General features: G+C 34.7%; 2 protein-coding genes across 14 annotated transcripts; both read right to left on the minus strand.

Annotated features, from left to right (window-relative positions):
• Window positions 1-761: 761 nt before the first annotated feature.
• On the minus strand, window positions 762-4399 carry LOC18433298 (protein IQ-DOMAIN 3). The gene is made up of 6 exons (XM_006843392.4): window positions 4036-4399; window positions 3632-3934; window positions 3200-3508; window positions 2520-2738; window positions 2052-2183; window positions 762-1938 (listed from the first exon to the last, which is right to left on the minus strand). The coding sequence occupies exons 2-6, from the start codon at window positions 3704-3706 to the stop codon at window positions 1198-1200; spliced, it is 1476 nt and encodes a 491-aa protein (XP_006843455.1). The 5' UTR covers window positions 3707-3934; window positions 4036-4399; the 3' UTR covers window positions 762-1197.
• Window positions 4400-9035: 4636 nt separating this feature from the next.
• On the minus strand, window positions 9036-33894 carry PAP16 (purple acid phosphatase 16). 13 transcript variants are annotated; one of them, XM_088863178.1, is made up of 7 exons: window positions 33551-33894; window positions 32052-33301; window positions 31532-31794; window positions 26129-26359; window positions 24767-25040; window positions 23853-24021; window positions 12000-12324 (listed from the first exon to the last, which is right to left on the minus strand). In XM_088863178.1, exons 3-7 carry the CDS (start codon window positions 31563-31565, stop codon window positions 12112-12114), a joined length of 921 nt encoding a protein of 306 aa, XP_088719304.1. In that variant the 5' UTR covers window positions 31566-31794; window positions 32052-33301; window positions 33551-33894; the 3' UTR covers window positions 12000-12111. The 13 variants fall into 13 exon arrangements, with proteins under 13 accessions (XP_020522279.1, XP_088719304.1, XP_088719308.1 ...); XM_088863182.1 differs by lacking the exon at window positions 32052-33301; XM_088863174.1 differs by having other exon boundaries at window positions 31532-33301.
• Window positions 33895-72089: the final 38195 nt, after the last annotated feature.

The following is a 72089-nucleotide window of genomic DNA, read 5'->3' on the forward strand; positions in this document are numbered from 1 at the left end:
ATCACATAGCTATATACCATGGCCAAATAGTCAAACTAAAATCACGAAATGGTTTAGTCAACTAGCAACTAGGATGAGTTTAAATCGCCGACGTTTCCAAACTTTAGATTTTGGGATGTGTTTAGAAATCTTTCATAATAGAGAAATGGAAAAAAGAAGTACTAGAAATAATGTTAGTAACCAATAACAAATGGTACATATTTTTCTTATCAAGTAATGTATGCAGTAATAATCCAACAATATTATTTCTCCTTTTCTTTTTTGGAATATTAACTTGAGAGCTGATGAAAATGGAACTCAAGAAGTTTTTGTGGCACCCACCACGCAGACCATCTTTGGCAAGAGCCCCTTGTCAATGCAATGATAATTGTTTCATATGATGATATTTTATGTAACTTAATTCTCTAAGCAAAACTATTTATATTATTATATATTACTATATTGAAACAAATAGTACTATATGTCGCAATAACTGTGAATATATGACATACCTATGCATTCCAGAATAAAAGAATTTCCCAAAATCAATAAAGATTATAAACTAAGGCATAATGTCAATTTTCCATATTCATATATGAACACTGCTTTGAACCCCGACAACCGTAGGAGATCACAATAAAAGATGGAGTTCCTCAAGAAATAGAAAAAAAGAGAAGACATTCAAGCCTTCAAGCTTCCAAGGTATTGGAATAACCATAAGATAGGTGAGAGGTTCCCTTACTGTTTACCTAATGCAGGGAACATTCATCAGCACACAAATCTGAACGCAAGATCAATAACATATTGGACATCATCAAGTGTTCAAATGCTGACCAAATGAATACTAGAATACAACCAAATGCATAAGAAGTCTTTCCTTCAATTTGAAGTGTTGTATATCATTTTTTACACTTCTTGATTACAGACTGCACTCCAATCAGGACATCCACCAAGCATAATCTTCACAAATCCAAGATCAACATTCAAGAAACTAAACTAACAATGGGAATGCAAACTACCCACACCGTCAAAACATGTTTGGCAATTTGGCGTCCCGGGAAGAGTCAAGACGATAACTAACCACTTCGATGGAAAATGGCAAAAGGAGAAACGATGGATGATTACAAGTGCAACCACTAGCTCTTTCAGTCAAGTTATTGATAATGTGATATATAAAAGCCAATTGGTCCTCACTCAATACCACAAGAAGAAGAAAAATCATCTGAATGTGCCACGGTGATCCCAATTTAGAAAGGAGCAATCTGAATTGAGACTGAGATTCCGATATGAGTTTATTGTTCTCTCTGATTTCACTGGGCAGGAGAGACCTTTCAAGCTTGGAGATCTCTGCCTAGAATCAGGGGATCTAACAACCCGGGTTCGCGGCACAGTCTCACTATTAGACGATGCAAAAGGGAGTCTTCTCTTAGTAGGTGAAATATGGTCACTGAGTCTATCTGAAAGGCATCCCACTCTCTGCTTTGGCGCACTGCTTGATCTTGTCTTCGCCCTTGCTGATTCAGTAGGAACCATGTAGCTTGGAATAGAAGGGGAACTTGCATAAGATTCATCATCTTGAAATGAGCTTCTCACACTGCACTTTGAGCCACATCTGCTGCTGAATTCCTCAAGTTGTGCTCTTAAGATCTGTGGGCTTGAAGGCCTAACTTGACTTTGCTGGAATGACTTTTGTGGTGATTGTGAGCCCAAGGATCTTCCCGACCTTTGAAACTCCTTTTGTTTTATGGCCGCAGGATATTTTTGGGATGAGTCGAAGCAATTGGCAGTGCTAATGATGACTGGTTTATCTTGTGTGATTTGATCAGAGTTCTCTGGGCAATCACTTTCCCATGGCATTGAATCCATCCAATGCTCTAACCAGGTCCACTCCCAATTGGATATATTTTGTTGTCTGGCTATTACTGCAGAATCAGTTGATTGTTTCCCCTTTGTCCTCTCCTGAAGGCCCATTATTCAAGTAATTATATAGAAATTAAGTAAAAAAAGATACAGAGAATAACAAAGCGTGCACAGACTCGATATAAGAAAGATTGACTACAATTTGTACTTACCCGATGAGAAGATGCATATCTTATTGCCCTCTCTCGTTTGAATGCAGCTACTCGCCTCTTTAGAGACAAGGAATCAGATTCTTCCTTTGAAAGAGGTCTGCCATCCCATTTCTTTTCCGATTTTGATTCAAGCTATTCAATATACAGAAGTTGAATAAAATAATTTTGAGTACAGTGACTAGTACATAGAAGTATAGAACCATGTACATTAACTGAACAATTTAGAAAAACATTACTAGAACAATCTAAGCTTCTTATGGAAAACACAAGAGCCACAAACAAATGCCTATAACCATAAAGTTATTACAATTAAAGTCAATCTACTAAAATTTTAAAATTTTGCCAACTTACTGCTAGTTTTATAATCCAAGAAAAAGAATATAAACTGAAATACGGATCATTATTGTAAATAGTTAATGCCTTTAGTGTGGCAATATCTAGCGAAATGTTATTTTTATTGAAACCCACCTCTTGTTTGATTTCATTGGCTTGCTTCTTAGCTGGATGTTTTTCACAAGCCTGGTTCTCCTCTGCTAATCTCACTCTTCCTGCTTTCACCTGAGACTGAATTCTCAAAAGGGTTTGCATACTTCTCAACGTATTCGTTGCCTGGCGCCTTACAGCATGGCCTCGAACCATAGCTTGCAGACGCACCAATCCCTTCAGGGCTCGCAATGCTTTCCTTGCCTGCTTTGAATGCCCACAAATCATGAGAAAAAAAAGGAAACAAACAAAATAAAGGACCCACAAAGAATACATAAGAAAAACAACATTTATCGATCAGTATAGAAATACAGAAGAGAATAATATTTGTGTAAAGATAAACGACGGCCCTGAATCTCCAGACATCCACGTCTATCCAATTTACCAGAACCTAACAATCTACCAATGATGTACTTATTTTTCATTAAAAAAAATTTAAAAGATGGAATTAAGCAGCAGCACGAATGATGGTCTAGCCCCTAATCTCCAAGTACATTAAAATGATGGTCCAGCCCCTAATCTCCAAGTACATTAAAATGATGGTCTAGCCCCTAATCTCCATGTATCGGCATTTATACAATGCACCAAAAACTAGTATTCCAAGATTAACGTTCTTAATGGAAATAAGCATCAGCACAAATGATCATATGTTGTATGAAAATTACCAGGTATCCTCGAAAAATTGTCTGAATTTTAATAGCTGCGAATTCTTGAATCTCTTTCTCTGAGCGTTGATGAGATCGAGGAGTGCCAGTAAGCCTAACAATCTCAGCAGCTACTTGAGCAGCAGCAACAGCTGCCTCTGCAGCTGCTGCAGTGGCAATGGCTACAGCCAAGGCATGTTTGTTCTGCTCCTCCTCAGCTTCACTAAGAGTCCTCTCCTTGGGCAATAGTGGAGGAGCAGTTAATGAAGGTGACTTGGCTTTCCATAACCCGAACAACCATTTTCGCTTCTTTCTCTCTTTGGATGGCCTCTAAACCAAAAAACCAACTCGAATCCGAAGTCGTTAGGGAAATAATTTTGCACAGAGTTGGATTTCAAAGTTTAATAAGAAAAAAATGCCTAATATGAGTTTTTAAAGGAAGATATATTGTACCTTATCCGATTTTGCTCTTTGATTGGAAGCAAAGACACTCTTCACTGCACTGAACCAGCTACCCTTTCTTCCCATTGCCAAGCAACATTACAGGGTACTGGTGGGTAATAAATGGAACTCGGAATTTCTACAAAGATTCTCAATTACAGAAAACATGCATCACAAAGATCACCCCAAATTGAGTATCAAATTCACTCATACTACTACTGAAGAAGCTTGAAGATTCTGCAAATGTTCTTGTAAGCGCAAAACCCATACTATAATGTGGAATCCAAATTAACTATTGAAGCAGTCTCGCCATTACTACAAAATCAAAGGAAAAGAGATGAGAGAGAGCCCGAAAAAGGTTGAATAAAGATAAGAGAAGAAAATCATTACTGATATAGGGTGAGAATTAATCATACCTCTGATAAACCTTTGTGACAGAAGATGCTTGAGAGAAAATTGAGTACTGAACCCCTTCCATTTGGATCTGAAAGGAAGAAGCAAGCAATTGTGGCGTGGGACTTGGGAAAAAGAATGGGTTCTTTTCTTTTTCTTTGCTTTCAGTAGTGGTGGCTTGTCTTGCCCGAAAATGTGGGCCTGGAAGCAAGCACCAATGACCACAAAAAAGACCAGAAACATTTGTTGCTTTTTAGATGGTGGGGTTCTTCATCAAAAAAGCCATTTCTCTCTGCAACTCTCTTCCTTTACATCCTCAAAACCACCATCTTTCTATCTTCTCTCAAATTTTTTCCTTTGCAACAAACTCTGCTCACACACTGTCATAGTACTCAATTCAATGGAGAGAGAATAAATACCCTCGAATAATAAATCTAATTTTTTGTGGTTTTGTACTGAGCAAATCTGTTTCTTTATTGGTGAGATTAATAATATAAGGGCAAAGTATAACTAACAGTTCGGTGTTTTTTAGGAACAAGGACCGATAGCCCCCAGTCGGCAGACACCGAAAAAAAAAAAAAAAAAAAACCCTTTTTATGTTTAGGGTGCGGTTTGTATAGAGCCAAGGTTCTAAACAATCAAACTAGAGCCCAACCTTCAAATAATGTCCGGAAATATGGTTTTAATATTGGAAAGTTTTGTGATAGCCTTGAATTATATTTTTATCATTAGTTATAAATTTTAAAACTTCAAAAACAGTGTAGATCAAGAAGATCTATGAAAATTTGAAAATCTTGAAACTCGATAGTCCAAAAAAACGTTACAAGATGCACTACTTCTAAAACTTGAAATCCATTTTTTTCTCATGTCCATATATCTTAATGTCAAGATGATCAGTTTGATGATATTTGGGCATCAAAACAACCTCTTGTAGTGAAAGTTTTGATGTAGGTTCGAATTTGATAGTTTAGAGCCTAAGCTCTATATAAACTTTTCCCGTTCTGTGTTTCTTATTTACTTTTTCAAAAAGTATATAAAGACCCTTTATTTTTTATACAATTATGTCTGAAAATGAGTGGTTGTAAGAGTATCATTGAAAAGACTTAAAAATTTTTAAAAAAAAAATTCTCAAACTCTGTGACTAGTCTGAACCATCTAAATTGATATATAATTAATATGAGTGATTATGACCTCCTTGTAATAAAGATAAATTGTATCAGTGTATACAATCCCTTACTTTTTTCTGATTCTCAATTTGCTCCAAGAGTATACACCGGTGCGGATGGGTGTATGCCCCATGCACCCAATGGGTGCCTTAGGTGCTTTGAGTGCATCAAGCCATCCAAAGGGCCTTTGGGTATAGCTTCATGGCTCTATTAGGGCCACGATAGCACATCACACGTTGTGATGCCCAAAAAAAGCTGTGATGAGGAATCCTTGAGCATCAATGCCCTATTAAGGCCATGAGGATATTTTGGGTTAAAAAATTTTGGTGGGTATGGATATAGTTTTTAAAAAGAATTAATATTTTTAAATTTTCTAAAATATAAAAATATTTTTTATAATACCTCTAAAATATAATATATCGATGGTGATAATTATAGGCAACAGAGACGTAGGTGATAGACACAAAGCAAGATCCCATTGGTTGAGCCCAGCCTATCTCTGTAACCACCAGCCCCACAATTAGAGGATGATAAGAGATTTAGGAATATAATTTTTTATGATCACAACATACTCTTCATAAATATAAATTAAATATCAATCAATTAAGGGCCTAAGCACACTAGCTTGCATAGCATACGAACTTAAGTTTATTTTAACATCTAAAGCCCGGGTGTGGTTAAGATCAATATCTCTCTCTCTCTACTCCCATGAGACGGCCAGAGGAGGACATGGGCGTCAAAAGTTCAGATACAAGGGATTGGTTTTTGGTTCATTCCATCTTGATCAATATACAGACATTACCAGGTCGTTTAGGGCTGCCAAAGCCTTGTCTTCAACGAAACTGTGGCTGCTATGGGTTAGCATGGAAGTCACGGCTTCTAATAAACAAATGCCTTGCATGAAAATGACAATTAAGATCACATGAAATTGGGTAATTTTGGATAACTCTGCCGTGTACCGTCGGAGACTGGTACCGTTCAAATCAAGCAATGCAGCGGAATTTGAACGATTTTTAAGACCCTGATCAAAGCCACCCTCTCTCTGAGTCACAGATGAATTTTAGAGGTGTGACCACTTGAAAGAAAAAGAGCGGTTTCCCAGTTCCAAGAATGGACTTGTAATTCATTAGTGTGTTTATTTAAAAGAAGGTGAGGGGCATAAAATGTGATGGCAGGGCTTTTAAGGGGCTTTTTTTTTATTATTATTGGTACGGGGGGGCCATTCTTAGCTGTCCTCATCGGTTGCAACCACACAGTGTGACTCCCACCTTCTGCACCACATTCAATCCTACTCTTCCAAACCCCACATTCATCTCCAGCGTACACCCCCACCCTTCACATGAGACGTCCCTTACCGTGTCCTATTGTAAATTTGGAAGATCCCAAAAGTTTAGAGAGAGGAGAGAGAGTGTGGGGGAGAGGGAGAGAGATTGCATGCTTTAGGCTCAAATTCTTCTAGGGTGTAATTGATTAGCACTTGACGATCGTAATACTATGGCTTAGATTCAATACTTATCAAGGGTAGAGGCCCTCTCCCCACTGACTCACCTAAAAAAAAATTCTTCCAAGGTAAAAAAAAGGCCTCTCCCTACTGACTCACCTAAAAAAAAACAAAAAAATTCTTCTAGGGTAAAGGGTAAGCTTTGTATAATGTACCCACCTTATACCATAAAATTATATGAGTAAGCCACGCATCTGAATTTTGCTGGAAAATGTAATTTCAGTGTTGGAAACTTTATGATGGCTTAAATATCTATGTTCAATCCTTATTATACAATTTCGAATTAGTGCAGATCAATAATATCTATAAACACTTGAACATCGTGAAAATTGCGAGCCACACATCTAGATTTTGCTGGAAAATGTAATTTCAATGTCGGAAACCTTATGATGGCTTAAATATCTATGTTCAATCGTAATTAGACAATTTCGAATTAGTGCAGATCAATAAGATCTATAAATACTTGAAAATCATGTAAATTGCGGTCAAGATATCTTATTACAAGATGCAGAGTTTTGGGGACTTGAAAATCTTTTTTTCTTTATATTCATACATCTTGAGATCAAGATGATCTTGAATATTCTCCAACATCGGAACACTTTTTCTGTGGGATTTTGGAGGTGAATCTTGCTTCTACGTTATAAGGTTGCAACCTTACATAATCTTTTTCCAACTACAACCTAAAAGAACTTATGAGCCATTGTCAAGGGACCGATTACAATTCTTTGGCTCTGAATTGGGGGAATCCTAATTTGAATACTAGCTACCGTGATTTGGCCTGTAAAAAACTTAGTTTTCGCATTTCAAATAAATATAGTCCAATTAGATTCGTCAATATTTGTGCTTTTTATGTTTGAGTGTGGTCTGCAAGAGTTTGCAAACTTAAATAATCGGAGTAAAGCAAACTTCCAAACTTTGTTATGAGATGTAATTTTCGTGTCGAAAATTCTTAGGATCGTACGTGAATCTATCTTTATCTCTAGTTATAAAATTCTAAACTTCAAAAATGGTCCAAATAAAGCAGATCTATAAGCACATGAAAATCTTGAAAATGAACGGTATAGATGATGTGTTCAACATATACTATTGTTAGGAGTTGAAATATCTTTTTTCTCTACATCTACACATCTCAGTGTCGACATGATCAATTAGATGTTTTTTCAATATCATAAAAACTTTTTTGAAAGATTTTAGAGGTACACCTCAATTCTACATTTTTAAAGAAAGGGGTGAGGGTCATAGTGGTAGACCTCAAACCTAATCACCAAGTTTTCATTCCTACCACTAATACCACCCCACTAATACCTTCAGAACATCTAACTCCTAATCTACTTAAAAAACAGTTAAAAGGCTGTCTTTCCTACGGAATTACCCAAAAGTAAATAAAAAAACTAACTTTATAAAAAGTGTTTCCTTCATGTTTTATCCTAGAGGAAATGAGAACACCTGGGGCGCAGTTTATCATGGGAAATAAAATTTGGCCCTCACTAGTGCCATATGGCAAACTATTTCTAGGCAGTAATACCTCATGGAGAGTGGATTGCGGCAACATGAATTTTCCGGTGGATGGTTTTACCAAAGTACTCACAAACGACCATACATACTAATAGATATAGAAATTAAAAAGAGAAAAATGTGAGCAGTAGTAATGCAATTTTTAGCAATACTGCAAAAATAGTTAGGTTCAGCTCAGATCTGGTTCGTACTAGGGATCGAGGACCCCCCGGCACCCTTTAAACTGGTTGTGAAGGGTAATTTGCATTTTTTATCTTTTAATACGAACACCCTATAGAGAATTGGTGCGTCCGCTCAGAACCGGTCGGTGATTTGTTCCAGTAGATTTCTTTCAATAGAATTAAGTAGAGGGTACAAAAACATATTTTCCTCTCTATTTTTTGAAATTCAAATTTACATGCAAATATACCTCTCCGATTGGCATTGGCTATACAAATCCTAGTCCGTCATTCTGCTCTATTAAAGATTATACCCTCAGTGCGATTATAAGTCCTCATATCTTTCTGAACTACTCCCAACCACATATTTTTGGGCCTACCCCTTGTCATTTTAAATCTTTCCACCTGAACTAACTCGCACCTCTTAACAGGTGTTGTGTTTGGTTGGCGCCACACAAGGCCAGCCTACTTAAGTTTATTATCTCTTATCTTATTGTCTATTGGTGTCACACCTAAATTACTCGAATGGATTCATTTCGAATTATATCCCTTCTTGTCTTGTCACTCATCTATCTCAATATCATCATCTCTTCTACACTCATTCTATATGTATATTGTTTTTTGTCCACCCAACATTCAGCTTCATAAAGCAAAACTAGTCTCACAACTGTCTTGTAGAACTAGCCCTTCAACGTCATCTCATTATAACAAATACACTTGAGAAATGTACATCCCATATGTATATCTCTTATGTACTTGATATTTACATCCAAGCATATAATTGCTTCTCATAAATGAAGGAGACCCGTCCTCTCATGGTTCCAAATTTACTATGAGTACCACAGCCCTTCATTATGTTCTCATTGGGAAGACCCCCCCTTTTCCAGTCATGCTAGTTGGGAATCCAAAATATGGTATCGAGAGGTTGAGAGGAAGCATCACTTGAATGTGATCAATACCCTCTCGTTGGACTTCATTGACCCTTGCCATGGAGGGACAAGAGAAAGGAGCAGCATGGCCTACAGACCAACAACAAAAAAAGGGTCATTTTTATTCACAAGGCCTCTTATGGTTCCTCGGAGAGGTCTTTTCATGGAAATGATGTTCAGAGCACATATCTTGGTCTTGTCAAGGAGTGTGGTGCAATAATAGCTGGGCTCTAGGTTGAGTCCATGTAGAAAAAGGCAGTTGCTGTGTCCCTTGGTTGATGGAATGAATGTCAAAACATGTGGGATGTCACAAATATTGCAATGCATTTGAGTGCATGAGTGTGTAGGATTGATTGTTGGAAGTCCCTTAGCCTTTCCCTTTTTTGGTTGTGGTTGACAAATTACTTTGAAGAAGGCAAATTAGGTTTACCCTAAGGTTCCAAAAAAGTTAAGATTTTAGATATAACAGCTGATTTGAATATCTTGTGTCCCACTTGACCAGATATAAATCCCACTTGTAATGATATACGCTGTAGAGTCAAATCACCAAATATAGACACTAGGAAAAGTATATAAAGAGATTATTTATTGAGCAATGATCTAATGCAACGGTGGTATCATAGTATAATGCAACAATACTTCTAGAAAACTACGTTTGTGATATTTGTATGATCTCAAATTTTTGCACACACACTCTTCATCTCAATAATCAATCCTCTCGAAAAAAAAATTCAATTTGAACCCTAGATATGGCAAAATGAGTCCCCTCCAAAACTGAATCTAGACCATTTATTTTGTGAATTTCACGATCTTATTCTTTATAAACTCAAAATCATTTTTCTCTTCTTTAACATTGTTCATCTAATGATAATAAAGGCATCCCAAAAAATTAGAAATGAAAAAATCCTTCTAAGACCTAGATCTAAGCATCTCACCAAAATGAACGGCCTATGTTAATTGGGCAAAAAAATACTTTCTAGGTTGTGTTTTCAAATTTTTCTTTTTTTCTAATTGTTCATTAGAATAAAAAGAGTATATATTTCAAACTTTGGATCAAACAAATGGGCATAAGATGGTATTTTAAGGTTGTTGCAACAACGGTTGCATGAAATCATTGCTCTTATTTATTTTTGGTACAAAGATGTCACAATTATTTTTGTCCATCATATTTCAAATTTTGTGGTTTTAAAAGTGTTATTGATTATAATTAATGTTCAAAAAAAATTTCTTGGACTTTGTGACACACCCCAAACTATCCAATTTGATACCTAATGGTTGGGAATAATTGTAACCCACTGGTAGCAAAGAAAAATAAACTCGTAGTATACAATATCTAGTCTCTATCAAAATTTTTGAGGTCTATATTTGCAGTTATACATGGGCATGTCAGCTAATATTCCACTTATCGATATTTGAATAGTGAACTATACAAAATATATTTCATTGAATTTCCTAAACTTTTTATATCAGCTGTCAAGTCGTTATATATTGACATATTACTCAACAAAAAACTACACAACCATTGTATCAGTATATCAATTATTTAACAAACTTCCCTTTGTCACATGGTATTTCATAAAAAATAATAATAATACCCTTTTAAAAATCTCCAAACATAAGAATTGGCAGACACCAATACATATCTATTCGGTTTGGAGGCCCTAAAAAATATTTATTTTCAAAGTTTCATAATATTTAAGTAGCTCACAAAATTTCTTCAATGATTCCAAATTTCTTATCTTTAGTGTTGGAGGCCTGAACAATAAGAGGCATCTTTGGATTCAGCAATATTAAATTGGTTTTAGCCAAATAAGGGAAATACCCCTCGTCCTTTAGGATTAGTAACATAGAATTATCAAATGACAAAACACCACCATTTTTTCAATGAAAGAAATGAGTATTTTTTTATGGGAAAGGTTTCTATAGTTTCCCTACTGCATAGAAGATCTATGCTTTTCCTACTATCCAGCCATCCAATTTTGATCAAAAGAGCCACTCACCGTTTGATCTTAGATTCGATGTCTCAAAGTATTTTATTTTTATTTTTTTTATACAAATTGTATGAATATGAAATTTGGTACGTGCCATATTCTCATTGGGACGCACTTATAAAAAATATTAAAAATAAATTTTTGATAAAATTTAATGACCAAAATATCCCTGAAAATTTTTAGAGTTATTTTAGTCATTTTATTTTATTGAAAATATTTTTTTTATATCTTTCACTAATGTGAGTTTAATAGAGGATTGGACGTCCAAAATTTGGTGTCAAAATAATTTATAAAAAAAATAAAACAGTGTAGAGACATAACATTGTGATTGGAGCAATCTTAGCCCTCCATTCAATATGGACGGTTGGATAAAGGCAAGTATAAAAGTTTTATGCTGTAGGGGAAGCATAAAAAGCTTGCCCTCCGTTTGTTGCTTTAACCAACAGTTCTAAGCTTTCATCATTACTTTTAAGGTACGGTTTGTATAGAGCCTAGGCTCTAAACAATCAAAAGGGCGCGTTTGATTGGGAAAAGGGCGCTGATAGAGCTCCCTTCATAAAGCTGGTTTCCAAACCATGTGGGACGCTGCTCGACTTCCAGGGTTCCATAGCGAGGAAACAAGCATGGGAGTGGGAGTGGGAGTGGGAGTGGGATTGGCGGAACTTGGGTCTTCCACTATCCAAAAGTTGCACCAAAATAAGCATGCACTAAAATTGACTATTCTGTGTTTCATTTTTAATTTTTTTTTTCAATAAATATTGGGCTTCGTGTGCGTATTTTTGGATTTATGGTTGTTGTTACAACTCGAAACAAATCAAGCAGAAAAGGAAAAGAGGAAGCTAAGAATACAAGGTGAAATTACTATGAGTGGATCCATCTTCCATCCTTATCCAGGAGGTGAGGGAGAAGGGCATTTCTGTCATTTGAATCATTCTTGCACCTCTTGGCCAGTTCCCATATCCCCCATAACCACTATGACGAGCAAAGCAGAGCCACAGTTTCTGGTAAGGGCAACACCAGTCCAGCCCATGGTTGTGACCAGCAAATACTGCCTGTCACAAGGGGCAAAAATGTCCTCATGAAATATGAATCTAAAGTATATGATGTACATCGACTGTCAATTCCCAGGACAGACGGTGGGGATGACTCATGGTTTTGATTTTTTATCACAAAAACACTCATAATCTCCACCTTCTATTTCGACAAGGGAGGGTGGCTGCCGTTTACACTTCCAAATATCTAAAACAAATTTCAACACTTCCAAATATCTTAAAACACATTCCAAACCATAAAATTATACAAATGCTCCACCAATCTATGTTGATAATGATCGGTCAACACATTGCCGAGCGCGAATACTGTGCTCCCTTAGAAGCATAGTTTATTTCTACTCTCTCAGTCAAAAGACCTACATGTGGTGATTTTTTTCAATATGAAAGTAATTACTAGATGACTATTCTAGAAAAGAAAAATTGAATTAAGTTTTCTAGATCTCACATCTAAAAATTGGAAGGTCTCTATTCAATCTCGATACATTACCTTTTTCATGTACATGAGAGTGTGATTAGGATATTATCTTTCGTTAAGCTGAATCTATGGTTCGAAGAGGTTATATCCCCAAAATTTGATGTCCTGAAATTAATTCTAGATAAAATTTTCTATTTTGAACTGTTTCAGAATTAAATTTACCTTCTCTTATTTAATTAGTTTAGTGTTCAAGTCCGTTTATGAATGTGTTTATAGCGGGTAACCTTGTACACATCTATATAATCTCTTTGATACAGTGTTCTTGGACCAGGTGAGTTGAGTACCCAATTAGTTGGGCACTAAAACACTGCCAAATAATATTTAGAAAAATTTTAAAAAAATAAAATGATAGGGAAAACATCACCTTATGATTTAGAATAAATTTTTTAGATTATTTTAATAGTTTTTCAAATGATTTGGGAACTTTTTTTTTTTTTTCTTTTCTTTTTTAATTTTTTTGAAATATTAAAAGTACGAAACAAATATTTCAATAATCTATGTTTTAGAAGTATTTTTCAATCTGCTTTAGTGTTTATTTCTACTGCCTCTTTTAACTTTTTCTGTTTTTGGTTACCTTTTTTACAAACCTTACTTTTTTTAACTCTTTCTTTTTTACATTTTTTAGGATATGCATAACTTCTGCTCAGTGTTCGTAAAATCGAACCAGACATGGGCCCGGAAGCGGTTTAACCGGCCTTATTGGTAAACCAATCGATTCAACCGTTCTAACCGGGCAAATCCCTGACAGTCAAAAAAGTGTTGAAAAAATAAAAAATATATAAAAAAAAATCTATTAAAATATGAAATCATATAAAGAATGATTAAAAAAAAATACATTCAAATGAAGTTGAAAATTAATGAAAAAATAGATTTTAACGAATCGATTTTTGAATTAAAGTGAGAATTAATGACAAAAATAATTTTTAATCTTTACCATAATGTAAAGAATATTAAAAAATGCATTACAAATCAAATTCTTTATTTTGAAAATATATATATATATATATATATATATATATATATATATATATAAATCATGTATATATTTAAATATTACAGCTAAAGACCCGACCCGTCGAGTCTAATTTTTGAACCTACCCAGGTCCAGTCGTCTGGTCCGGGTCCAATGCCACCCTTAGGGTCTTCTAGAGAGAGATAAATCCTGCTTTAGGACTTGTGAGAGAGACCTTTGTATATGAGAAACCTTTTATTCTCTATAGTTGCACAATATTTTTTCTGGTTTGTGAAAGAGAAATCTACGGCTCTGTACATGTAGCCAATTGCTTGCTCCTTTAATTTTCCCCACCATTCTTCTGTCCCTTTATTTTCACTCAAACATTAAATTTTTATCCTCGAAATCTACCCACTGAGGAAGAACAACATGACAAATATATTTGTATGGCTAAGATGGTGGACATCCAACGGGCCCTTGGTGTGTACGCATGGATGGCAATTTCAATAGACTAAAGGATTAATGAGGTTCGTATATTGGAAAATTGTTTCATGCGGGCTGGATCGCATGACTACTTATGCGGTCCAAAAATGTGTAAAGCATCCATCTTTAAGATGGATGCCAAGTAGGTGTTTTATTTAAAAACAATGAAAATTAACGGTCCAAATATTTTATTATTAGAGTTATGATTTCTAGTTCTTAAAATTACTTATTCATTCATATTCATGATCTCCATATTAGAAATTTCAAGTCCTTAAAAATTACATCAAAAAATCCATCTCAAAAATAGATTTATTAATAGGGTCGCATTTCTATATATGCGGGCTTGGTCGCATAGAAACCGGGTCCTCGTATCTTTCCATATGCGGGCTAGACTGCATTTGTACAATATGCGGTCCAGATATATAAAGCATCCATCTCAAAGATGGATGGAAATAGGTGGTCCATCTAAAAACAATTGTAACTAACGGTCCAAATGTTTTCTTAATATAATTATTGAAAGAAAGACCTATGTGATCTTTAATCGGAGGATGCATTTTTTTTTTTTTACCCCTTTCTTTTGGCAAAAGATCCCTTCCTGGTGGTCTTTATTATAATAAGATAAATTTCAAAATAAAATCAACATAACAATAAAACCAAGATCTTAACAACTTGATGTCATTGAAACAATTATGCACTATGCTTGAGAATAAAAGATAAGATTGCAAGAAACAAAAGGGAACAGTGCCAGAGATTACTTCAACCGGGTTTATTACACCCCACACCGAGTTACCACCATCCGATGGCGAGGGATTAACGGTCTAGCTTCAATCTCGAACCGGGAAAACAAATTTCAACCAAGCCACACCATTGGAACATGAACCCCTTTGATCAAAAACTCAAACCCCAAGTGAATTAACTTGGCAACCTGGGATTTGAATTCTCTTGGTAACCTAGTTTGAGATGTATGAATTCTCTTTTTGCTAAATCCTAAAACCCTTAGCCATAAATCCAAATTTTGAGAAATATGAGAGAAAAACTCCATAACATAAACCCTTAAGTTCTTTCACAATGTGTGAGAGAGAGAAAGATCAAATATAATGTGGGAGAGAGAGATCAAATATAATGTGGGAGAGAGAGATCAAATATGAGAGAGTGATGCGTGCCTATTTTTTTTGGGATATGTGGGAATTAGGTACAAGAAATAAGGTATAGAGATTTTTTGGCAGAGACAATCCATTTTTATAGGCTTTGAATAAGATTAGGGTTTTTTAGGGTTTTCTTTGGCTTGTCTCTTCTTGCGAGATTGAACATAAATCGTCAATCAAGGGTGACTTGTGGGGTGAGAGATCTAAGCCATCCATTCCACAGATGGGTCATCAGCATTATGAAAAGTATATAAACCATTATCCCCCTTTTCTAAACCATTTTCCCATCAATATATTTAAATAAAATAAATATCATGCATTCCATAAAATTGCACGATACATGTCACATATTCCATAAGGATATGTCAAATAATATCAAGTAGATAAATACTACTAAATATAAATAAGATAAGATCCATATCAATTCAAATTGACCATATTTCTTTAATACAAACTTGCTACAAAATAGATAAAGCCATGGTCAATATATCCCTTTCAAGATTTGACCACATGCCACAAATCAAGCTAACCTTATCTTAAAAGCAAACAAGAGAATCCAAAGAGAGTAGGGCGTGCCACCCTTTTGTGGCACATGTGGGCCCCCACCATATGCCACATGGTGGGCCCATGTGCACTATGGGCCCCCATAGAATTTATAAAAAAGTTTATTATTTTTAAAACTAAATAAAACAATTTAAAATATATATTTGAATTTTTATAACTTTGTAAGAACAATAATTATATTTTTATAAATCCAAAAATCACAAATAAAATATTGAGAGATTCATAAAAACTCAAATAATAAAACTAAAATCATTTAAATAATAAAATGAATACAATTAAATTAATATGATCGGAAAATGATCCATATGGTTTAGGGATCAACAATCATGGAGCATTGCACCTTTAACTGTGGACTACAAACCACACTTGCTTTATCAAACCGACCCAGTGTTTCCCAAGACCCACAATCCAAGCAGGGGCTCATTAGCAAGTCACCAAAGTCAGGTCGATGAATCAAGAGGTCGCAATCCCAGTCTGTTGATTACAGATCTTCCCTTAGAGACAAGTCAAGGTCACCACGACCTGATGTGACCACAACTCTCTAACGCATAGGGGTATCTCCCACACATGCATACGCTTCAACGAAATGTGGATATCTTGCTTTCCCGAACAATCTATCAATATGCATGTCCTGTGATGGAACATGGATGAGGTTTTGGCCCCTGCCTCAGCAGGCCACCATCACACACAAGGGTCACACAGTCCTTCGGCTCACTCATCCGGGCATGTCATTCGACCTTATCAAGGGCTAACTCATAAACCCTCATCGGTTTGTTCTTCATACCCAGGTAACATGGATTTTTTCGAACCGACTGGCCTAGATCGTTAAGCAAAGATCGGTATCAGCAAACCATTATTTGTTTAGTATGGTCCACAAGGGACCACACTCCCATTGAGTTCATGTTCCACTATATCATTTTATTTTCTAAGCACTCATAAGTCCGTTAAAAGCCACATAAACTCAACAGTTATTATTTGTAGTTTTCAAATTTTATTTATTTTTTCATATTCATGATCTCCATGTTAAAGATTATATATTTCCTAAGAATTGGGATCAAGTTACATCTAAAAAATATATTTATTGCCAAGCTTGCATTTGTACATGTGCGGGCTTGGCCGTATGCTAACCACATCCTTATAATTTTGGGGGAAAAGAATGTCCATACTATTATTTTACCGTTGTTACATGATGATCCAAAAATATGTGATATTTGTACAGAGATCCTTTTCCCCCCAATTTTTTATCTTTTTCCACCTCTGTGTGATATTTTAAACACCGGACCGCATATTAAGTGCATTTTTTTTTTATAATATTCATAGGTCGGTTTGATGCCAAAAACATCAAACCATCAAATATTTAGGGAAGTCCCACCTTTTAGTCAATCTGATATTCAAAATATTGGACTGCTTTAAAAAAAAAATTTCGTTTGAAGACGGTCTGATGAAACATTGAACTACATTTTGAAACCTCAATATACAAACAATGAAGCTCAAAATGATGAGAATCTTTTAACCCAAAAAAAAAACAAAAAAGAAAATGAGAATAAATTAGAATAAGATAATACAACAGTAGTCATCATCATCATAATCTTTTCTCAAACTATTTATGGTCAACTACATGAATTCTGGTATGCCATTCTTCTCTATTAATACCTTCAGTGAGGTCATAAGTTCTTATATCTTTTCTCACCTACGGTATCTTGAAATATATATTTTGAAATAAATATTTCAACTCTTTCCAAATGTTCCAATTTTTATGGATGACATTTTTTGTCCATCCTAATGGGGTTAATAGAGAGAACTAACATAGTTCTTTTTCTCTTTTGAAAATGAGATTTTGTCGTATTTCATTCTTTCAACGAAAGATTAGCTAGGGGAAATCATTGAAGTTTCAAAATACTACACAATGTTTCAAACATCCTATTGCTTTTAAACTTCATTTTTTTAACAATGTTTGAAATATCAAATCGCTTTACAAATTATGCGGTTCAATATTTTTGACATTGAAGATGATCTATGAATATATAAAAAAAAAAAAAAAATTTAATATAGAGTCCGATGTTTAAAACATCAACCAATGGCAAACTTGAAAAAAGATAAAAAAAATTTGGGGGCAAAGACATGTGCATAAATATCGCATATTTTGGGACCATCAGGTAATAATAGTTAAATAAAATGGCATGGATGTAATTTTCTCTTAAAAAGGTGCTAAAGAAAAGATATCCTACTGAGCAAAAGAAAACCACGTAGCTATCAGAAAAACTAACATTAAAACATAATGTGGAAAAAGTTTTAAAAAGAGATATTGTTTGGGATTGTATACTATGAGACCATTTATTTTTTATACAACGAGATCAGAATCACTTTTAATCATAATATGTGAAATACAATAAACGAAAATGTATCACAACATTCGAAAAGTTTTATTTGGAACTTTATGCGTAAACAATGACACATAATCAACCATATAATTTCAAATCTAATGGTTGATGGTGATTGTGACCTCTTTGTATCAAATGTAAATTATCTCGTTGCATACTTTTCCTTGAGGAAAAAGGAAAAAAAAATAATATAATGGACAAATAATGTAAATTTATTATTTTATTTTATTGTAAAAGAATGACTTTTTTTTTCCATAATAATAGCCATGCTATGAAGCCCTGGGAGAGAGTGATTGAGCAGCAACTAACGCATGAGTGTCTCTGAAAACTAATTTGATTTTATAACAGGAAGGTCAACAATGGAGGCTATTTTCCTACTTAAACAACTGATTGAGAAGTTTGGGGCAAAGGAAAAGACTTCCACATGGACTTTATTAATATAGAGAAAGCTTTTGACAGAGTACCTTGATATTTGATTTGGAGGGTGTTGGAAATTGTAAAAAAATACACATTTTATGAATTAAAATATTAATCCCGTTTTTGGACCAAATGACCAAAATACCCCTAAGCACTTTTCAACAAATGACAAAACGATCCCTCCATTAGGGGCCTCTTGCCATTGCTAAACATCGGAAGCTATTTTAGACATTTACAATGGTAATTTGGGCGATCAATCGTCCTATAATCGATGCTTGAACTATTATTGCACACGTTTTGATATCCTTTGATCGTCTTAAAACGGATTTTTAAGAAACAACCCAAAATCCGGCTGAGTTTCATAAACTTGTGATTCTTCGACCACCAATCTGGCACAATCTAGGACATTCCAAGTATTCATTTTGATCACAAATTGAAGAGGATACTATCACGATCATTTTGCGATAAATTTCATCCATTTTGGTCTCCATTTGAGCATGTTCTAATTTTGGGAAGTCGCTAGAAAATGGGAATTTTGCAACCATAAAAGTATGTCATTTTCGACCTCAAAATTCGTGTCATCGGGCCTTCAATCACATACTAAAATTATATCAAACTATAGCTCTTCGAAGTACAATCACAACGAACCCATACTTGTAACGATCCAACATCGGGATCTTGAGCTTTGACCTCTCAAAGAATTGGATGTTCTTCTCTATAAAATTTGAACTTTCATATTTTGAGCACATATTCTCTCCAGAAATTATCTTATTTCGGGCCATGACATGACACGTGCTATATGTCAAAACGAGCGGATCTTCGAGATCTAGCTCGTGTCCGAATTTGAGTTTAATTGGACTCAAAACGAGCAAGTTATGAGTATATGAAAATCATCCCGAAATGAAAAAACATAGTTTACATAAATGGAAACTAGCTACCAAAGTTGCAACTGCAATAGTGTAAAACCCATCATTTTATGGTAAGTTAGCTCCAGAATGGTCTTGGAGGGTCCGATTGAGCATAAATTTGATACCTGGGGTTTTTCGACATTCCAAATCTAATAGTGGTAGTCTAATATTATTTTGAGACCCATAAAATAAGGCTATAGTTATAGGATTCATTTTCAGCTTGTAAAGACCTGGATTTGAGAACCAAGGTTCGCCCTAATCATATCAAAAATCATCAGAACGTGATGAAACTTTGTGGGTGTCCTTAGGGTATCCAAAACTACCCTCTCATTCAATTTGTGGCAATTTTGACACTTCTTCAAAGGTCGCCCACTTTTACGTTTATTACTGCAGTGTTCCCATGGTCTGGCGACATCTTAAGCACCGACGGGACCAGGTTACTACCAGCTCTCTCTTTATGCGCCCCGGGGATACAAGTATGCCAAAAATAATGTATAACATGTAGGAGTTGGTCAATTTCTTATTTTGAATAAGCATCAAGGCTAAAAAGGTAGGAGTCAAGTTAGTTTTTTATTTTGAATTAATTCAATTAGTTAGTTGTTATTGTGGTAGAGCAATTTGTTAGGATAGTTTCCTTAATAGTTGTTAACTGAATTTTAGGAAGATTTGACAGTTGTAGAGAGGCGACAAGAGGTTTGTACTCAGATTTCAAAGAGTTAGTCAATAAAAAATACTCTATTCTTTCTTTTGGAAATTGAGGTTGCCCTCCTGGAAGAGGGATTTTACTGGTTTTTTTTGTTGTCTTCTTCAAAAAATGACTTGATCCTTATCATTTGGTATCAAAGCAAACCTTGAACCTGCGGTGAGAAATCATGGCAAATATAACTAGATAATAAGGGGCCAAGAGCTTTGAGATGGAGCTCAAACAAATCAGAGAGAACAATGAGAAGCATGGTGAGGCTCTCCAAGAAATTCGGCAGCTGGTGGCTGCCATCATTCTCAAATATGATGCATTGTCAGCATCTCTAGCCAATCATCAATCTAACATGGGGGACTTGAATATGGCTACACCATTGTGAATGATGACAACTGCTGGAACAGTCCCAACAAGGTATATGAAAGTTGATTTTCCAAGGTTTGATGGAGAGGAACCCTTCGGATGGGTAGTTAGGGTGGAGTAGTTTTTTTATTATAACAACACCCCAGAAGGCTAGAAAGTGGCTCTGGTCTCCATCCATATAGAGAGGAAGGCAATCCAATGGTACCAATAGTTCAAGAAGACTACTGGATAGGTACCATGGAGCGAGTTTGTCAGTGCTATGTGTTTAAGGTTTGGGCCTACTCCTTACGAAGATTTTGCTAGTGTGCTTTGCAAGCTAAAACAAACCACCACGGCTAGTGCCTACCAAGAACAATTCGAGCAACTGGTAAACAAGACAATGGGACTTCCCGATGACTTCTATGTTAGTTATTTTATCAGTGGACTTAGGGAGGACCTACGGAGGAATGCAAATGTTTCGGCCTACAAACGTCACGCAAGCTATCGGCTTGGCGCTACTACAAGAAGAGCATGCTGATATCTTAAACCGGCGCCAACGGTTTGGGAAGGCCAAAACTAATGCCCCACTGGAAAACACCGACATCCCAAAAGTGTTTGATGGGGCTTCCACCGATCAAATGGCTCTCACTGGCTAAGTTGACAGAGCGAAAGGACCGGGGCCTATACTACAATTGTGATGAAAAGTATGCCCCGGGCCACCACTGCAAAGGGCAACCGATATACTTACTTGATGTCATAGATGTCGAGACTGTCCATGAAAGTGGTGATAAGGCTGATGTTGAGCAAGAAGATGACCACACTGATAATGAGAAGGACCCAATTGTTTCGTGAATGTCATATCTAGGTCAAATTCAACCCAAACCATGAGAGTGCGGGGTTTCATCAAACGATAACAATTTGTTGTTCTTATAGATTTAGGAAGCACGCACAATTTTCTAGACCCTGAAGTTGCCAAAAGAACCGGTTGTCTAATGCATGTTGTCCTTCCCTTGGATGTATCCATAGCTGATGGTGGCAAACTGATTAGCAACACGATCTGCAAGGATCTCAAATGAGTAATGCAGGGCACCACTTTCCAAGTTGATGTGCGGCTGCTCCCACTCGGCGGATGTGATTTAGTCTTAGGAGTACAGTGGCTAAAACATTGGACCCCATACTATGGGACTTCTCATGACTACAGATGGAGTTTACTTACGTGGGGCTCAGAAGGGTGCAGTACACCTTGTTGATCCATCTTGCATGGGCAAGCCCATTAATAAGGGGGAGAAAGGAGTGTTGGATCAGCTTTTTTCTTTGACTGCTGAAAATGAAGGGGTTGTCAATTCTGAAATGCATGCACTCTTGTCCGAGTATGAAGACATCTTTGTGAAACTTATGGGGCTACCGCCAGAACGCGAATTTGAGGTTGGAGACCTAGTATATCTTCATTTACAACCTTATCAACATTCCACTGTGGCAGTTCGCCATGCCATGAAGCTAACTCCAAGATATTATGACCCTTTCTTGCCATTCAATGAATTGGGAAGGCGGCATACAAGTTGCAACTGCCCGATGGATCTCATGTGCACCCAGTGTTTCATGTATCCTGTCTCAAAAAGACGTTAGGCATTCGAGTTGTTATGCATGCCAGCTTGCCTGAGACCGATGAAGACGGAACATTCAAGCTTGAGCATATTGCAATCTTGGACTACACGCTAGTTAACCGAAGAAAAAGAGCTGTGGCAAAAGTCTTAGTGCAATGGTCTAACATGGACCCTGCTGATGCAACATGAGAAATTTGGCACCCGCTAAAAGAGAAGTATCCACACTTTCAACCTTGAGAACAAAGTTGATTCAAAGGGACATGAATGTTAGGTGTTCGTTAATGTTGAATATGCATCGGGACCCAAATAGTAGGAGTCAGTCGGTTTCTTATTTTGAATAAGCATCAAGGCCTAAATGATAAGAGTCAAGTTAGATTGAATTAATTCAATTAATTACTTGTTATTGTGGTAGAGCTATTTGTTAGGGTAGTTTCCTTAATAGTTGCTAACATGATTTTAAGAAGATTTGATAGTTGTAGAGAGGGGACAAAAGGGTTGTACGCAGATTTCAAAGAGTTAGTCAATGAAAAATACTCTCTTTTTTCTTGCTGGAAATTGAGGTTGCCCTCATGGAAGAGGGAATTTACTAGTTTTTCTTGTTATCTTTTTCAAAAAATTGTTTGATCCTTATCGAAGAGAGTCGAGGATAGTCTAACAAAGTAACAGCAGGATGAACAGTGATTGTGAGTATGGTTACACAAGTGTAGCAAGAGTCGGTTAGGTCCACTCAAGCTCAGCCGAGTAGGGCTGAGTTCAAGGGTAACTCATAAAAGATAAGAAATGACATAAACATTTATAAAAATATTGTCAAAAATTCAAAAAAATATGCAAAACAACAATATATTAGTTAGAAACACGTTTTTAGATGATTTCGATAAGTTTTTAAAATGATCTCGAAACATTCATATTCTGTCTTTTTTTAATATTTTCATAGGTTGTAGTTATAAGTCATCCAATTCCAAGTACGGCACGCCTCTGAATTATACTACAAGATGATGTTTTGGCGCCGGAAAACTTTGTGATGGCCTAAAAATATTGTTTTTATCCATAATTGCGAAATTTAAAGCTCTAAAAATAGTGCAAATAAAAAAGATCTATAAATATTGAAAAATCTTGAAAATAGATTTATCCAAATAAGATTATCCTATTTTCAACGGTGGAAATCATTTATTTATTTTTTTTTTTTGCTTTCTTAGATCCACACATCGTGACGTCAAGATGATCAATCTAAAGGTGTCAATATCGTAACAATCATTTTTTGTAGAGTTATGAAGGCGTGCCTCTCTTTATAAATTTTTTTTCTTTTTGAAATATTCAAAGTATAAATCTTTTATATGTTTTTCTTTTATCAATTTTATTCTTCTAATGATTTATATTATCTCTTTTAATTTTCTCGATGTTGAACTATTTTTTACAATTTTTTGTATCTTTTCTTTTTTGAACTTTTTACACTCGATTTATTTATTTGTATTCTTTTTGGTTGTAGCGTACACTCATACTTGGCGAAGGTAGCGCCTAGTAACTTGGCCATGAGGAGCTTTAGAAGATTGGCTCACACACCTTAACTGATGGCCTTTTCGCAATTACATCCATCATGCCCATCTCTGCCTCTTGAGATGCAACCTTTTCGAGGTTGATAGAACCAATGCAAGGCTTTCGGATTCCCCAGCGAGGAGCGACTTTTTTATAAGCTTTACTTGGTATGTGCCAAAAAACAATTTCTGGAATCCTGTTCAAGTAATCACACAAACAACGAATGTTATTCATCTTTCTTTTTCTCTTATCTTTCCATCACCTCTTTGCTTTTGAAGCAACATACGTGTAATCAAAGCTTCTTCGGATGGGCTTCTCCAGAAAAAACAAAAAAAACAAAAAAAGTAATCTGTTAGGACTCACAATGGACCAAACGGCCTGGCCCCAACCTAAAAAAGTAGGGCCCATGCAAAAATCTATGGCCCGAGGGCTGGGCTAGGGCTAGTGCCGGCCCGGCTTGGTCCATCCCTCTTTTTTATTTACTTATATTTCTTTTTTTTTCTTTATGTTTTTTGGCCCAGCCCAGCTCGCCAACCCTAATTGGGCCGGGCCTGAACTAGCCATGTGGGCCTGTTGCCATCCTTACTATCTGCTCATGTTTTTGGAAAAGAAAAGTCTCAATTTAATGAATCACATTTTTTTATTTGCGGCTTTATATTTTCTTCTTATCTATAAGAAATTTTCAATAAATAAGCCTTTCTTTTTCTGTATAGATGTACTAATGCTTTGCTTGGAGACAAAATCAAGGGGAAAAAGGAGCGAGAAAAATGCTAGCAAAGTGAACAGAGAGACTTGGCACAAGTCCCCTATTACAAGGTTGTAAAATAGTGGGCTGTATTTTTTTCTCACTTTTTATTAATAAAAAACGGGTAGAGGGCCTTCTCCCCCATTGATTTACCGAAAAAAAAAAAAAAATATGTGAAAAGAGAGACATTGATTACCTTAAATCAGGATTGAGCTTTTGAGATATCTGTTCAAACCATGTTGCTTGCGCAAAAGAGACGATCTCAGGATAGGTGCCACCTCCTGAATCTAGGAAATATAGGAGGGCAACTACTAAACCTGGCTTTCTTGACGATTCAACTGGCAATGCATAGTTTGATACACTAGGCCAAAGGCTATGAGGACCACTAGAGGACATAGATTGAGGGTTACAAGAATCATTTTCCATCAGTTCTTTACGAGTTGTTCCTTGAAAGTAGCAGCCACTATCACCTGTATATGCCTTAAAAGAAAAAAGCTTCCCATCAGTGTACAGAAAATCGAATCGGCAAATGTATTATGCAATTGGCTGAGCTAAGTCAGTTGCACTGTAAAAAAAAAAAAAAAAAAAGGCTAAAAATTAAAGAAAACTATCCAAAAAATCTTTAAAAATCCAAAAAAGTTAAAATGATTAATAAAATCATTAGGAGATTAAATAAGATGGAAAACTTTTATAAAAGAGGTTACTTGAAAAGTGGATTTATACATTGAATATTTCATAAAAGTTTTTAAAAAAAGGAAAATACGAAAGTTCCAAAATGCTTTTAAAAAGTAATAGAATCTTATAAAGAAGTATTTCTAATCATTGTGCTAGTGTTTTTTATAATTATTTTTTATTTATTTTTCATATTTTTAAATATGTATTTGGACCCGATATATTGTATACCTAGCTTCCTAGGCTGGCACTGCTTCCCATAATTCATCTTAATGATCAACGATTGTCTCAAATTCCACACAAATTACAGTTCCCAACCTACAAGCCCCAGCAATATGTAGTCATTGAAAATTAAAAGAATGAGAGAGCTTATTATAATTTATTTATTTATTTATTTATTTCTAATATCATTTTCTAATTTTAACTAGACTCTTACTTGAGAATGGGGTTGAGGTCATGGTGGTAGCACTACTTGTGCCATTTAGACTAAAGTCTAGGCTTTTATTCTCACCTAACACTTTAAAAAACCACTAATGATTTAAAAAATGGATAAGGGCTCATAACCAAAAAAAAAAGCTAACTCCTATTTCCAATACCAATTAGTCTATTATCATTTTTAATATTTTAAACTCCTAAATGTAATGTATTGCTCAAGAAAATCGTGAGGAAATTTTAGACTCCTAATTGTAATGTAATGCGCAAGAAAGTTGTGAGGAAATTTGATATAAAAATTAAGTTCAGTGATGAGCATTGATCGGGGTTCGTATAACCAACCCAAATAATTAAAAAAAAGCTTTGATGATAATGAAGATGATAAATGAGCATTGACCAAAAAAGAGAGCTGTACACCACATTTGATTATGCAGGAGAAAGTGAGGGACTCCACCTGACGATGGCAAATGTAGGCATTTATGTGGACATTGTATGGGAGGCATCCCTGATGTGGAAAACCATTGAGTGGGCCATTCGAAGGGCATATCATCATGGTTCCCAAATATGGATGCCCATGGGATGCCCCTCTCCCTTGTAGGAGAGATGGCCTCTTCCCAATAAGCACTTGCATTGGAAATGGGCACATTATTTGCAGTCACCAAATCTCCCAAATAAACCACCAAATCTGCATCACCCACAAAACATTCTAATATAGAGAACAAGTATCTCATCATAAATATCACTAACTTTAGAGTGATAATAAAAAAAATGAAAACAAAAAAAAAATTTAAGTTTTGATTGATTCGCATGAAATAGTTTGACAGAAAAACATTTACAAGAAAATACATACATGTTCCTACAATCGGCCGGGAAACAATCATTCAAGCCTCCTTTTCCCCATATTTGGTAAACACACTTAGAAACTGATAGGACAGAGAGAGAATACAACATGAACAAAAAAATATAAATAGATTATAGGATACTTGAACCCAATATTATTTATTTTTGCATACACCTCTTAAATAAAAAAATTCTTTTTTATGACAAAAATATCCCATGTATAAAGTTAAAGTTGAGATAGTTTCTCTATCTAAAATTTTCTAAATAGTTTCACCCTTTGGTATAGTTGCTCATCTAAAACTTAAAATTTGAGATAGTATGTCCCTCGAGAAATTTTGAAATAATTTCTCTATCTTAAATTTTGAAATTTGAGATAGCTATTTTTTTTTAAAAACCGTTGAGATAGTTTCTCTCTTTAAAAATTTTGAGATAGTTTCTATCTATAAAAATTTTGAGATAGTTGCCTTCTAAAACTTAACATTCAAGATAGTTTCTCTCTCTAAAAGTTTTGAGATACTTTCTCTATCTAAAAATTTGCAATTTGAAATAGCTTCTCTCTCTAAGAACTTTAAGATAGTTTCTCATTCTAAAAATTTAAGATACTTTCTCTCTCTAAAAATCTGAAATTTGATATAGTTCCTCTCTCTAAAAATTGAAGATAGTATATCTCTCTAAATTTGAGATAATTTCTCGCTGAAAATTTGAAATTTGAGGTAACTTCTCTTTCTAAAAGCTTTGAGACAGCTTCTCTTTTTAAAAAATTTGAGATAGTTTCTCTCTCTAAAATATTTTGAGATAGTTTGTCCTACTAAAACTAGAAATTTGATAGTTTTTTCTTCTAAAAAATTTTTAGATAATTTTTGTCTCTAAAACTTACAATTTGATATAGTTCTCTCTCTAAAAAATTTAAAATAGATTTTCTCTAAAACTTTGAAATTTTGAAATTATTAAATTTTTACTAATCTGCGACAGGAACTAAATTCCTCAAGGCATTTGATTGTGGTCGTAGTCCCTGATCACTATTTCTTAGTCTCCACGTTCCACACTTTCAATGTCATCTTGCGAAAGGAGGTGAAATGGGGGTAGAATGTGTTATAAGAAAAGAATGAAAGAAAAAATAATACTAAAATGAATTTTTCTATTCACAGCGAACTGTAATTTGCCCCTACACAGTAGAATAACAATGTGTGGAAGGTAACCCACACAAATTAGTACTTGGGATATCTGTAAACAGAAGTTCGCTCATGATACTCCTCTAATTTTGTACTATTTAGCATCAGAGTTTCCTGAATTTAGAGACAGAAAGTGGTTTGAAATCATAAAAAGGTGGCTCAAAAAAACAGTAAAAAGTCTTTTTTAAAGAGTAAATAGTGGATGTTCATATGAACAGTCAATAATGTTCACATGACGTGATTGTTGAGTTTCCAACAGTCACCATCCAATAATTATCAACCGTTGAATATGTGAACATGCCCTTTATTGCAACGGCTAGTTGTTGTATCTCCCTCCACACACACGTGCGGGAATGAGTAGTGTCACGCAAAATTCGACTGAGCCTTGAGCCAGAATTGTATGCATCTCGAGCGAGGGGCACCTCATATGCTGATGCGAGCATGCGAAGTGGACATGACGTGACGTGATTGTTGGATTTCCAATAGTCACCATCCAATGGTTTTCAACTGTTGAATCTGTGAACATGCCCTTTATCGCAAAGGCTAATTGTCGTATCTCCCTCCACGTACACGTGCAGGCAATGTCATGCAAAATGTGAGCCTCAAGCCGGAATCCTATATATGCTCGAGCGAGGGGCACCTCATGTGTTGATGCGAGCATGTGAAGTACACTATTGAGCGCCCTTTTACCCTCGCCCTCGCCCGCATGTCACACACTTAGTGTGCTCTGAATAAATTCTCGTACTCTCTCCTTTGTTCTATGAACATGAGGTATGATAACACTACATTTTTCACACTCCACTCTTCAATTTTCACACTCCACTCTTCAATGTGGGACTAAAACGCACTACTTTCTCTTTCTATTTATTTAAAACTTAAGAAAATGACACAAGTATATTATTTTGAAATATGCAATAGTATTTTACTATATTAAAATACTAGCACTTCCTCAACCATTTTAAAATAATATAAAAAATAATAGGTAATTGTATGATATTTGCATACATTGAAAATATCTTTTGATTTGAACATTCACTTAGAGTACACACTACTATAAAATCCATCAAATTCCATGGTAGCTTATAGCCTTAAACCACATAAGTTATCTAACAAACCAGTAGTATAACTCGCAAATATCATACAATTTCAGTGTCTTTTAGTGCCGGCACATTTTGGGCCTTTGTGCATGTATTTCAATTTTATAAGTACTCTAGAGACGAATCCCATCTCAGAGGAAGCAGCATCACTTCCACACTTATATATGTGTATCTATCAAGAGTGCCCCGTATTTAAAACACTCTGACTTATAAAAAATCCATAACCATCATTCAAAGCTTAACTCAACCCACCAACATACAGGTCATTACTAGACTTATCCAACGTATAGACTTTATTAGAATGGGTGTTCAAATAATTATTCCTCTAGTAATCAAATTAATCATGCATACAACTTGTTATTACCACATTTGACCTAAAATCTTGAGGTTACAAGTTATTTGGTTGGGTTTTACTATAAATAATTACTTTATAGACTCTAGCCTCATTACTAGACTTATCCAACGTATAGACTTTATTAGAATGGGTGTTCAAATAATTATTCCTCTAGTAATCAAATTAATCATGCATACAACTTGTTATTACCACATTTGACCTAAAATCTTGAGGTTACAAGTTATTTGGTTGGGTTTTACTATAAATAATTACTTTATAGACTCTAGCCTCACTCTCCTTGACATTTTGCAATGTCATTCCTTGCAAGGCCTTTTGTCAAGGAATTGACTAAATTTTCCTTTGACTTCACAAATTCTAGACTCACCACTCCATCTTTTATTAATTTTTGTATGAAGTTATGTCTGGATGTAATGTGTCTGAATTTACCATTGTATGCATTAGCATTTTCAGGTTAATTGGTGAATCTAATCTTATTAATTCTTCACCATATTGTATAAAAATTTGGTGAATCTAATATTATTAATTATTCACCCGTCGGTAGAACATTAGTATTTTCAGGTTCATTTTATGCGTTGGATTTTTAAAGAACTCTCCATCACTTGATCCTATTGTTGTATTTGTACTAAGTTCTAAAAACCTCTATGCTTTACTTTTTGAGCATATCTTAAAAATATACACTTAGTGGCTCTAGGTCCAAGTTTATGTCTTATAAGATCAACGAGCCTCACATATGCTAGACATCCCTATACTTTGAGAAACTTTAAAGAAGGTTTTTTTAATAAACCATAACCTATATGGGGTTTTATTAACTTTTTATATATGGAATTCTATTAATTATCACACAAGCCAATAACCAGGCTTCACTTCATAAATTTAGAATTAAACCTCAATTTATTAACATGAAATTAACCATTTCCACCAATGTTCTATTTTTCTTTCTACAAACCATTTTGTTGTTAGGAATTGGGGTTTGGACTTAAGTAGTTAGCTAATGACTTTAGCAATACTAGATCTCAAGCTTATTCCTACAATTGAACTACCAAAAAAAAATTCATTTTGTTGATGGCTATATGGAGCAGTAACTTGATGGATTATTTCATTATTTTCACCAAAAAAAATTAATTTATTAGATAAGTATTATCCACCACTATCACATCTCAATATCTTTATTTTCTTATTAACAAATAAATATATGTATAACGTGAAAAATCATCTATGAAAGTAATAAAATAGCTTTTTCCACCTCTTGTGAAAATATTATTTAATTCACATATATCACTCTGTATGAGTCCTAACAATTCAATATTTCTTTCTACTAAAAGTGTTTTCTAGTAATTTTTGCTTGTACACAAGACTCACACTTTTCATTAGATATATCATCACAACTAGAAATAAGGCCTACCTTTAAAACAAATTTTATTGCAGTAAAATTTAAATATCGTAATCTAGCATGCCATAGAAAAGAACTCACAATTTCAACAAAAATATTCTTTATTTCATTTATCTAATAAAGTTTGAACATTCCATTACATCCCCTCCCCACAAGAGAGCAATTTTAGTAAAAAATAATCTTGTCAAATCCAATGATCATTTTGAATCCCTTTTTATTCAACAAATATCCTGACACCAAATTTTTCTCATGTCTAAGTATATAGTACACATTTTTTAAAGTCAATATTTTCCCAAATTGAACGTCAAATTCAATTGTCCCGCTATGAGTGCTTGAGTTCCCAATTGAACTTAATTCCCATCTACCGCTGGTTCATATGTCTTAAAGAAATTCCAGTTATTGGTCACATCGATGGTAGCATCAGCGTCTATCCACCAACCTTCCTCGTTATCAACCATATTAATTTTAGTGACCTTTGGAACCAAATTCTCATGAGTGGTTTTGTTTACTTGACATTGAGGGTTTTGAGGCCTTCTGCGGTGTGGACATTCCTTTGAATAGTGGCCGGTTTCTCCATAGACAAAGAAAACACCCTTCTTCTTTTTGGATTTTTGATCTGTCCTTTTGATTCTTAAAAGAGAAGGGCCTTTCAGTGTTTTGAGCCATGTCCTTTGACTTTTGCTCTACAAGATTAGTTTTAGAATTATATTCCATTACTTCCCCTTTCTTTTCTCAAATCCAAAACTCTTTCTCTATGCGAAGAGTTCATTGAAGTTGAACTAAATCAATATCAACCTTTTTGTGTTTCATCTTCTTTTATTATTCTTTTAAAGCGGGGATAACTTATGAATAATAATCCTTACTTGAAATACTTCATGAAGTTCAATACCACAAACTTTGAGTTCACTTACCACAAGTTGCAACTCATATACTAAGTTGAGTATTACTTTGTTAACGGTGAACTTAAACTCCAAATAATTCGAAAGTAAGAAACATTGATTACCCGATTCTTCCATTGAGTACTTTGTCTCCAACATTTGCTAAAGTTCGCTCACCGATGCCACCGAGCAATTCATTTCATAGATTGGCTCGGTAAGTGTGTTGAGAGTATGACCCTCATATATATAATGGTCCACTTCTTCATTTGGGATCACAACTCTGGCATAATTTTGTCTCACGAAACTGATCGCATATTACAAAATCTTGATTCATAACTTTGATGGAATTCATGCTTGCGCTCTCTCAATACTGCAATTTACCTCCGTACTGTAGAATAATAGCGTCCAAAATATAACCCAGATAAATCAATGCTCCGAATAGTAAATAGAAGGTCACTGATAATACTCACTAGCCTAATTTTGTACAGTATGGGCAAATTTACATACCACCAGATTTGTCTGAATTTAAAGAGGGAAAGTGGCCCATTTTTTTATTTTTAGAGAGATAAAGTCAATAAGAAAATATTGAGAAAGAGAAAATTTGAAATAGTAAAAAGGAGGTACGGAGTAAAAAATCCACATTACATGTGACCCAACTGTCTCCATCCAACGGTTATCTCAAGCACTGATGCGAGTTCCAATGGTTATCTCAGGCTGATGCGAGTTTGTAAAGTTCAAAGTTGAACCAACTGTTATCTCAGGCATTGATATGAGTTTGTAAAGTGCAAAGTCAAACCATGGCACTGATATGAGTATGCGAAATGCAAAATTGAACCATGGCGCTGATATGAGTGTACGAAATGCAAAGTTGAACTATAGTATTGATACGAGTGTGTGAAATGCAAAGTTGAACCGATATCAGTGTACGAAATGCAAAGTTAAACCAATGCGCCCTTGCACCCTCTCACACACACGTATGTGGTATGCTTTGTATGCTCCGCATATATGTCCATACTCTTTTTTTTGTTCCATTAATAAAAGGCATGAAAGTGTTTTTATATTAATACCACTCTTTTCACACACCACTCTTCATTCAATGACTAAAATCCACAAACTTTTTTTTTTCTTGATTTTGAACTATACAATAGTACTATACTATAATAAAATACTAATAGCAACTGAACGGGCAGCCTAGCCCTTAAAAACTCCCTCAAGCCCGGCCTGGGCCTGGGACCACTACTCGCCTATCCACTCTTTTTGTTTTTTGTGGTTCCTTAGTTAAATTCTATGGGGCTAGGACTGGCCCGGCCACTTAATGAAGGCCCTATGCCAGGCTTTGGTGAAGGCCCTTCAACCTAATCCTAGCCGAACCTCTTGACCTTGGCCAAGTCTAGCTTGGCTCAAACCAGTGTTCGTAAAATGGAACCGAAATACTTAACCGGACATGGGCTGGGAGCAGTTTAATCGGCTTAATTGGTAAACCGGCAGATTCACCAACTGTTCTAATCGAGCAAGTCCCAAGTGGCCAAAAAATTGTTGAAAAAAATCAAAGAGGTGTAAAAAAAAATCTACTCAAATATAAAAAGCATATAAAAAATAATTAAAACAAAACGTATTTAAATGAAATTGAAAATTAATAAAAAAAATGGAATTTAAAAGTAAGCATTAATGACCAAATAATTTTTAATATTTACCATAATGTAAAAAATATTAAAAAATATATTACAAATCAAATTCTTTATTTTTGGGATTTTAAACATTTTTTTGAATTTTTATTTTTAAAATACGAGCCAAACACTGAAACCGCTCGGAACCACGACCTAACCGGGTGGCCACCAGTTAGATCACCCGGTTTTTTTAACAATGGCTCCAACCCAGCCTGTTGCCAGTCCAACCTGTGGAAAACACAATTGAAAGGCGCTTTTTATGTGATTAAATACCCTCTGCAAATAATAGGAATTGAAACCAAAAGCATGTAGCATAAGAATTTCATCTAAATTTCGCCATCGCTATTTATACTATCCATCTTTCTGCAAAATGGTCTTAGAGAGAGAAAGGAAATAATAAAACCATGCTCTTAAACATTCAAGAGAGAGAGAGATAATTTATCAGTATCAGAAAGAAAAAAAAGAGGAAATTGTTACCGGGCTTTTCTGCATTGAGGACGTTGGACATGACCCGTTTGGAGGCAATGTCTTGAGAGGGCCCCCAATCTGTCCATGCGTCTTCCCCAAAATGAAGATCCGCGAACACTCCCACTCTGAACAATTCCGAATTCTGTGAAAATTTGAGGCCTTCCTTCTCAGCCCATACCTTATTCCTCACGCCCCATGAGGGGATAAGAAGAAGAAAACAATACAATCCCCAACAACCCATCTTTCCCTTCTCTCTCTTCCTCATTTGATAAAGAAAATGCAAACCCTGCACACCATGCCCTAAATTACTTACCCAAAAAAAATCCCTTTAATTACGGTTATTTCCTTTCTTTTTTTTTAACTAATTTTGGCTCTGTGTTTATTGAAGGTTGTGTTTTCCGTAAGGTTGCAACCTTAAACAATCCAATTAAGGCGCACCTTCAAATTTGATCATAACATATAAGTTTGATGTAAAAAAATTATTAGGATTATCTCAAAATCTATTTCTATATCTAATTATAAATTTTAAACACAAGAAATGGCTAAAATCAAGTAGATCTATAAACATATGAAAATTTAAAAAATAGACGGTCTAAAAAATGTGTTGTAAGATGCACTATTTTTAGGACTCAAAATCATTTTTTTTTTTATAATCATACATCTCGATGTCGAGATGCTCAATTAGAGGGCTTTTCAATATTAAAACAACTTCTTCCGATGGATTTTTGACGTGCATCCGTAGTTCTACATTTTAAGGTTGCAAACTTATATAAACTTTTTCATTTATTGAATTCTTTTATTTAGTAAGTATGAATATTGTATAGCTTGCTCTTGTGGGAGTATATTGTACATCAACTTGCTTGGTCAAAAGAGTTATTTCCCAAAAAAGTTTATGGAATCGGGATTCTTTTTAAAACAATAATTTGTTGGGTTCTTCACTACTTAGATCTTGTCCTTGAAAATTTGGATGGCCCTGTTCAATTTTGAAACATTATTCTTTTCAAGCTCATAGAGACATTCATTTCAATTTTTCTTTCTTTGAGGTTGGTCCCTTGGATAAAAAAGTTACACACCCAAAATTTGGGATCTAACAAGTAGTCCTAGCTTAGGTTTTACACGAGAGAGCAATTGTACAGTATGCTCCAATGAGAACAGCACATCTTTTTGGTTCTTTTGAAGGGGTTGTATGTTTTTTATACAAGAACTTTGCTATCACGCTACCCAGCGGATGGAGAATTGAATGGCTAGGGATGCGTGGCAGATTTTAAGGAAGGGCTTTTTGAGTGTTAGTGAGGGTGGGTCTTGGGTATCTAATTGTGCATGTGAACGGAATCTAAACCTTTATTCTTTTATCACTTTTTTTGGGGAATGAGGATTTTTTAATGCTTAAGTTTTATGAAAATAAAAATAACACTTTATTTCAAATCTTTGTCAGGAAAGCATTTTTTACAATAAAAATATCCATAGAAGCTCGAAAATCAATATCTAATATTGACAATAAAATTTAAAACTAAAAAAATAGTACAGATGTTGCAAGTGTATGAACACTTATTTTTAGGTTAAAATAAATGGCATAGATACCTTATTACAATATACCTTATTTTTAACACTTGAAATTTTTTTTTTTTTTTTTTTTTTTTGACAATCATAATAGTTAAGCGAAGATAATCAATGTAAAGATTTCCAATACTTCAATTCCAATTTTGGAAGAGTTAAAAGGTGAGGCATTACTTATTTTACTTATTTTAAATGGGCTGCAACCCTGTCAAACCGGCATATGCGGGTATATTCGTTGGCTACAATTCAGATTTTTTAACCTCTCCAACATTTGAAAAGCCCAAGCTAGGCTTCCATCCCAAGCATTCAATCTATGGGTAAATATTTAGACAGTTTTTCACTCGGCGAGCATATTCCCTCCGATCATTATTGGACGGTGGAGATTAGATTGGGAAAAACCATGTCAAATCAGTACAAAAAGAAATAATAAGGATTTCAAACCGTGTTTTCTCATCTCTCTATATCTTGTCGTTGTCTGTATTTCTAATATATATTATTAATATGATATAATATAATATAATATTATATATAATATAATACATAATATATAATATAATAAATAATATTTAAATAAATAATAATATATACCATAAGAATAATGATCTTATAGGACCCTCATCCATTTATGTGCGTAAGATTTTAAAAGATCATCATTAAAGTTGGTACAGATCTCCAAAAAAATTATCATATAGGGTAAAACTTGATTTTTTTATAGATCCGTACCAAAATTAATGATAATCATTTAATATCTTACATACATAAACAAAAGATAGTTCTATATTATCAATTCTCATATCATACACATAATATATAAATATTAAATTATATATTATATTATATTCATTATAATATATATTATATAATATCTTATATTATACTATATATAATATAATAAATAATATTAATCATGTGGCAACATTTTGACTCTCTACGTGCCCTCTTTCACTTTCTCTACCCATCCTCTCTCTCTACTCGTTTTCTCTCACATTCTGTCTCTGTCATTTCTTCCCCGCCCTTTCTAGAACCTCTCTTCCATCTCTCTTTCTTTTGATACGAATTCACAGATTTTTTTTTTTATATACGAATTCATGGACTCTCTCTCACTATAACCAGCATAGATCCTCCAATTTTCGTTCCACTCCTTAAAGCCCATACCCTTTCATCCTCAAACCCTTTCCTCTCTCTAAAACCTAAAACCATTTTCTCTCTCTAAAACAAGCAAGCTTTGTTCCCAAATCTCATTTCCTTCGAAGCAAATACTGCAGGTCTTCCTCTTTAGCCGCCAAGAAGACCGAGGCATTCCAGGCGTGCGACCTCCCCATTCATACTGCAACGATCTCACCTCTCGCCAAAACCTTTTCATTCTTTCTGGTGGCGAGCTCCAAACAATTGCCGCTGATAAACTGCAAAACAAAATAGCAAAGTTGCTGGCGACTTGTTTGACACCCAACAAAATTTTCCTGTTGAATCCCCTGCGGGTAGAGAGAGAAAGTAAGAGAGAGGGAGTATACCTCAAATTGCAGTTGAAAATATATGTGTTTACTAAGGGCAAGCGTTCTATGTTCCTTTATAGGATAGAAGTTCTATTCTCCCTTTAGCCGTCCATTTTGAATGGAGAGCTAAGATTGTCTCAATCACAATGTCACATCTCAATACTATTTTAATTTTTTTTTATAAATTATTTTCACATCAAATTTTGGACATCCATTCTTCTATTAAAGTCGCAGTAGTTAAAAATATATAAAAAATATTTTTAATAAAATAAAATAACCAAAATACTTTTGGGAGTTTCAAATGATATTTTGGGCATTATATTTTATCGAAAAATTATTTTTAATATTTTTTATAAGTACATCTCAAAGAGAAGATGACCGGCTGGATAGTAAGGGGAAGATAGAACTTCTATGATATAGGAGAAACATAAAAACTTTGCCCTTTACTCAAAATGGTGGAGAATAATCATCTTTCAACTAATGCTAATGAGGGCTTATGAGAATCAAAACATGCAGCAACCTTAAAATGTAGAAATACAGATGAACCTTAAAAATCCATCGAAAAAAGTGATTTTAATGTTGAAAAAACCTCTAATGGATCATTTCGATATCGAGAGGTATGAATATGAAAAAAAAAAAAAGATTTTGAGTCTCTGAAATAGTTCATCTTGCAATAGATGTATGAATATGAAAAAAAACGATTTTGAGTCCCTGAAATAGTTTATCTTGCAATACATTATCTAGACCGTCCATATTTCAAGATTTTCAAATGTTTATAGATCTACTTGCTTTTAACCATTTTTTGGGTTTATAATTAGATACAAAAATATATTTTGAGATATCCTAATATATACTTTTTTTCCAAAATTACATGTTATGATAAGTTTTTGAGGTGTGCCTTAATTGGATTGTTTAAGGTTGCAACATTATTGAAACCACACCCCATTTATTATGTTAAATTCGTATATCATATTCTACTTCATGATCGCATTAGATGGAACCAATCAAATTTAAAGGATATTTGGAAATAGAAAATCCCTCATAAGGTGCAAGTGTCTATCTAAGTTTTATCTCAGAAAAAGATATTGACGGTTGATAATTTAAGGAAAAGGGGAAAAATTCTTGTTGATGCTTGCCTTTTTCGCAAAGAAGATGAGGAGAGTGTTGATCATTTATTTTTACATTGCCTATATACTTATCAATTATGGTGTTGGGCATTGCAAAAAGTTGGGCTTCTCTTACCTATGCCGCATTCTATCACAATTTGGATGAGCAGTCTGAAGTTAAATACGGTTCCAAAGATAGGTGGTATTGTTGGTAAATACGGTCCAACGATTGAAGCAGAAGCAAAATAAACAACCAGGAATCAAGTATCATACCTGAGTGCTCGCAAAATAGTTTTGGTGAACGAATGTGGAGACGAATGATCAACTCACGTAAGCCCGTCCGACAACTACTAGAGCTGTCAAAATCTGTTCCATACCGTAAATCCCAAGCGAAGTGGAAGCTCACAAATACTCCAACTAGTGCGATTGAGGAGCAATCCGAGCTCGACTCTCACGCACAACTCTATATCTCAGGGCTGGTTCTACCCTTAGAAGTTAAATGAGGGATGGATTGTACTCACATTCTTTCACACACTTTTTCTCTCTCAATGGTAGCTCTCACACTTTTTCTCTCTCAATGGTAGCTCTCACGCCTCTCAAACCTTTCTCGTGTGTGTTGTGGTATGTAGAGACCTCCACCCCTCCCTCTTTTATAATGAGAAAAATTATCATCTCATTCATGTGGGAGTAACTTCCTCATGAATGGGCACCCTTATGGTGCATGATGCGGGCCATTCATGGGAGGGTAACCCCCTCATGAAGAAGTGCAACCTCTCCCCACCTCCATTCATATAGTAACATAAGTCAAACATGACGGGGTGTGGTCCATTTGAGTATACTTTCATACTAAGGACGCACCCTCATGTCTACATCTCCCACTCATTCCGTATGTGGGAGGGGTTACGTGCTTAAGTAAGAGTTGTTGTGTACAATCGTATATCGTGAGTATTCTTTCATACAAAGGGATAATGCGGTATGCGACCTACTGGAGCTAATATTCTATTAGAGACAACCATACCAAGTTTCCAAACAACTAGCATGGAATACCTCATCTCTTCAATACCTGCAAAACAAAAATTGCTCCACCTACCCTAGACCCAATTTGACCACACCAGACTAAGTTCTCAACTAATCCCTCATAAGCCCAGCTCAGAAGATTTTTAGCCCATTCGTACATAATTACTTTCAATGAACGTGTAATGTACATTGTTTTCTTGTGGTTCCAAAACAGAGTGTGATATCAAATGGTTTTTCCTTACAACATACACTATTCTACTTTGACCTCAACTATTGTCTCAGCAATGTCCCAAATGAGTTTCATACTTGACCTTAAGAAGTACATGTCAAAGTGAATGATCGAAGTAAAGTTTCCTAATGTAGTCTAAGGTCTATGAGGGCATCATGAATCACCTACTTATTAGCCTTGCACGGTGGCAAAAAAGAACATGATCATCTTTTTCCACACGAGTAGGTATTTTGGTTACAATTATAACACATGTGGTATGAATCACACATCATGGTGGATCACATTAAATGTGCGTCGAAATCCACACCATGCAAGTTATAGTCTTTTTGCAGCCATGCAACCGGTCTCCGTTTAGCGCCCCACAGTCACATCAATGTGTCAACCTGAACATCCCTGATGTTCATCCTTGGCTACTTGCAGCTACATAATCTTCGGAACGTCAATTTAAATAGATCATGTCAATTCTCTTATGGAATCTCATCTCGAACCCTTGGTCGAGGTAATAAATACACCATGTGTAAATCTCATCATCTAATATCCCAGATATTGAGTGTAGCTCGTGCGAGTAGTGTGTTTTAGCCTGCCGACAAGTTAAATGATAATCTCCGCTGTGTATGAGTTAAAGTATACAAACAATCCATCATAACACAAAATAATATCCATATTTCTTATAATAGTATACCAAGATCCTCTAAACTCATAGGATCCTGAGGTCCATAGTTCTTACATGAGTCCGTTGTGCAGCACTGACAATTCCTTTAGTCAAGGGATCCGCCACCATTTCAGCTATAGGAATATGAGTTAACGCCACTTGTTTGTATGCAATAATGTCTCGAATGTAGTGATATCTAACATCAATATGTTTTGACTTTCCATAGTACTTTGGGTCTTTTACAAAAGAAAGTATTGTTGTATTATCACAAAATACAGTGACAGACTCATTACCAGTCGCGACTACACCCAAGTTCCTTAGGAATATTTTCAACCATACGGCTTCTTGTACTGCTCCACTTCAAGCAATGTATTCAGACTTTATAGTAGAGAGAGCAACACATGACTGCTTCTTGCTACACCATGAGGATGCACTGCCTCCTAGCAATAAGATATAACTTGAAGTCGATTTACGCCCATTTAGGTCTGCTACCCAATCAACATCACTATATCCTTGTTTACCGCAAATCGATTCCGTGGAAACATAGCATTTGACTCAAGGTTCCCCGAAAGTATCGAAAAGTCCTCTTCACTGCTGGTCAATGACCTTGTCCTGGATTACTCTCGTCTGCATAGGCAATATCTGGACGCGTGCAGAGCATCGTGTACATTAAACTACCAACTGCACTTGCATATAGAACACGAGACATATTGTTCCTCTCAGCTTCTGACTGCGGACACATGTCAAGACTTATAGTATGTCATTTCTCAACTAGAGTATCTATGGGTTTCGAGTCTTGCATCAAGAATCCTTTGAATATATATTTTTTGTGACATAGTAAGAAAACTTTGAGAGTGATTTTGATGTATCTTAATACCTAGTTTGTAACTCGCGCCACCCATCTCCTTCATCTCATATTTGGAGGACAACCACTCATTCGTGGCAACAAGTTACTCCAATTCATTCCCAGCTAACAAAATATTGTTAACATACAAAGACAATATCTTGATGATTTTCTTATACTTCTTAATATATACACAATGGTCTTCTTGAAGCATTTCAAAACCATAAGTCATTATAGCCCTATAGTATTTGATATACCACTATCTTGATGACTGTTTAAGACCATATATGAACTTTTTGAGCTTGCACACTTTGCGCTCAAGACTAGAGGCTATAAAAACTTTAGGTTGCTCAATATTGATCTCTTCCATCAAGTCACCATTCAGAAAACCAGTCTTCACATCCATTTGGAAGAGTTCCAAGTCTATATGTGTGACAATTGCTAAGATTAAGCAAATCGAGGTCATTCTCACCACCAGGGAGAATGTCTCATCGTAGTCCACTCCCTCAATTTGGGTGAACCCTTTTGCCACTAAGCGGGCTTTATACTTATCTATATTTCTATCTGCCTTCCTCTTGATTTTCAAGCCCTACTTGTTTCCAATTGATCTTCTATTAGGTGGCAGATCCACAAGTTCCCAGACTTGATTCTGCGCCATAGAATTAAGCTCATCTTTCATACTAAACATCTACTGCTCCATAAAAGGAGAATTCAAGGCCTCTTAGAATGAGCTAGGCTCATCAGCATCAAGTGAAATGCATGTGAGACCCTCTACTTCGAAGTGTATATGAGGAATTTTCCCACGTTGACTCCTTCGAAGTCCGACCTGCGACTCACTCTCAATAGTTGTTTCTAGAATGGTCGGTGACTCAATATGAGTCATGTGCTCATTTTCAACCAATGGCTCACTCCCACTATCATTGACAATCATGAGAAAACTCTCACTATTACCCTGAAGTGAAGGAACTATCTCAATATCTGTTTGAGATTCAGTCTCTTTATAGAGCTCATCAGGCATACGAGACCAGTTCTTGTTAGGGAATTTCATCTCTATAAAATCTACATCGCAAGATTTTATTTCCTTCATCCCGCCACCATCACGTTTTTAACAGAATACATCCCTTCGAGTGCTTAGAATATCTGACAGAAATGGACTCGAGAAACCGCTTGTCTAGTTTCATTGTCAATTGAGAAAGAATGTGAACATGTGCAACTGACCCCCAAGGACGTAAATGAGAAAGATCTGGCTTTTTACCTGTCCATAACTCATAATGGGTCTTGGGAACGGATTTTGATGGCACTTTGTTTAGGACATACATCGCAGTAAGGATTGCATTCCCCAAAATGATATTGGGAAATTGGCGTGAGCCATTATAGATCTCACTATGTTCAACAGAGTACGATTCCTTCTTTCCGCAACACATTTTATTGCAGAGTGTAAGACATCATCTCTTGTCTTTAGATTCCCTTATTCCCACAAAGCTTCTTAAATTGATAAGATAAGTATTCACGACCTTGATCAGTGTGAAGAACCTTAATTCTTCTGTCTAACTGATTTTCAGCCCCTAGCATAAAACGACGAAAGCAATCTATTGCTTACAATTTATGTGAGATTAGGTATACATACATGTAGCAAGAATAATCATCGATAAATGTGATAAAATAATGGGAACCGTCATGGATCATCTCATTAAATAGACCACAAATGTCGGAATGTATATCTAGAAGACCGATTGTTCTCTTGGCCTTAAGAAATGGCTTTCTAGTTGATTTTCCAACTATACATGGTTCACAGATAGACATGTCTATTTTGGATAAAGGCAACAAACCTTTTTTGACTAATCGGATCATCTTATCTTTTCCTATATGGGCAGGCCTAGCATGCCACATTATGGAGTTGTGTATAATAGAAGAGGTGAAAAAGGATGACGATGTCATATAGGTAGAGGGAAGTGAAAAATTAACATCATCATTATCCAAAATAGACAAGTCATTCTTAATCTAACCATAACAGTGAAAACCATCTGGAAATGTAAAGGTAGCATAATTAAGCATGAAACTGATAAAGCAACCGTCTCTAATTAGATATAGAATTGAAAGCAAACTTTTTCTAATTCCAAGAGCATAGAGGAAGTCATGGAGAATAAGGGTCCGACCACTTTGAAATCAGAGCTGATAAGGTCCAACCCCTAGCACATCCTCTGATGCACAATTCCCCATGAATATCTTCTGACTTCCAACCGAGAAAGTTTGGAGCTCAACGAACCCTTCTCGAGCCCTTTTATATGCCTTGTTGCTCTTGAATTCACAATCCACCTAGTAAATTGTGAATAAGCAACAAGCACCTGAGTGCAAACATTTGCATAGCTAGGGAAATCAGTTCATACCTTTCTAGGTCCAGGTTATTCGCATGCATAGTGGCCATTTTTCTTGCAATTGTAGCAAGTTATTTCAAATTTGTCCCTTGTGCGCTTCTCGCGTGTAAGAATTCTAAAATTTCAAAAAAAAAAAAAAGGAGAAAATATGCTTATAAATAGGTGATGTTCTGTTTGAGTATGATGGTCCTTGGGGACCATCACTGTTTTCAAAAAACTTTTGCTTTGAATTAACTTTTGCTTTGCCTTTACTTTTTTCCTTTCCCCGCTTTTGCCTCCTGCTGCTTGCAGCTGGCAGCGTCCTTTAGCGGACGTGGTTTTCGTACGATAAACGTTTGCTTTTAACGCGACACCTCAGGAATGAGGTAGAGCGTAAGAAAATAATATAATAATACGTTATAAGAATTTAAATAGGGGATGTGAGCACTCCCACCCTAAAACAAAACTTTGAGATCTCTCTCTGGTCGAAACACAGTGAACTTCTCTCTCGAACCGAAAATTTTTATCGGAAGCTCCCTCTCAAATAATTGTGGGTAAGTGACATCGTCTTTCTGAAAAAGAGTCTATTTATAATAAATAGTGCTATTTCCGTCTAGGATCTTTATTTTATCAGTTTTGTGTGTAAGTGACCTCATTGTCTCGAAAAATAATCCATTCTTTTTAAAAATAAAATGAAATAATTATTTCTGCTTATTATCATGAATTTTAGGCGCGATAAATTTTATGCGCACGTGACCTCATTATCTTGAAAAATAATCTTTTTAATAAAAATTGTGATATTTTACCTATGTTAGAAATTTTGAATGCTGTAAATTAGAAAAATAAATTTATTTATTTTTCTTGTCTATTGTTAGAAAAAATTGTGATAATTCTGCTTTTAGTAAAATTGTGATATTTCTTTCTACTGTTTTGAATATTTAGACATTGAAAAATTCATGTGCAAATGACTGCCGTATTATTTAAAAATTGACATTTTTGCAATTGATTATAGTATTGTTGTAAAATGTTTATTTGTGAATTGATATTCCATAAATTGTGATAATTCCGTATTCTTGAATTTTTATAAGAGTTTTTCTATACATATTAAATTGGCAATTATGCTGAATGCCTTTACAAACTGCGACCTTTCTAAATTTGAGCCCAAAATATTTGATTGGTTATTTTTGAAATGTTATAGAGAGTGACTATTATTAATGGTTTAAGTGAAATTCATATTAATGGTTTCAGTGATATGTTGAGTACATGATATTGCTGCTTTCGAATGTTTAAAGAGATTAGAAATAATTTAAGTATGCAAGTGGACTCATCCGGTTCGCCGGTGAGGTATAAGTGGACCTATCTGGGACACCGGTAGGGTTTAAGTGGACTCATCTGGTACGCCGGTGAGGTATAAGTGGACCTGCAGGGATTAAGTGGACCCATCAGGACGCTGATGGGGTATATAGGTGACCTACTTGGGACGCCAGTAGGGTATTTTGTGAAATCCATTGAATTATGTACTGTCGTTAAAAGTGTTATAAGCATTTCAATTACTCAGATTATACTTAATTATGCATTTATTGAAAGTAAAACTGTTGATGCATTTCTGTTAATAGATCTCATTTTGGAAAATATTGATATCTTTCAATCATGATTATTTTTAGGATTATGATGATCACTTACTGAGTAGCCAAACTCATCAAACTATGGTAAATATTTTTTCAGGATAACTGCGGATTCAATTTGAGTGATAGTCAAGATCAACCTTGGAAGATACTGTTGTTGTACTAGCTTTCTTTATTTACTTTGTAAGACCTCGCCACTGTAAATTTGTCCTATCAATAGATGTATATATGTTTTGTCTGTCACATCTCAGGAATAACAGTACTGTAAATTCTTGGGGTGTGACAATTATGGTATCAGAGCAATAGGTTTAAAATCCTTAGGAAATTTAAAAAAAAGAATATACTTAAAAATCACATTTATTGTGTGTACAGACCGGGATAAAGTCAAGATCCAGAATAGCTGAAGCCAATATTGAAGGAATTCACAAAGCCTTGGAAAATATGGTTGCTTTAATGCAACATCAGATGGAAAACAACAATCCACCCAAGCAGTCAGTTACAGGAAATGGTGGGAGCAATATCGAACAATTTAAGAAATTAAACCCACCTTCTTTTAAGGGTGTTGTAAACCCACTGGAAGCCGAGGGATGGATTATGCAATTGGAAAAAATATTCAAGGTTATGGAATGTCCTGATGATAGGAAGGTGGCCTTGACAGTTTTTATGATAGAAGGTGAGGCACAACACTGGTGGCGAATGGCAAAAGGAGTATTGGTCAAAGAAAATAAAACCTTGACTTGGGAAGTATTTCTAGAGGCATTTAATGAAAAGTATTTCCCAGATTTTATTCGAGAGCAAAAAGAAATGGAATTTCTAGAATTAATCCAAGGAAATAAGACAGTAGCACAGTACGAGGCCAAGTTTATTGAATTGGCCAGGTTTGCACCGCATATGATTAATAATGAGGCAAGAAAGGTGAAGAAATTTGAAAGGGGTCTCAGGCCAGCTATTAGAAGCAGAATATCAGTCTTGAAATTAAGAACTTATGCTGAAATAGTGGATCGTACCCAAATTGTCGAAAAAGATTTTGAAGATTACCAAAAGATAAAAAATCAGAACAGTCATGTTAGACCTACATCATCTAATCGACAACAGTTTGAAAGGCCAAACAAGAAGCCAAGGCCCTCGCCATTTCAAAACCCAATAGAACCATGTAGAAAATGTGGGAAAAATCATGGATCAAGCCCTTGTTATTGAAATACCGGAGCCTGTTTTAAATGTGGAAAATTGGGACACCAGATTAAACAATGTCCTAGCTTACAGACACAACAGCTTCCAAAGCAGGGAGAGATAGCTCCGAAGCCTCAGATGAAGGGAAGAGTATTTGTGATTACCGAGCAATACGCTCAGGCCTCAAAATCAGTGATCCAAGGTACTCTTACTATCTTCCAAAAAGTAGCTCATGTTTTGATTGATCCTGGATCTACTCATTCATTTGTGTCACAACACTTTGCATGTCACTTAAAGATAGAACCAGAACAATTAGAATACATTCTAGAGGTAGCCACACCGATGGGAGATTCAATTAACACCAATATAATGTACAAATCATGTGTAATAAAGATCGAAGAAAAAGAACTGTTGGTTGATTTAATACTCCTGGAAATTCAAGATTTTGATGTAATCTTAGGCATGGATTGGCTCTCTGCATACCATGCAAGTATTGATTGTTATAGGAAAATTGTTACCTTTAGTATTCCGAATCAACCAGTATTTTACTTCAATGGTGTCAAAGAAGACTCCCCATCATATTTAATCTCTTGTATTCGAGCTAATCGCCTCCTTCGAAAAGGGTGTCAAGGCTTTCTTGCCTATATCAAAGAAGATAGGAAGGAAGAAATAAATTTGGATACCACTCCGGTTATCCGAGAATTTCCCGACGTTTTTCCTGAAGAATTGCCAGGATTACCGCCTGACAGGGAAATTGAATTCTCCATTGAATTATTGCCAGGGGTAGCACCAATTTCTAAGGCACCTTACAGAATGGCTCCTACAGAACTTAAAGAACTGAAACAACAATTGGAAGAATTATTAGATAAAGGTTTTATCAGGCCCAGTGTGTCACCTTGGGGTGCTCCAGTACTGTTTGTCAAAAAGATAGATGGGACTATGAGATTGTGTATTGATTATAGACAGTTGAACCAAGTGACAGTGAAAAATAAGTATCCATTACCTAAGATTGATGATTTATTTGATCAATTACAAGGATCACAAGTGTTTTAAAAAATTGATCTTAGATCTGGATACCATCAGCTTAAGATTAAAGGTGAAGATATACTCAAGACAGCTTTCAGAACAAGGTATGGCCATTATGAATTTTTAGTTATGCCTTTTGGATTAACTAATGCACCGGCTGCATTTATGGATTTGATGAATCGAATCTTTAGGCCCTTTTTGGATAAATGTATTGTGGTATTTATCGATGATATTTTAATTTATTCCAAGAATCAGAAGGAACATGAGCAGCATGTAAGAATGGTACTGCAAATATTAAGAGAAAATAAATTGTATGCCAAACTTAGTAAATGTGAATTTTGGCTTGAACAAGTGACATTTTAAGGACATGTCATATCAAAGGAAGGTCTATCAGTTGATCCTTCAAAGGTTGAAGCCGTTGTTAATTGGAAACAACCAAGTAATGTGACTGAAGTTCGAAGCTTTTTGGGATTGGCAGGATATTACAGAAAATTTATAGAAGGATTTTCTCGAATCGCAATCCCATTGACTCGATTGACACAGAAAAATGTCAAATTTGAGTGGACTAGTGAATGTGAGGAGAGTTTTCAAGAACTAAAAGTTCGATTAACTTCAGCACCTATTTTAACTATTCCTGAGGGGAGTGGGGGATTTGTGATTTATAGTGATGCTTCACATAAAGGTTTGGGCTGTGTATTAATGCAATATGGGAAAGTAGTGGCATATGCATCCAGACAGTTGAAAGAATATGAGAAAAAATATCCAATTCATGATTTGGAGCTAGCTACAATAGTATTCGCTTTGAAAATATGGAGGCATTATCTATATGGTGAGCAATTCGTAATATACACGGATCATAAGAGTTTGAAATACCTTTTCTCTCAGAAGGATTTAAATATGCGGCAGATAAGATGGATGGATTTCTTAAAAGATTATGATTGTACAATCCATTATCATTCAGGAAAAGCTAACGTTGTGGCCGACGCTCTAAGTAGAAAATCTACGGGAGTCTTAGCTCATCTAATGATCCAAGAAATGCGATTGTTAGAGGAAATAGTGGATTAGCATCCAACTCCGTCCATTAATGGTGTGGTAAGTATGATTGCCAACATTAAGGCGGAACCCCAATTAATCCAACAGATTCGATTGGCACAAAAGAAAGACCCTCAGCTTATAACAATTATAGAAGAGGTGAAGCAAGGAAAGAGAGATGAATTCTCTATATGTAGTGAGGATTTGCTAAGATTCAAAGGTCGGGTTTGTGTCCCGAATGATGAGAGTGTAAAGAAAGCTATCTTAGAAGAAGCACATCATTCTCGTTATACGATACATCCCAGAAGTATTAAAATGTATCAGGACCTGAAGAAAACCTTTTGGTGGAATAATATGAAAAAAGAGGTAGCACTATTTGTGTCTAAATGCCTAACATGCCAGCAAGTAAAAGCTGAATATCAAAGGCCTGCTGGGTTGTTGCAGCCTTTACCGGTGCCAGAATGGAAATGGGAGCACATCTCTATGGATTTTGTCTCTGGCTTGCCTAGAACAAATTCAGGACATGATAGCATTTGGGTCATTGTGGACCGGTTAACCAAACCTGCCCACTTTCTACCGATTCGCACGACGTACACTTTGGATCGACTGGCTCAGTTGTACATTAAGGAAATAGTACGGTTGCATGGAGTTCCTGTCAGTATTGTATCGGACAGGGATACTCGGTTTACTTCTAAATTTTGGGCTAGACTACAGTCAGCTATGGGGACGAGACTCACCTTTAGTACTGCCTTTCACCCCCAAACTGATGGACAATCGGAGAGGACCATCCAAACCTTGGAAGATATGCTGAGGGCCTGTGTTATTGACCTTACAGGAAGCTGGGATGACCATTTACCCCTGATTGAGTTTGCTTATAATAATAGCTTCCAAGCCAGTATTCAGATGGCACCATATGAAGCCCTGTATGGAAGAAAATGCAGGTCACCCATATGTTGGGACGAGGTTGGTGAAAGAAAGCTTTTGGGGCCAGAAATTGTCTAGATAACCACAGATAAAATAGCATTAATTCGTGAAAGGCTCAGGACAGCTCAGTGTCGGCAAAAGAGTTATACCGATAACCGAAGGAGAGATCTTGAATTTGAGGAAGGTGATCGAGTTTTCCTAAAAATCTCACCAATAAAGGGCATTATGAGATTCGGCAAAAAAGGAAAGTTGAGCCCACGTTACATCGGACCATTTGAAATCCTGGAAAGAATCGGAGGTGTCGCTTATAGACTTGCCTTACCACCCGAATTGGCAAATGTCTATAATGTCTTTCATGTATCTTCACTACGAAAATATCAACCCGACCCGTCCCATATCTTAAAATATGAACCTTTACCTATCAGAAAGGACCTATCCTTCATTGAGCAGCCAATTTTGATACTGGATAGAAGGGTGCAAGTGTTGCGTAACAAGGAGATTCCTTTAGTCCATGTATAATGGCAGTACCATTCAAGAGAAGAGTCGACTTGGGAACGAGAAAACGAAATCAGAGAAAAATACCCCTATCTTTTTCAGTAATCAGGTACACAAATTTAGAGGACTAAATTTCTTTAAGGAGGGAAGAATGTAACAATCCTAAAATTTCAAAAAAAAAAAAAAAAAAGAGAAAATATGCTTATAAATAGGTGATGTTCTGTTTGAGTATGATGGTCCTTGGGGACCATCACTGTTTTCAAAAAACTTTTGCTTTGAATTAACTTTTGCTTTGCCTTTACTTTTTTCCTTTCCCCGCTTTTGCCTCCTGCTGCTTGCAGCTGGCAGCGTCCTTTAGCGGACGTGGTTTTCGTACGATAAACGTTTGCTTTTAACGCGACACCTCAGGAATGAGGTAGAGTGTAAGAAAATAATATAATAATACGTTATAAGAATTTAAATAGGGGATGTGAGCACTCCCACCCTAAAAAAAAACTTTGAGATCTCTCTCTGGTCGAAACACAGTGAACTTCTCTCTCGAACCGAAAATTTTTATCGGAAGCTCCCTCTCAAATAATTGTGGGTAAGTGACATCGTCTTTCTGAAAAATAGTCTATTTTTAATAAATAGTGCTATTTCCGTCTAGGATCTTTATTTTATCAGTTTTGTGTGTAAGTGACCTCATTGTCTCGAAAAATAATCCATTCTTTTTAAAAATAAAATGAAATAATTATTTCTGCTTATTATCATGAATTTTAGGCGCGATAAATTTTATGCGCACGTGACCTCATTATCTTGAAAAATAATCTTTTCAATAAAAATTGTGATATTTTATCTATGTTAGAAATTTTGAATGCTGTAAATTAGAAAAATAAATTTATTTATTTTTCTTGTCTATTGTTAGAAAAAATTGTGATAATTCTGCTTTTAGTAAAATTGTGATATTTCTTTCTACTGTTTTGAATATTTAGACATTGAAAAATTCATGTGCAAATGACTGCCGTATTATTTAAAAATTGACATTTTTGCAATTGATTATAGTATTGTTGTAAAATGTTTATTTGTGAATTGATATTCCATAAATTGTGATAATTCCGTATTCTGGAATTTTTATAAGAGTTTTTCTATGCATATTAAATTGGCAATTATGCTAGAATGCCTTTACAAACTGCTACCTTTCTAAATTTGAGCCCAAAATGTTTGATTGGTTATTTTTGAAATGTTATAGAGAGTGACTGTTATTAATGGTTTAAGTGAAATTCATATTAATGGTTTCAGTGATATGTTGAGTACATGATATTGCTGCTTTCGAATGTTTAAAGAGATTTAGAAATAATTTAAGTATGCAAGTGGACTCATCCGATTCGCCGGTGAGGTATAAGTGGACCTATCTGGGATGCCGGTAGGGTTTAAGTGGACTCATCTGGTACGCCGGTGAGGTATAAGTGGACCTGCAGGGATTAAGTGGACCCATCAGGACGCTGATGGGGTATATAGGTGACCTACTTGGGACGCCAGTATGGTATTTTGTGAAATCCTTTGAATTATGTATTGCCGTTAAAAGTGTTATAAGCACTTCAATTACTCGGATTATACTTAATTATGCATTTATTGAAAGTAAAACTGTTGATGCATTTCTGTTAATAGATCTCATTTTGGAAAATATTGATATCTTTCAATCATGATTATTTTTAGGATTATGATGATCACTTACTGAGTAGCCAAACTCATCAAACTATGGTAAATATTTTTTCAGGATAACTGCGGATTCAATTTGAGTGATAGTCAAGATCAACCTTGGAAGATATTGTTGTTGTACTAGCTTTCTTTATTTACTTTGTAAGACCTCGCCACTGTAAATTTGTCCTATCAATAGATGTATATATGTTTTGTCTGTCACATCTCAGGAATAACAGTACTGTAAATTCTTGGGGTGTGACATCGCGTCTATGCCTGGTCTTTTTGTTTTCCTCAGCCTCTTGATTAAGTTGATCTTTCCTTTGACGTGCCCCATTCCTAGACTTACCTCGAGGTTTACAACCTCAAGGCCTGCTTGATTGGGCAACTAGAGCAGTTCTAGCTCCAGAAGATGAGCAGAACTCATCCTCTATCTCAAGGTGATGAAAAAGCTGAGAAAAAGTTGTTACAGCTTTCATTATGCAGCCTCAATGACTTTATGTTTTCTCAAGACTTTTGAAGAGACCTAAGCAATTCAAGCATTTGTTGTTCGTGACTGAGTTTGTTTCCAGCTACTTCTAGGTCATGTATCATTTGAGACAATTTTTGGACATGGTATGTCATCGACACATTTGAAGGCATTTTATATGCCGTAAAAGCTATAAATAAGGCTCGTAACCGAGCAGCAGAAGTGTCAACATACTTCTACTGAAGCGCATCCCACATGGCCTTCGCCGTGGTGAATCACTCGAATTCACGAATGTGGTCATCAACCATAACACTTAATAAAGTAAAGCAAGTACAACAGTCAACATTGTCCAATGCCTCATATTCACAGAGAAGTTCTTTAGTGGCACCTTATTCAGGTTTTTTCTGAATGGTAGTTAGGTGTTCAAGTGTACCTTACTCATTTTAGAAGGTATTGCATTTTCCTATGCCATATAAGAAAATTGCTCGCACTCAACTTTTAACCTTTAGTGAGATCCACGATCACATTCTTAAAAGCCATTCTAAGTCAAAACAACAAAATTATACAAATTAATATGGATGTTTCATGGTTTGTTTGATCCATGATTGCACTTAGATTATCATTTTTGCGCTTGTTAATTGTCTAGCTACTTGAAAAAACTTAACCCTTAAAAGTCTTGATATGAAAATTTTGCATAGCCACATTGAACTCTTTCTTGTAATCAATACCAAGTTTCTTTCTTGGATCTAGCATCTCAAATACCTCACAATTTGCAAGCGGTACACCTTCCTAGATGCACTCCCACTAAAAAAATGCCCTTTTATGTTGTCTTAAAATGTCAAAAAAAATGAGTAAAGCCCACCATGCACGGTTTAGCATATGAGGCCTATCAAGAGTAGTTAGCCATGATTCTCATGGTCTAGGATGCCTCAACTTGTATAGCCCATGTATAAGGCCAACACGACCATGTGGTCAGTACATAAGGTTACATAGTGCACATGCATATGGTTTTAATATAACCATCATGTGCACTTTGCAACATCATAGGTCAACCATAACTAGACCTTCACAAGTAAGGTGGGAACGATAATGTGGGCATAATTGGGAACCCGATTCCACGATGGCTCTGTACCAATGATGGTAAAATATGGTCTAATGATCTAAGAGGAAGCAAAATAAAACAACCAGGAACTGAGTATCATATATGAGTGCTCGCAAAACAGTTTTAGTAAACGAATGTAGAGAGGAATAATCAACTCACGTAGGCACGTCTGACAACTACTGGAGTAGCCGAAATTTGTTCCACGCCGCAAATCCCGAATGAGTTGGAAGCTCACAAATACTTCAACAAGTGCGAATAAGGAGTAATCCGAGCTCGACTCTCATGCACAACTCTATCTCTCAGGGCTGGTTCTACCCTTAGAACTTGAATGAGAAATGGATTATACTCACACTCTTTCACATAGGTTATCTCTCACAATGGGAGCTCTCACACCTCTCACACCTTTCTCGTGTATGTGTTGTGGTGTGTAGAGAGCTCCACCCCTCTCCGTTTTATAATGAGAGAAAGGGTCCTCTCATTCATATGGGAGTAACCTCCTCATGAATAGGCACCCTTATAGTGCATGATGCATGTCATTCATAGGAGGGTAACCCCTTCATAAAGAGGTGCAACCTCTTCGCACCTCCCTTCATGTAGTTACGTAAGTCAAACATGAAGGGGGTGTGGTCCACTTGGGTGTACTCTCACATTAGGGATGCACCATCATGTCTACAGGTATTTTATGGGATATTTTAAGATGTACACTAGTATGGGAATTATGGCTTGAAAGGAATAGAAGAACCTTCGATGGTGTTAGGATAAGTATGGAAGATCTAAGGAATAAAATTATGTTTTGTACATGGAATTGGTTTAAAATTACAAAGGATGGAAAGAATACTTCTAGACATGATATAGAGGATAACTTGGATAAATTAATTATGCAGAGATCAATCAAGATCAGACCGCAATGTAGATGGAAATCGCCACCTATGGGTTTTATGAAGTTAAAATTTGACATTTCTGGTGTTGGAGGTGTTTGCTGAGATAGTGCAGATCATGTCATTTTCTGTTTTGCAGAACCTTCTGGCTTAAATATTGCTAATTTCACCGAATTAGCAGCTTTATTGTAAGGTCCGTTGATTCTTAAAGATAAGGGCTTCCATAACAATGTACTCATTGAAGGTGATTCTCATAATGTCATCAACTAGTGTACTCGATTGTCAAGACCTCCTTGGCGACTACGCTTATTATGGCATAAATTGATGGATTTATCTGTCGCCAGTGGTTTTACCTTCACACATATTTATAGATAAGCTAATTCAATTGTAGATTATTTGGCTAAGATGGGCGTTTCTCTGTCTTCTTTAACTATCTCCTTCTTTGTTGCAATTATCTTTGTATTTTTTCTTTTTATCTGTATCTCTTTCCCCATTGTAATTATTTTTGTAATCTCTCTTTTATTAATAAAATTTGTTACTCTTGTCAAAAAAAAAAAAAAGTGAGAGAGTGAGTAGATAGGAGAGGGGGGACGGATAGAGAGAGAAACTGAGAGAGGGCGAGTAGAGAAAGAAAGGGAGAGGACAGGTAGAGAGAGGTAGAGCGAGAAAGTGAGAGAGAACCAATAGAGAGAGAAAATATTGCCATGTGACTAAAGAGAAAATAAAGGAAAATGACATTTTTGTAAAAAAAAAATTTCTTGACCTTTTGACTGGGGTAAATACAAAAAAAAATAGTATTATGGTCTAGGGTATAATACAAAAAGTTTTAGGAAGTAGATATCTAGAAAGTTAATTTTGGGGTATCTATAATTTTTCCTTAAAACAACTATTTTCGATGGATTTTTGTAGTGCATCTTTAATTCTACATTTTAAAATTGCAACCTTATATAAATGTTTTTCTTTAAAAAATTCATTTGATTTTTCACGCTGCATTGTGCAATAGATGTGTGATTAGCTAGTTGAACGTTATTGAAATTATTATTAATTGTTAAAAGGTATAAAAATTGAGAGAAAGTTCAATAATCCCAAATCTTATTTGAAAAAAGAAAAAAAAATGGTATAATTTAAGAGTTTGAATCATCGTATGAGCCAACAAGAAAAGGGTTATTTATTGGGCGTTAGTGTGCAAGGAGAGATTATTTCTTGATTTCCATATTTCAATTTATGTCGCATATGAAATACTTTCTAAATCACTTAATGTGAGAAGAGATAATTATTCTATCAATGGGTAGAAATTATAATTGTGAAATTCAAATTATGACTGTTTGACCTCTTTTATGCATAAATGATTTTTTAAAAAAATATAAAATAGTAACGAAAAAATGGAAATTGTTAAATTACTTGCCCATTTTTTTGTCATGCAAAAATTGCTATTTCAAAATAAGAATTTGTAAGGGAAATTGATGAAAATACCCATGAGAGGAACCACATTTTACTCATATAGATTGATTTAATTTCAAATACCCCATCAAAATGTATATGATCATGAGGTAGCATACTAATAAGTGTGTAAAATTGTTGAAGGTTATAACAACAAGATATTAAGTTGCTTATCTTGTCGATTACAAGATATTAAGTTTTCTATTTTGTGAGGATTACTGATGTAGTGATAAGTTTGAGTGGCTATCATGTTATTAATGAGCTTTAAGTGTGGGTTTAATACCCAACATCTATCATTTATATATATTATATTTTTGCAGTGATCACATCTAGGACGTTATCTATTACTACGACCCTTTCCACCATCGCGATAATTGTTTGAGCATCTACCTCTATCACTATTTGGAAACCTTTTTATTTTATATTTTTCATTATTAGTAACGAGAGAAGATTTCTCAATACTTTTTTGAGAAGTTTTGAAATCAAAATTCATGATTTTTTTCTAGTTATGTGTCTAAATTTATATTTTTTTTTAAAAAAAAAGAGAAACAGCTTTCAACCAAATAAAAAAAATTAAGTAAGTTCCGTGCTAGAATATGCCATTATAAAATAGTAACAAAAACTACGAGACTTACCTTATCGCTGCAAGGGCAATTAAAGTCCCATGAGCAGAACCGACCAAATATCTCAAACAGCATCTTTTTAAAAATTGCCGATGTACGTACAACTGCATGTGAATTGAATGCTAGAAAACACAAATTGCTTCTCTCTAACCATCTCGATCTTCGAATGGGTCAGTAACAAATAGATGAGCTACCACTACAACAAGAAGGAGAAGGATGTCGGATGAAACAAGTCTGTATCAATATGAGGGTCAACCTGAGGGAACACAAAATGTAACCATATGCATTCTAAACAAAAGGCCAGTTTTAACTTTTGGAAAAAACAAATAAATAAATAAATAATAATAATAATAAAAAAGCCCTTGACCCAACTTTTTTTACAATCTATCCTCAATTTTTCATCATAACATTTACCCCAAAAAAATTTTTTCTAGTAAATAAAAATTTATTGTTTTTAGGACCAAAATGCCTTCTCTCTTCTAACACCAACTACTTAACTTTTCCCATAAAACAAAAAAAGACGGTCCGGCAATATAAACAAGCAGTTTGATAATATCCCAAAGCAATCCGACATTGACAAAAACGGTTCGACAATAGGCCTATGCGGTTCAGCATCGCCAAAGAGCGGTTCAGCAATAGGCCCATGCAGTCAGGCAACGAGCCCATGCGGTCCGACAACAGGCCCATGCGATTCGGCAACAGGTTCAAAGTACAATCCGACAATGTCAAATAGCGGTCTGGTACTTCTTTTAGTTTAACGGGGTCTAGCAATTGGTACATGGTGGTCTGGCAACCCATGTAGCTTTTGGTACTGTGCGTAATCTCACGTGAATGTTCGGCCAAAATTAAATTTGTATATACAAAAAAAAGGTATATTCATAGAAAAAAAATATGCCCCCTTTCTACTTGGGTGGATATTTGCTAAAAAAATATATTTTTGGATAAAAAATGAGAAAAAAAATTTGGTTGGGGTCAATTGCAAAAAAAAGTCTATTCTTGAAGATTATTTGTAATGTTTCCTTAATCTTTTACGTGCAAGGTGCATACACAATTTGCAATATATTAGAAAGTGAGTGCAATAGAGAGTCCAAGATGCAAACACAGTTTGCAACAGATTAGAAAATCCGTGCATTATTAGAAAGTCCAAGGTGCAAACACCGTTGGCAACATATTAGAAAGTCCGTGTGTTTGCACAAATATTCTGGGCTTTTGCTTTCCTCAAGGTGCAAAAAATTTCCCGAAAACTTGTGTGAGGTTGTCTTTCGTATTAGTACGGTCACGAAAAAAAAAAATCGTAGAGAGGGAGATAGAGATCCACACTCACCACAAAAAAAAGCCATTTTCACACATATGTCAAGACTTATGAAAAGATACCATATTGAAGTTGCAATTAAAGAAGGAATTTTTATATAATGAGATCATTTATCTTTGATACAAGATGGTCATAATCTTTACAACCATTTAATGTAAAATTTGATTACTTGGATAGGTCACAAAGTTTGAAAAAATTTCTTTTGATGTTTGAGCTTGATCAATGTAATAATTGCAGCCACCTAATTTCACATCCAATGGTCAAGATTATTATAACGACTTTGATTCAAAGGTAAATGGTCTTATTTTATACTTTCCTTAAAAGAAATAGAGAAGCGAAGAGAGAAATAGATAACACATCATAGAAGTGGTTCCACAATAGTGCCTACATCCACGGAGAGTAAACCATTATTTCATTCCAAGGAATTACTCTGGTTTACTATGGTTTACCAGAGATTTATAAAGTTACAATTATTGTCTTTTTAGAAACAAATCTCATTGCAACTGCAATCACACAAAATAGGAAACTTAATGTAGAAAACTCAATATAATATCTTGTTGCTATAACCTTCAACAAAAAATATTAAAAAAAAGCATCTCACAATGTATTTTGATAAATTTCTTTGTTTTTACTTCAATCTCGAATAAGAAAACCAGAAACATGGAAGGTTTTAAATTCCTTACACTAAATAGATGCGGTTGTAGATTATTATAAATTTGATATTCTAATCACATAGACTATTCTATATACAAAAAAGTGCATGATTAAAAGTTGGGAAAACATGAAGGCTTACACTTTTTCAAATCTATAGTGTTAGAATGGTAATTCGTAGATAAATTTGGACGTTGTTTCATTACTAGTTTTTTGATATCTTATTTTGAATAATTGTAATTTTTAAAAATAAATTTCATAATTAAAATTTTGAATGAGCTTGAAAAGATAAACTAGAAGTTATAGTTCATCTTAATCAACTAAATCTAATTTATTAGGCTCGGATAAAAGTAAGGAAAAACTTTATATAAAATTGCAATCATAAAATACAAAATTAAATTGCACTTCAAAAATCCATTGGAAAAGGCTGTTTTGTTGTTGGAAAACCATCTAATTGATAGTCGAAACATTGAGATGTACGAATATGAAAAATAAAAAAAATAAAAAAATAAAAATTCAATTCTAAAAAATATTGCATCTTACAACGCATTATCTAGAACGTATATTTTCAAGATTTTCATTTGTTTATTATATCTACTTGATTTGAATAATGTTTAGAGTTTTCGATTTTATAATTAGAGATAAAAATAAATTATATTCTTCTCAAGAATTTTTAACATCAAAATTAGATCTTATACCAAAATTTAGAAGTGCAAAGTACTTTGATTGTTTAAGATTCCAAAATTTAATAGGTAATTTTTCCAATCAAAATAATTGTGCGGGCCATGGCAATGCGCTAAAAGGTCATTTGTTCAACCAAAATAGATGTGCGCGACCCTACGTATAACGTTGTTCGGTGGATTGGGTTCCGGCGTTGCAGATGTCCCCTACGAACCGCCCATGTTGTAAAGTAAAAGTTTATTAAGGTTGCAACCTTATATTTAAAAAAATCTTACGTTAGAGTGTGTTGAGAACCCCCAACTTATAATCTCAATTCCGATTAAAAGAATAGTATTTCTTATAACAAGTTATCAAAATCTTCTATTTTTTGAAAAAAATACCTATGTGATCTTTTTTTGGGGAATACAAATTTTTTTTTTAATGATAATAATCACCCCTTTTATATTTTGGTAAAAAGATTACTTACAGATGGTCTTATTACAATTAATAAATACTTCAAAATAAAGCAACACAACAATAAAATAAAACTCAACCACTTGATGTCATTTTTACAACTTAATTCTATGATTGATAATATAAAATAAAAGAGCAAGAAAGTAAAAGAGAAGATGCCGAAGATTACCTCAATCGAGCTTATTACAACCCACACCGAGTCACCACATTCAATGGCGTGGGGTCAGCAGTCTAGCTTCAATCTCGAACCGGGAGAGCTAATTTCGGCCAAACTAAGTAACCGCTCTTAAATCTCTATAAAACTCTAACTCCAAAATAATTAGGCTCCAACCCTAATTTTCCCAACCCTTAGGCTATATATCAAGTCATGAGAGAAAGAGATACATTCTTAAGGGTTGGGGCGTGCCCCCTAAGGTTTTTAGGAGAGAGAGATAGAGAGAAAGTCAAAGAGGAGAGAGAGAGTTAGAGAGGAGAGAGAGGGGCATGACCTCTAGGGAGGAGAGAGAGAGAGTTTATGGGAGAGAGAGAGGTGTCTTGAGATGGAGAAAGAGCATTCCTATTTATAATGAAATTTAGGTCTAGGATTACTTTAGGGTTTCCCATAGTTTGCCTCTTTCTTAAGATTGAATATGGACCATTGATCAAGATGATTTGTGGGGTGATAGATCTGAATCATCCATTCCATAGATGGGCCATCAACATTATGGAAGGTGCATAAATCATTATCTCTCTTTCCTTAAACCATTTTCCTATCAATATTTTATAAATAAATTAAATCGAATAAAATATTGTTCATTATATAAAGTAGCATGTTCCATCTCTTGTATTCCATAAAAACATGACAAGTCAAGATATACTTTCAATAAACAAAATAAGATATGGTCAATATTTCCCTTATAAGATTTGACCACATGCTACAAAACAAAGTTACGAAAATCAAATAACTTCAACACAAAGCAACAAGAGAAGGTATCCAAGGATGGGGCGTACCACCCATGTATGGCATGTGGGGCCGCACCTAATACCTACATGGTGGGCCCATGTGCAATATGGACCCCCATGTAATTTTATAAATATTTTAAAATTAAAGAAAACGAATTTTAAAACATTATAACTTTGTAAATTAATAACTTTATTTCTATAAATCCAAAAATAATAAATAAAATATCAAATGACTTATAAAAATTCAAATAATAAATATAAAATAATTTAATAATAAAATGAACACAATTAAATTAATATGATGTGAAATGGATCCATATGGTTTAGGAATTCAATCTGCAATCATGGGGCACTCCACCTTCATCTGTGGACTACATACGACATTTGCTTTATCGATCTGACCCAGTATTTTTCATGACCTACAGTCCAAGCAGGGGCTCATTAGCAGGTCACAAAAGTCTGGCCGATGAGCCAATGGGTCGCAATCCTAGTATGTGGATTACAAGTCCTCCCTTAGAGACGAGTCAAGGTCACTATGACTTGATGCGCCTACAGCTCTATGGTACATAGGTGTATCTCTCGAACATGCATACGCTATAACTGTTTTTTCAAACGATCTATCGATATGCATGCCGTGTGATAGAACATGGATGAAGTTTTAGCTCCCGTCTCTATAGGCCTACCATCAAACATAAGCTTCGACCTCATCAAGGGCTAACCCAAAACCCTTCTTGATTTATTCTTTATGCACAGGTACCTTTGGTTTTCCGACCAATTGGCCTAGATCATCAAGCACAGTCCGGTATCAACAACATCATTTGCTTAGTATGGTCCTCGAGGGACCACACTCCCACTGAGTTTATGTTTCACTATAATAAATATTTTTCATTACACACTCATAAGGCCTTTAATAGCCACATAGACCCAACATCTCCCACTTGGCCTTTGAAGGCCTTACAATATCTCTTCCTCACTTTCTCTCAGCCCCATCTCTTTCACATGTCTTACAAAAACATTAGGGACTACTCCTTTAATCAGAGGGTCTGCAATCATCAAATCTATACATATGTCGTTGATCTCGATCTCTTTCAATCTCACCTCATTTCTCTAGTGATAGAAGTATCGCTTGATATGCTTGGAATTCTTGTGAAACCGAGGCTCCTTAGAGGCACACATAGCTGTCGTGTTGTCGCAGAAAATTTGCACTGCCTCACAACATACAGGATGAAAATTAAGTTGATTAAGAAAGTTCTTAATCCACACGGCCTCCTTGGCTGCTAGACAGATGCCACATACTCGGATTCCATGGTGGATAATGCCACAATATCTTGTTTCTTTGACTTCCAAGAAATCATACCCCCTCCAAGCATAAACACATACCCAGATGTAGACTTTGTATCATCTGGATCCACAAGATAGCTTGCATCTGAATATCTCTCTATTGCTATTTCAGCTCTTCCTTTATACGTGAGCGCAAAATTTATGGTCCTCTTTAAATATCTGAGAATTCTTTTTATTGTTTTCCAATGCTCATCTCCTGTATTGCTTTAGAAACGGCTCACCAGACTCATGACGAAGGACAAGTCAGGTCTTGTTCTCGTCATGGCGTACATAAAGGACCCAACTGCGCTCCTGTATGACACTCTCTCCATGGCTTTTATATCCATGTCTTCGGTAGGACACATTTTATTACGAAGCTTCGTCTTTTTATCAATTGGGGTAGACATGGGCTTACACATACTCATATCAAACTTTTCCAGTATCCTCTTACAGTAGGTTGCTTGGGAAAGTTGGATAGTCTTTTCTCTCCTGTTTATTATTATCTTGATGCCCAACACATATGAAACTTCTCCAAGTTCTTTCATATCGAAGTGTTGTGCTAGGAAATTTTTCGTCTCTACTACTAGGGCAATTGAGCTACTAACAATTAGCATATCATCCACATATAACGATATAAAGACCATATCACTCCCACTGACCTTTTGATATATGTAATAATCCTCATTATTTATAGAGAACCTTGCAAAAGCAAGGGTCTCTTAAAATTTTATATACCACTGTCGCGATGCTTGTTTCAGGCCATAAAAAGATTTATTAAGTTTACACACTAGGTTCTCTTTCCCTTTCTCCTCAAATCCCTTAGGTTAGGTCATGTAAATTTCTTCTTCTAAATCTTCATTTAGAAAGGTTGTTTTGACATCTATTTGATGAACCTCAAAGTCAAAATGGGCTGCTATAGCTATAAAGATTAAGATGGATGGAAATTTGGCAACAGGGGAAAATGTTTCCTCATAATCTATCCCTTTTTTCTAGGTAAAACCTTTTACAACCAACATAGCTTTGTATTTTTCTATTTTCCCTTCAGAGTTCAACTTTTTATTGAAATTCTATTTACAACCAATGACCTTATGCTTTTGAGGTAGATGTACTAATTCCCATACATAGTTTTGGTTAATGTAAGCATACTCATCTTTTATGGCTTCTACCCAGTACTCCTTTTCAGGACAGGTCAAGGCTTCATGGTAAGTTTTAGGTTCTGAATCTGGATCTTCCCCAACCCTATCAAAATATTCTCTAAGGTAGACAAATTGTTCTAGGTATAGGGGTGTTCTACTGACTCGGTTATTTCGTCTTGGTTCAAGTAAACGTTCACTCTCTTTAGGGAGTTTAGGTTCAAGTTGGGCTTGTTTAGAAGTTTCAGGTTTAGGGTCTCGAATTACATCTTTGTTTTTGGCCTCCTCATAAAAGTGGGTTTGTTTTCTACTCATCCTTGCTTCAAGGAACTCTTCCTCGAAGAAGTGAGCATCACGGCTTTCATTAATCGCTCATGTTTCAAGGTTGTAGAATTGATACCCCTTACCATGATCTGCGTAACCAATGAAAATGGTTTTGACAGTTTTGGGTTGCAATTTGGTTTTATTTTGATGTGGGATAAATACATGAGCTGAGCAACCCCAAACTCTCAAGTGTTCAAGGGAGGGAGTACGACTTGTGAATATTTCGTGAGGAGTAAGTGGGGCAGCTTTTGTGGGAGTCCGATTAATGATGTAACATGCCGTTAATATGGATTCTCCTCAAAACTCTAAGGAGATATTTGCATGTCCCATCATACTCCTTACCATTTCTACTAAGGTTATATTCCTTCTCTCAGCTACATCAATGTGACTTGTGGGGTGAGAGATCTGAGCCGTCCATTTCATAGATAGGCCAACAACATTATGGAAGGTACATAAATCATTATCCCCCTTTCCTTAAACCATTTTCCCATCAATATTTTATAAATAAATTAAATATAATAAAATATTGTTCACTATATAAAGTAGCATGTTCCAAATCTTGTATTCCATAAAAACAAAATAAGATATACTTTCAATAAACAAAATAAGATATGGCCAATATTTCCCTTCCAAGATTTGGCCACATGTTATAAAAAAAAGTTACCAAAATCAAATACCTTCAACACAAAGCAACAAGAGAAGGTAACCAAGGATGTGGCGTGCCACCCATGTATGGCATGTGGGGCCCCACCTAATACCCATATGGTGGGCCCCTGTCCACTACAGGCCCCCATGTAGTTTTATAAATATTTTAAAATTAAACAAAACAAATTTTAAAACATTATAACTTTGTAAATTAATAACTTCATTTCTATAAATCCAAAAATAATAAATAAAATATCTAATGACTTATAAAAATTCAAATAATAAATCTAAAATAATTTAATAATAAAATGAATAAAATTAAATTAATATGATGTGAAATGGATCCCTATGGTTTAAGAATTCAATTTGCAATCATGGGGTACTCCACCTTCATCTGTGGACTACAGACCACACTTGTTTTATCGATCCAAATGTTTCCCATGACCCACAATCCAAGCAATGGCTCATTAGTGGGTCACCAAAGTCTGGCCAAGGGGTATATTCCAATTTTGAATTTGTTGTTCAACATTGTCAATAACTACTTCTTCTTTATTTTTTACTCTTAGGGTATTTTTCGGTTTATTAGATAAGGTTTTAATAAAATTCTCCATTTATCAGTACGGATAATGACTCTAGTCAACCTCTTATGCCTTGAACGACCTGAACGGCTCTCCTTGGCCTAAATGGTCTTTAACGACTGGGCGACAATGAGTCTTAACTCTCGGACTACCCAATAAATGATTAATTTTATTATAATCTTATCTCATAAATACTATACTCAGCTAAAAATAATCTAACAATAAATTTTAAGAATTTCTAATGGCTCTGATACCAAAGTGAACCAAGATCTAAAATCGACTCAAATTCTTAAAATTTCATTTTTATCTTAATAACATAGAGAATAGGGTGTGATAGTCTAATAATGATCTAAGAAGAGAAGTGTAATATAAAAAGATGAATAGTATAATGATGAACGAAACAACATAAATATCTATTACTATCCAAGTGGTATAAGTATTATTTAATAGTTTAACACTAAATATTAATTTAAACTGCATGACAGTAATACAAACAAATTTATTGATATCAGATGGAATACAGACAGTATAGATACAGCTTTAAACAAAGTACTATGAACAGTACAGCAAACTGATACAAATTACAGACTAAATACAGACGGTGTATCACTTACAAGTTACAGAGGCAGAAACTCGAAAAGTGTTGCCATTCGTCCGGACATAACGATGGTAACCTATGTATATTACAGTCACACATAAATTAAATTAAAAGACTAATGGAAAGACCTTACTTGTGAAAAGGCTTGGCAGGAAAGTTTGCTGGGAACAGATAGATAGCACTAAAGCTTTAGAGAATATACAGCTGGATATAAAGCTTTTTTATTTCTTTTTTCCTTTTCAGTAGATTTTGCTGGATAGTTGTACAGGTGGATGAATATCTAGCAGCTGGCTGGTGTTCTGTACAAGTTGATGGAAGCTGATGGGCCGAGCCGAGCTATTCGGGCCTTTGGCTGAAGTCTTCATCAGGCTCGGATGGAGAAGAGGTTGTTTTAGAAGTTTCTTTTTGAATAATCTTTAATAGCTGATTTTCTAATTCGTCGTTAGTAGCTCTAGGATATTGTTTTCGCATTTGTCTTATATATTCGGTGAAGGTATTTGAGTCAAATTTAGGAGTATTTTGATGGTCATGCGTAGCAGGAGGTATTCTTTTGGGTTTTATCATATTTGGGTCTATACTAAAAACATCCCACCATCGAATCGATATTCTTTTTCCCAAACGGGGTATATATTCGAAATTATTATGAATATTTTCATTTAACCCATATTCCTACTTTACTATCCATGGTATCTGGTATGTAGCCATAAAATAAAGATGATAGTCAATATCATCATCAACTCCATTGTATTCAGCAAATGCTGTTTGAGCTTTTTTAAAGGGATCTGACAAGATTTGAGTTCCTGATCCTCAAATTAGAAACCAGTATCGGAACCAACTAGGGAATCTTTCAAAAACAGGCATTTTTATCTGGATAAACCATGTATGGGAATTATTTAAATTTTGAGATGCAAATACTTTGTGCCATGCATCTATATATTCAGTATATTGATATGATTTGTATTGAAATTCAGGGGCTTGAAGCTTTCTGCCCTAGGATGGGCTACATCCCTAATCATCATATGATAATAATTTTCGTATCTGCATTTTCGAATATCCAATTATTTTTGTATTGGGATTAAAGAAATGAACTAGTGATATAGATCCGGTTTCTAAGAGAACAGCTTCGTACCATTCTTTGGTTTTGTTGTCGTTTGAAGGATAGAGGTGATTTTGTAAATATGGAGGGGCTAATTTATTTGGGTCTATATGGATATGCTTGTCATCAAATGGTAATATCTACCAAGAAAGCGGTTTTTTCGAATACTGATTTATTTGGGTTATTTGATTCATTGTCCAAGCCGAAAGCGATGCTGTTAATACCCTCATCTACACTATAACCTTACACTTTGTTGGAAGTACTGCCCCACTAGAAGCCAGATCATAACACCTCCTTTCTAATCTTAAGTGTCCAATCCTTTCTCACTATAAATGGTATAAAGATTTTTCTTCTCTCGCCTCCTTATCCGTGAAGATAGTAGTGCCGATCATTGAAAAGAAAAATTTATTTTTGGTCTTCCTTATCTCTTTGCTGCAAAAAGTCTGCAATCGACTTAAGACCAAAAATGGGGGGATCATACCATATCCACTCTATACTCTTGGGCAAATTATCAGCCGAAATATGTGCAGAAGGCTTAGCCCTTTGTACTGACTTGAAACTCATAAGACAATTAGATAAACAAAAGATGACTGGTCATAAAGAACTATGTGATTTTTGTGAACAATTCGGATATAATCTAAATCTTTCTTAAAATAAACCCCATAAACGAATAAAACCAGAAAAGAGACACAAATCCTACAAAAAAAGGATATAAGAAAAATAAATACAAAAGATATGAACAAAATCCTAAAGAAAATTCTAAATACAACAGGCATAAAAGAAAAACACCTAGATGCTATAAATGCGGAAAATTAGGACACTATAAAAATAATTGCAATGTAAAGAAAAAGAGAGACGCTCTAATATTAGATGAAAACGTACAAAATCAACTATATGAAATTATTCAATTATATGATAAAGATAATGATATTAATACAACTTTACGAATGGAACGTAATGCCATTCTGTCTGAAAAATGCACCATCTGAATTCCAAAAAATTATGAATGAAGTTTTTAACTCTTATATGACATATATGCTAGTTTATATTGATGATGTTCTTATTTTTTCAACTAATTTTCATCAACACTTTAAACATCTAAATATATACACAAACCTATATATCACCCAATAAGTACTAATACTTCAGATCAAGATTTTCAATTATTAACATTACAAAATGAAAATAAAATAAATAAAGATTATATAAAAAATGACTATTTAAGCGAAATCAACAAAGACTTTCGAGATTGGTACTTATCTACGTTCTCAAAAGAATTAATACAAATGACTCATAAAAGATATAATAGTTTTTTGAAAAGGGTAATATATATATATATATATATATATATATATATATATATATATATATATATATATATATATATATATATATATATATAAAAGAAAATTCTTCCCAACGTCTATAGGCGAAAATGAATAGTAATTTTGCCTACCTTCATTACCATTCAAATTTCATCGCGCAGTCACGTTTTGTCTGGTAGTGTTTTATTTTTCATTTTTTTTCTACAAATCGGAATAATCTGAAGTTTGGAGGGTATGTACATCTTACTGAGGCGCATCTAATAAAAATATAAAAAAATTTATCCGCAAAAATTAAATTGACCAAAATACCCCCGAAACTTTTTGGAGGTATTTTGGTCAATATTTTTCATGTAAAATACTTTTTTATATATTTTTTGAAGAGTCCCTTTTTTTTTATTAATATACACTTCAAATTTCAGGTCATTCTAATTTGTAGAAAAAAATAAAATACAACCGGACAATCGTGACCGCGCTATAAACTTTGAACGGTGACGGGGGTAGACGAAATCACTGTTCATTTTTGCCTATAAACGTTAAGTAGTGTTATATATATATATATATATATATATATATATGGAAATATTTATATAGAGCCGAGGCTCTAAATAATCAAATTTGAGCCTACCTCAAAATTTTCACTAGAATAGATTGTTTTAATGCCCAACTATCTATAAATTGATCATCTCGACATCAAGATGCATGGACATCAGAAAAAAATGGATTTCAAGTTTTGGAAATAGTGCATCTTGTATAGCATTTTGGACCGTCAATTTCCAAGATTTTCAAGTTTTCATAGATCTGCTTTATCTACCCTATTTTTTAACCTTTAAAATTTTATAACTAAAGATAAAAATATAATTTAAGGCTATTACAACACTTTCCAGTATTGAAACCATATTTTTCGACACTGTTTGAAGGTGAGCTCTAATTTGATTATTTAGAGCCTCAGCTCTATACAAACCACACCCTATATATATATATATATATATATATATATATATAGAGAGAGAGAGAGAGAGAGAGCAAGAGAGAGAGAGAGAGAGAGAGCCGAGGCTCTAAACAATCAAATTGGAGCCTATCACAAAAATTTCACTAGAAGAGGTTGTTTTGATGCCCAAATATCCTCAAATTGATCCTCTCAACATCAAGATGTATGGACATGAGAAAAAAAATAGATTTCAAGTTTTAGAAATAATGTATTTTGTAACGCATTTTAGGACTTTTCAATTTTCAAAACTTTCAAGTGTTCATAAATTTGTAGATCTACACTATTTTTGAAGCTTCAAACTTTATAAATAAAGATGAAAATATATTTTAAGGCTATCACAAAGATTATCATTATTAGCCTAGGCTCTATAAAAATTGATCCCATATATATATATATATATATATATATATATATATAACAGATGTCCGATAGTGTTTGAATTTTAATTTTTTTTTACAAATCTAAATTACTTAAAATTTTAGGTATGTGTTCTTCTCATCAAGACGCACGTAATAAAAATATTAAAAAAATAATCTGGAAAACAAATTGACCAAATACCCCTAAAACTTTATGAAGGTATTTTGGTCAATGTTCTTCATATAAAATACTTTTTTGATATTTTTTAAAGATTCACATATTTTTTATAAACACATGCCTAAAATTTCAAGTGATTTGGATTTGTAAAAAAAAAATTAAAATTAAAATTATATATATATATATATATATATATATATATATATATATATATATATATATATATAGGAAAAAGCTAGGAATAATCCACTAGCTCATATGAACATATGAGTCCAACGGCCCAGATTGAATCTGGGCCGATCTGACTATCACGAATATCCGATAGTGCTTATTTTTTTTTTACAAATTTAAATCACTTGAAATTTTAAGTGTATTTTCTTCTTATCAAGGCGCACCTAATAATAATATAAAAAAATTATTCACGAAAACAAGATGACCAAAATACTCCCGAAACGTTTTGGGGGTATTTTGGTCAATTTATTTTATGCAAAATATTTTTTTGATATTTTTCGAAGATTCATCTGTTCTTGATAAACACATGCCTAAAGTTTCAAGTAATTTCGATTTGTAGAAAAATAAATAAAATTCAAATACTATCGAACATCCGTCATCGTTAGATTGGCCCAGATTCAATTTGAGCTATTGAGCTCATATGTTCATATGAGCTTGTGGGCTAATTCCAGCTTTTCTCATATATATATATATATATATATATATATATATATATATATATATATATATATATATATATATATATATATATATATAAAGGATAAGATTTCATTAAGCTAATTAAGGGATAAAAGAGAGAGAGATAGAAAGAAGAGAAACATAGAGAAGAGCAAGGCAAGTACCAAGGAAAAGAATCAAGGGTCAAAGAGAAAATCCAATTTGAATATTCCACACAGAATTCTTACAAAAATATCAACATTGGGCATAACATCTATTTCAAAAAAGTATTTCACTACAACTTTAAAATCCCATTTGAAAAGCGCGGCAAAAACAAATTCCAAGATCCAAGGAAACAATCACTTTTTTTTTTTGGGGGGGGGGGGGGGGGGGGGAGGGGGCGATAAATTGAAACACCGAATCACTGATAAAGGGATATGGTAATCCTCATGACCCAAGTGAAGATTTTGGGAAAAAAATTCAAGCAAAAATTCTGACCCCACAATACTCAATCCTAAGCAATTTCAAAACCTTAATGGAAGATTTTGCCAAAAAACCTAAACATGGTTTTGGAACTATATATATATAAAGGATAAGATTTCATTAAGCTAATTAAGGGATAAAAGAGAGAGAGATAGAAAGAAGAGAAACATAGAGAAGAGCAAGGCAAGTACCAAGGAAAAGAAACAAGGGTCAAAGAGAAAATCCAATTTGAATATTCCACACAGAATTCTTACAAAAATATCAACATTGGGCATAACATCTATTTCAAAAAAGTATTTCACTACAACTTTAAAATCCCATTTGAAAAGCGCGGCAAAAACAAATTCCAAGATCCAAGGAAACAATCACTTTTTTTTTTTGGGGGGGGGGGGGGGGGCGATAAATTGAAACACCGAATCACTGATAAAGGGATATGGTAATCCTCATGACCCAAGTGAAGATTTTGGGAAAAAAATTCAAGCAAAAATTCTGACCCCACAATACTCAATCCTAAGCAATTTCAAAACCTTAATGGAAGATTTTGCCAGAAAACCTAAACATGGTTTTGGAACTAGGATTTTATTTAGCTTGTATTAGTTTGGGCTGCATTAGTGTTTTTGATAGCTGCAAAGGCAGAATACAAGTCGAAGTAGAGCCAGAACAGAGGAGCTTGAGATCCATTACAAATAGTCACCTGGCAAATTTATGCAGAACCGGACTGTGTATTCGGGATTCCTGGTTCTCACATTTTTGTTCAAGGTATTTTCCATAGTTCAAAAAATTGACTCGGCCAAGGTACTTGGCCTTGGCCGAGGTGATTTGAAAGAAAGACTAATATGATCTTGCCGAGGGATATATTTTTTTATTTTTCTTCTTTTCCCCCTTTTTCTTTTCTTTTAGCAAAGATCACTTACAAATAGTCTTATTACAATAACTCTTACTTCATAAAAAATAAACTAACATATCCAAGTTCTTAAAAACCTTGATGCTATTAAACCAATTTTTTTTAAATAAACAAAAAATATCCACAATTCTTATGCTTTGGAATATAAAGACAATTTAATTAAATATGACAAGAAACAAAAAGAGAGTGTCAGAGATTACCTCAACCGGGCTTGATACACCCCACACCTAGTCTCTTTATTCCGATGGTGCTCATGATCTATGATCGGTCTCTTGATTCTCCTACATATGGCAAAACCCTCTTAATAGCATATGGATCTCGATCTAAAACCAACTACCTAAGGCCTTAATGCTTTCGCCTTGCTCAAGCCCCTTTGACTTGATCTTTGAAGAGATGAGAGATAGATCAAAGAGAGAGTGAGAGATCTACTAGCAAGGAGTTTCTCCCATTTGCTAATAAAAAATCAAACCACCACAAGCTAACCTTAGCTTGGGCGTGTCAACTAGAAATGAGATAAAGAGAGAGGAGACTTGGGCATGCCCTTTTGGCTTGAGAGAGATTTTAGTTGGGTGTGCCCCTTAAAAAAACGTGGGAGAGATCTTGAAGCCCTTGGTAGGGCATGCCACCTATAAACAGATCTTTGAGAGAGAGATAAACCCTTAAAGAGTGAAGACAAAATAGGTGTAGCGATTTTATGAAGTGGGAGCACAACTTTTTATAAATTTTCTATGCATTGGGGTTTGCCTCAATTTGTGGGTCAAATCTTGACCGTCTATCGGAAGAGACTTGTGGGGTGAGAGATTTGAGTCATCCATCTCTTTGATTCACCATCAACATTCAAAGAAATGAGCTAGAGCCTTATCCTCCCTATCCTAGATCTATTCTCATCAAATTTTTAAATAATAAAGTACATATCTTATTTTCTATTTTAGTATATCGAATCTTTGGCTTTTGGATCAAACAATCTTGATTCAAAGATTTACTAAATATTTCAAATATTAAACTTATCATGTTAGTTGATTATACCCAAAAGATATGCCAACAAACAAGAGGATACCTATCACCCAATCTTGGAGAATAAGTTAGTCCCTCTCGATGGGGCATGGCACCCTTTGGTGGCCACACATGGCTCCTACCTAATCCCACATGTTCTAAATTGGGCCTTCATATATATGGAGGGTCCCATATAATTTTAAAAAATGTTTATTTTGTATTTAAAATTTTTCAATCTTATATTTTATTTAAAACATTAGAAAATTAATTTTTTTAATTTATAAATCCAAATGAAAAAAAGAAAATATCATAAGATTAACAAAAATAAAAATAAACAATCTAAAAAATCACATATCATAAAATTAATTAAAACTAACTATTTTTTATGTGAACTAGATCCGTTAGATCAAGAAATTTATCAATATAGAGGAGCACTCCACCTTCAACTGTGGACCACAATCTATCTAGCTTTCTCAAACTGATTCAATAGTTTCCATGACCCACAATCTAATGTATGGGCTCATGATTGGAGCACTAAAGTCAGCCAATAGACTAGAAGACGCAATCCCAGTTTATAGATTTCAGGTTCTCTCCTAGAGACAAAAAATCATGGTCCTCCAGACCATGATGCAACTAAGATTCTATGATGCATAAGGGTAATCTCTCATATATGTACACACTTCACCCTCATTGGCAAATCTCAAAACGGCTATCTATGCACATGTCGTGTGATGATATAACGATGAGGTTTAGATAATAGTATGATGGTTTAAGATGATTTTTCATAAAGACTTAGTGGACCTTGCGAGACTATGCGGTTTTCTCAAAACCATATTCATGGACTTAGGTTTTTATCAAATCATCCAATTTAATTTTAAAATACATGTTTAGCCTTCATAAATCATTTTACCACATTTACCTTTAATTCCGAACAAGTGAAGTTCATGACCACAAAAACAAATCATAATTACCATCTTTTAACTTTATCCAAAATAAAACATGATTAAATGGTTATTAAAGCCTTAACAAATTACTTCTTTTTTGGAAAATATGGAGACTTTATCAAGAAATCATCATCACATGCAATGCATCATATTATAGACATTATTGGAAGGATGGTCACTAAGACGAGTTCCATCAGAACATTCCCTTCTTGCGTATATATTTGAATGGGCTACACCCATCTCTCGTGTTTTATACTTAAGG

This window comes from Amborella trichopoda, chromosome 1, assembly GCF_054954075.1.
Source record: "Amborella trichopoda isolate Santa Cruz 75 chromosome 1, AtrichopodaSantaCruz75HAP2 v2.0, whole genome shotgun sequence".
Classification (NCBI taxonomy): domain Eukaryota; kingdom Viridiplantae; phylum Streptophyta; class Magnoliopsida; order Amborellales; family Amborellaceae; genus Amborella; species Amborella trichopoda.

What these genes read in the sequence shown, in the direction of transcription:
- LOC18433298 (XM_006843392.4), bottom strand. Translation starts at nt 3,706, where the DNA reads ATGGGAAGAAAGGGTAGCTGGTTCAGTGCAGTGAAGAGTGTCTTTGCT. An exon ending in CAATTTTTCGAGGATACCTG is followed by an intron (nt 2,739 to 3,199) that starts GTAATTTTCATA and finishes CATTCAAAGCAG; the next exon opens with GCAAGGAAAGCATTGCGAGC. An exon ending in GATATGCATCTTCTCATCGG is followed by an intron (nt 1,939 to 2,051) that starts GTAAGTACAAAT and finishes ATGGGCCTTCAG; the next exon opens with GAGAGGACAAAGGGGAAACA.
- PAP16 (XM_011624696.3), bottom strand. Translation starts at nt 33,806, where the DNA reads ATGAGGAAGAGAGAGAAGGGAAAGATGGGTTGTTGGGGATTGTATTGT. An exon ending in CCTACATTTGCCATCGTCAG is followed by an intron (nt 25,041 to 26,128) that starts GTGGAGTCCCTC and finishes AGGCATATACAG; the next exon opens with GTGATAGTGGCTGCTACTTT. An exon ending in AAGCTCAATCCTGATTTAAG is followed by an intron (nt 24,022 to 24,766) that starts GTAATCAATGTC and finishes TTACTTGAACAG; the next exon opens with GATTCCAGAAATTGTTTTTT.